This window comes from Mesoplodon densirostris, chromosome 11 (assembly GCF_025265405.1).
Source record: "Mesoplodon densirostris isolate mMesDen1 chromosome 11, mMesDen1 primary haplotype, whole genome shotgun sequence".
Classification (NCBI taxonomy): Eukaryota; Metazoa; Chordata; class Mammalia; order Artiodactyla; family Ziphiidae; genus Mesoplodon; species Mesoplodon densirostris.
Genome location: NC_082671.1, coordinates 34,649,916 through 34,722,004, shown reverse-complemented (window position 1 = coordinate 34,722,004; position 72,089 = coordinate 34,649,916). Strand labels below are relative to the sequence as shown.

Sequence of the window (72,089 nt, the reverse complement as noted above, 5' to 3'; positions counted from 1 at the left end):
TTCATTTCACCTGCCTTCACTAATCAAGGTCATTTTAAGACTTGCAGATCCGCCAAGCTGCTCATAGCCTAAACAGTAAGATGTTTGCCAGAGTTGTTTTCCAGGAACTTGGAGTCAGCTGTGTCTAGTTGGAGCTGAGCTGGCTAAGACTGGATAGGTAGAGGGGGTGGGATAGAGAGGGTGGGAGGGAGACCGCAAGAGGGAGGGGATATGGGGATATATGTATACATACAGCTGATTCACTTTGTTATACAGCAGAAACTAACACAACATTGTAAAGCAATTATACTCCAATAAAGATGTTTAAAAAAAAAGACTGGATAGGACCACTGACCATCCAACTGGGCATGCGCAGGGGTCCACTCTCCTGGATCTTTTGAATGTGTGGAGGCCTGTAGCTTAGTTAAACAGAAGAATACAGAAGAACGATTATCATACCTTTTCCCAATCATCTTTCCCCATGCTCTCCACGTTCCCCACCCCTCCGACCACCCTGCTGCTTTATTCCTCATCTTATAAACACCCCTCGCTCCTCACCTTAGGGGTGTTGGGCAGAGGGCTTGTTTTCCCATAAACTCTCTCTTTGCTGCAAACCTCAGCATCTCAGTGTTTTGACTTGCTGTGCTTTAGGGCAAGATGAACCTGATTCAGTGATTCATGCTGTACATTAGATTCCCTAGAAATTATTCACCTTCTAACTCGAAGTTTGGACTTCCGATCAACATCTCCCCATTTCTCCCACTCCCCCTTGCCATTGGTAACCACCACTCTACTTTCTATAAGTTCAGCTTTTTAAAATTCCACATACGATTGAGATTATATGGCTTGTCTTTCTCTATCTGATTTACTTCACTTAGCATAATGCCCTCAAGGTCCATCCACTGTTGTCACAAAAGGCAAGATTTTCTTTTTATGGCTAAATAATACTCCACTGTATGTATATACCACATTTTCTTTACACATTCATCCCTCCGTGGACACTTAGGTTGTTTCCATGTCTTGGCTATTGTGAGTAATGCTGCTATGAACACGGGAGTGCAGATACCTCTTCAAGACAGTGCTTTTGTCTCCTTCAGATAAATACCCAGAAGTAGTGTTACTGGACCCTTTCCAGATTCTTGGACAGCAATACCACAGGCATGAATATCGCTTCCACAAGACTCTTAGGCAAGCAAAGCTTTTATTAAAAGGGAGAGCTTGTGCACAAGGGAGAAGGTAGGAAAAACGTCAACTCCCTGAGTAGAAGGGGTGAGTTGCTTTTCTAACAAAAGGGAGGGTTTGTCTCAGGATCACTGATTTCCAGAAATCATCAGACTTCTTTGATCAGCAGCATTTGGCTCCCTGGTGGCTCTCAGGAACCAGGAGAATGCTTCTGTGAAGAGAAAGGGATGCATGAAAATTTCCTGCAGGAAAGCACCGGAATAGCTAAGGTTAGAATAGTTGAGCGCCCTGTCTTGTGGCAATAGGGACACTTGTTAGTGTAACAGATCAAGTTAATTGTTTATTCCTGTGAGCCTGGTTCCCCCCCCACCCCACCAATGCCGGGACTCAGGCCCCCAGGGCCTTTTTTAGCTTGCAAGGCCTGTTTTGCCCAAGGCCATTCCCCAGTCCTTTTCCCAGATGGCTGTACTCTTGTCTTCTTGTCTCAGTAGGGTTGCTGGATCATACAGTAATTCTATTTTTAACTTTCTGAGGAAACTCCATACTTTTCCATAATACCTGCACCGATTTGCATTGCCACCAACAGTGCAGGAGGAGCCCCTTTCTCCACACGCTCCGCCAACACTTGCAGTCTGTTGTCTTTGATAAGTGCTATTCTGACAGGTGTAAGCGGTTTGGCTCCAGCTGCTGTATAATCACCTTGGTTCTTCCATTCTTTCATTCCATTGCTCATGGTAACAGTAATATCTATACCCTAGAGGAGACACAGTAAATACTATACGTGGTGACTAAGAACTGAGCCACTACCCAGAGAAATCATTGCACTGGCACCTCAATGCAGGGGCCTTTATCTGTTACCTTCTGAGACATCTCAAGTGCTAAGAGGCTGGTGCTTTTCTGGGAATCTCATTTAGGGAAATCCAGCCTACTTAATTCCAAGGGTGTTTTTATGATGATTTTGCAATTTTTCAAAGGGGAATCAAATTTAGTAAGACCTTTATTGGAATCAATGCCCTTGACTGGCCTACTTTTGCAAGCAGGTTGGCAATGGTGCATTTTCAAAAATCGGCGTTTGCAATCAACGTGCATGCAAGGAGGTTTATCAAGTCCTTAGTGAGATTGATTGAAGTATCAGAAAATGGGGGGAGCCTCCTTTGATCTGGAGAGGCAGAATGGAAAAGGCAGTGGAATGAAAAAGAGTGGCTTCATTTGTTTTGTGCTGAGGCCCAGAACTGGATCAACCTCACTTTAAACTCCTCCTCTGCCCCCTGCTAGTTGTGAGGGCCTCAGAAATCTGTTGCAGTCAGATTAACTCCAGCATTTAACTATCAGTTGAAATGCCACTGATTTAAGAGAAGGCTGTAGGTGCCCCTTGTCCATTTCTCCAGGGCATGGAGAGGAACTCACAGGCTTTACAGTTAAAAGAGCTGGGTTTGGATTCCAACTGATCTCAGCCTCAATTTTCTTACTGGCAGATGGGAGATAAACTCAAAAGATCATTCTGAACATTTAATTGAATAACGTAAGCAAAGGACAAGTCACTTAAAACCCATTGATTACTGTCATTTCCCTTCTAATAATGGCTAGCGTTTACTGCATGTTTGCTGTGTGCAGGGCACTGTGTAGGAATCCTCTATGGACCTACTCAATTAACCCTTGGGGGAGGAACAAGGCTTAGAGAAATTCAGTATCTTGCCTAAGAGATGACATCAATATGTCAACGCAGAAAATCTGAACCCAGTCAGTCAAACTCCACAGCTCAGTTGCTTAACCACTGCACCACCCAAGCTTTTTCAAAAAGAAATCACAAGTTAATTAATACTGTGTTGCTTTTACTTATCAAATGTTTAGAACTTTTACAACGAGAAGACTTGGGGAAGTGGTTCTCAACTAGTGTACGCAGAAACAACCCAGATAGTATTACGACTTTCTTAAGAGTTCAAGTGGTGCGTATAAAGCTCAGGCTAGACGTGCATGGTGCTTAGACGTGCAAAAAAGCCTAGATGTGCAAAAAACACGTTTTTTCTCTGCAATGGAACTTCACTTTCAGGTGGGTGATAGAGTGGAGTCAACTCCAGGTGATCAGAATCAATTAATCCCTCCCACTTATCTATTATATCTGGAGTTACCTCCACATCCCTGCCCACCAGTGGGGGCAGGGAGGAAACTGGTCCTCTGTGGTCAGCTGTCCATCTTGTATCTACTGAAAGATAGATCTTCCTGACTGATCGTTGATCATCAAAGAGCACAGGCTCAGCTCCATTTCAATTGCTTGAGTCCCTCTTGAAAATACAGGACAAATTTGAGCATCTCCCCCCCCACCCCGTGGCCATGGGAAATTCTGGGATCCTGTCTCATAACCTTTCTGCTAAGACAATGCACAGGCCACAGAGTCATTTCTATTGTTTGCTAGACATGGGGTAGACATGAGACAGATTGCCAAAGGTTTCCACCTCTCTAGATGCTACCCAGGAAGTGAGGCAGAAGTCCCCTTTCTTCTCAGTAGATTCCAAACTAGTGATGTGATGGTAAATGTTTAACAATCAGTTCTCCAGGGGGAAAACCTTGATTTGTCTCAGTTGCCAATTCTGCAGTGTAAATACTCCTACTGTGGCCGATTCCAAGCTGTCAACATGAGAGCACTGAACATGGAGTTGGGAAGAGATGCTACCATTGGCTCTCATGAGCAGGTACAGCCGCCCCAGCACACCATTGCCACAAGCTAACCAATGTCCACAATCCTCACTCACTCACTCAACCCAGGGCTCCATCTAGGAGAGTCTCAAGGAGGGGCTCCTTCTCAGGAAACCCCTAACCTCTATCCCCTCTCCTTCCCTTTTCTATCCCCAGTTTGGCCAATATGAGTCTCTCTCAGGGGCTAAAAACATTCAGTTTTATCTTTTGAAAAAACCCAAAATAAAATAACTCTACTACTCCCATTATTCAATGACAATCTTTATAGGCAATACTAGCTTATGGTCTAGTTAGTGCTGAACTGGGAGAAAAACAGTTTAACAGAAAATACCAGGTTGGGGCGGGGGAGTGGGAAGGATCTATATTTACTATATCAAAATAATAGCTCACTACATTACAGGGGATTTCCTTACCTCCTACACTCCCACCAGCACTGCCTGCCAAGGATTATACCCCTTACCCATTCCCCAGGTGATGCAGGCACGATGTGGGTTTCAGTAGATGCTCAGGCTACAAGCTCAGGTGTGCAAGAAACACAATTTCATTTTTTTCTCGATTATGAAGATTAACCTTTTTTTTCAGGATGGCAATATGACCAATTCAATAAATATAAAATGTATACATTCTTTGACCCCCAAACTTCATGTTTTTTTGATATATACCTGTTATGGGCTGAGCTGTGTTCCTCTCCCCCACCCACCAAAATTTTATATGTTGAAGTCCTAACCCCCAGTACCTGAGAATGTGACTGTATTTGGAAAGAGGGTCTTTTGAGAGGTAATCAAGTTAAAATGAGATAATCTGGGTGGGTCCTAATCCAACATGACTGGTGTCCTCATAAGAAGAGGAGACTGATACACAGGGATATAGCATGTGAAGACACGGGGAGAAGTGGCCATCTACAAGCCAAGGAGAGACACCTCAGAAGAAACCAACCTTGCTGCCAACATGATGCCAGACCTCTGGCCTCCAAGAATGTGAGAAAATTAATTCCTGTTGTTTAAGCCCCCTAGTCTGTGGTAATTGGTTATGGCAGCCCAAGCCAACTGAAAAAGACTTGCACTTTTGACAAGGCAGGTATTTGTGGGACAGGACTCAGACTTGTAGAGCTTGACTTCAAGGAATCAGGACAGAGGACAGAAGAACACAGCACTGCAGCAGCCACTAGGCACTTGCCTCCACCTACCCCTCCACCTCCTTAGTGCACACCGTGGTCTGAGGGCTGTCTCATCCCTTCCACACAGGAGTTGCCAGAGCATTGATGCTATCGATGCTTATTCACTTTCCTCTCCATCCTGCGTCCTTCAGTCATTGACTGATGGGAACTCCTTCGACCCTCAGCGCTCAGATACGAGCTCCCAGAATTTTCCCAGCTGTGCTGAGCTCCAGTCACTCAGCATGGTAGCTGGTTTAACAATATACCCCTTTACTGGCTGTTTCTCTGAATCTCCAGGGTAGGTGCATTGCTGTAGTTGCAGGCTTCCGTGTGAACAGCATCCTCTCTCTTCTCTTTTTTTAAACTTCTCTTTCTAGTCCCATTTGGGTGGGTGGTAGAAAGGAGTCAGAGGAGATCATGTTCGAGGTCCAGACAAAGAGATGCCAATGAGCTGCTGTGCACCTCTTAAGGTTGACCCTCCCTGGCCCTTGGGCCACTGCCCTGACTTCCTGTCTCACTTGCTAATTAAAAATGTTTTAAATGCTAAGTGAGAATAACTTTCATTCATCCCAGCCTCCCTCATTTCCAATAAAATTGAGCAATTTTAGGAAGTGAGGTAGAAAATAATCGTTATAATTTTTGAGTTCTATGTGGCAGCATTAAGTGCTTCAGGTGTGCAGAATTACTTAATTTTCACAATAACAATTTGAAATAACTTATGTTTATTACCCTATTTAACATACTCATCAACTGGAGCTCAGAAGTTAGGTAACTTGCCCAGGATCACACAGCTAACAAGTGGCAGAACCAAGATTCAAACATCCTCTCGCCTGACCCAAGAGCATAAGCTCTGTTTAAAACAAATATTTGGGAGTGTTTCTTTTTTCCAGCTTCATTGTAGTCTTGTTACAATTGTTAAAGGAAATCTACTGTAGGAAGACTCGTGGGGATTGCACCATTCACCCAGAGAAAAATATGGTAATATACTCTAACACATTTTACCTTGTGTCCTTGCTGCATCTGGATTTGAGATGGCCTGCAAAGGCCAAGGAAATTGTGAGTTCTAGAGTAACCGGCACCTTGGAGCCCAGGAAAACCAGAAGGCAGAGACAGGGCAAATGTTCTTTAAAGCAGCTTGATTTGACAGAGGAAAAAGGATGCAAGACTTGTTATTTCTATCTTATTTAGTGTGCATAAAGTAACTGAGGTAGTGTGTTGTTATCATCAGTAACATACATGCAAACACATAGGTACACACACAAACCATTCATACCATATTTTACTGTAACTGATGAATTTGTTATTAGTAACTAGGAAAGAGTTTAACAAAGGGAACCTGACACAGGAAAAAGGAAGACTCGCTGGCTGGTTATGATGCCCTCCAGAGAAGGAAACGGAAATTAATTGTTACAGAAAATTTGAAATCCATGAATCATGAGTGGAAAATGATTTTTCTCCTTATATGGAATTAACACAAAAAAAATATCTAAGTGTCTGGTAGATTATTTTGTAACTTACAACTGTGACTTGTGTTTAATCTTAAAGAGACACTAGGGTTAACATTGTGCATAGCAGAAAATATCTGTGGAATTTTTGCATGCAGTTTTAGTGAATGAATAAATGAATATAGTTGCTAAATTTATAAAATAAGGATTGCCAGATTTTTAGGAGCTTCTCTTATCAAAAGTGTTCTGCTTCTAAGGTTTTCTAGCATATTATTTAAATAATTAAAGAACTGTATGTGTTGATATTAGTCTTTACTATCTTTTTATATTCAAATTATAAACAAGCCTAAATTTAAAAAAATTTTTAAATTTTTCTTCTTGGTCCTCACATGTTGATTCTGAATGATGAAGAAAACTGATTATGTTCTTAGAGCCTTGACCTGTGATGTTTTTAAAGTCTTGGCAGCTACAATTTACAGTAATTAAAGTGATCAGGCTGGAGTGTTTGTTAATGCCAGGCTATACTCTCAAATTAGTATAGTACTTTGGACGTTTCATCTTTGCAAAATTACAAGTTAAACCTTATTACTGGTTCTTTATGGAACAAAAGTGTAAGTATTGTCATACAAACCTATTTTCAATTTTCTCTGGTTTTTTTTCAAAACCTTAACTGTTTTGACCTGAATAATTTTTAACGGGAACATTAACTGCTAAGGTACTCATTGTGGGCAAAATTTTCCTGGGTGACATGTTCAAAGTCTGACTGTAACTGAATTTATGAGTGTAATGTTTCTACATTTTCCCATAGTGTGTGGCATCTAGGTTAGTTTATATTTCCTTCTTGAAGTTAAAAAACTCTGAGTTTTTATTTAATTCATCTCCAAAAAAATAATAACTTGTAGCAAAAGTAGGAAATCTTTGATATTGACTGTGCATTCATTCAGGGATCAACCTTGCCTATCTTCCCTTTCATCAGTAATTATCGTGGGTCCTTTATCTCTGCATGTGTGGCTCATACCTGATAACATCTCCAATTCATGGTTCCTCTAACACAGTTTGCATATATCGAGTAATTGATTCCACCTTCTAGAATCGCTGAGTCACAACACTGTAGTCACAGACTTCTTTGCTTTACCACATAACGGAAATAGACAAATCATTTCAGCACCCCTGCCCCAAACTGCCTCTGTGTGAGCTGAATGTAGGTCATCGCACACAGGGCTGTGATGCGAGATGCCACGATTTCAGGATACACTGCCTCTGGCTTTTTTACTTAAATTCAGCCTCTCTAAAATACACCTTCCTCCTACCATTGTTTTAATGAAAATTTGCCTTCAAAATAACAGAACTAACATTTCCAATTGAATTGTAACCGAATCCAGGTTTGGCTGCTCACAGCTCATAAGCCAATAATTCGAGAGGCAAATGTCAGTAGAAAGGAAAGATACTTTAATCAGAAAACCCAGCAATCTGGGGAGATGGTGGACTCATGTCCAGAGACAAATTCCAAAGATTCTGCTCAGCCATGACAGTTTTTAAAGGAAAAAATGGGGGGGGGGGGGGGAAGAATCTCAGTGATTCATCGAGGCAGGAGGTTAGGTTCTATATCATTCTCCATTGAGTGTAGACTGGATGACTCTCTCTTCAGAACTTGTCTTACCTGTGTGATCTGCCTGCAGGATTGCTTAGGGGGGTGCTGGGGGTAGAGAGCTAATCATTTCTGAACTGCTTATTTCTTCATTTTTACTTCTTTTTATCTAGGAAAAGAATCAATAGTTTAGGCAAGGTATGGTGTATGTTCAGGAGAGCATAAGTCAGGAGTTAGTTTCAACTGCTTAGTGATCTCATTCCTATAATTAGGTTTTTTTTAAGGTTAGAGGGGAATAGAAATGGGCAAACAGGAAAGGGGAAAAGAGCTGTTTTCAATTCCCCACTGTCAAACATCATTCCATTTCCAAGGGATTAAGGGCGAAGGTCTATCTTCTGTAACATCTTCATACTGACATAGGGCACCATATTCTCAAGAAGATGGAAGATGTCAACCTGGGTCTGCAGCATCTCTTTGCTGACAATTTTAGTTGCCCGCTTATATATATGGGCAGAGCAAGCTACAATTATTTTGATGCCCACAAAGATATAGATTATTATGAGCAATAATGTTAATCCCATTCTCTTGAGGCCAGTTTCTTGGAACTGTGCTAGCCATAGATTCAGAACTGCTCAAGATGAAGAAGCTTATATCATGACTACAGTCTGTTCATCAGGTAGTTGTTTTTTTTTTTTTCCTTTCCCTTGGTGGCAATTATAGTATCTGTAAAACAACTCAGGAATGTGCATCAGACACTGAGTCTGTGACTCTATTGTCCTAATCATTAACTGCTCGGTTTTGTACTTGGGGGAGAGGGAGGTTCTGCTTGGTTCCAGAATGACATTTGGGTAACATACATGAAACGTCTTTACAGACCTTAATCATAAGTTTTGTAGATGAGAAACAAACTCAAAGGAATTTAACCAGCTTGCTCCAGGTTGAGTTGGGATTCAACCATAGCTTATTATAACCCCAAAGCCAGTGGTTCCCAAACTACCTGAATATCAGAATCACCTGAAGATGACACATACAGATTCCCAGGCTCCATTTCTGGGTAATTCTGTGGGTGGATCATGGGTAGTGTCCCTGTGTAGTCTAGTATCTGCTATTTGTGGCTTATTTTTATTTTCTAGGTAGACTTCAGCCAAGAAAGGAAATTAAACCAAAGTACTTTATTTTTATAAGCCAAGGAAGATGTGAATGGTTTAATAAATCTCATAGCTTATCTTGAGCTGCTCTTTTCTTCTTCCTGAAATGGATCATTTTCTCTATCAGGCAAATGATATGGAAAGAAAAGCAGAGACTGATGTAGTGGCTGCCATGGTGAGCTTGTATACTGCCTCTGGGGGTAATGGGGAGGAAACCCTAGTCTATAGCATTTGCCAATTTCTGTGGTGTAAATACTCCCACCATTTTCAAAATTGTCAATTTCAAACTACTGATGGTTTAACAACCTGCTCACAAAAGTTCTGAATATTTAACAATTGGCCCAAAAGCCAGCTTCAGGATAGGATACTATTGGGTATAAAATACATAGGGGGGAACTGAACAATTTCCCAACATTATCGATATTGTCCACTACATGGCTAGAATTAGTTGTGTGGTCCAAGTCGGTTGTGACTTCCCCAAACATCAGTCTATCTGTTGGTCTTCTGCTCTGACTTCCAAAGGGACCTCGGTAGCCCTGCTCCTCATCTCTCACTCAATTTCCAAGGACATGCTCTGATATGGGCCTGGGGAGTAATGAAACCACGGAAGGGACTAGTGGGTAGGGAGCATTTAGTGGAAGAGAAGTGGATGCCATCTTTAGGAAGACTACTCTTTCTTCTTACCTGCCTTATAGCAGGGGCAGTACAGCACGCGAGCCGCCCTCTGCTTGAGAAAGGCTGCTATCCTTAGCAGGCCTTGCAGGACAAGGTGGGAATGAAACATGAAACAGGGCTTAAGGGAGCTTGGCTCTGAATCTGAGAGGACCAAAAAGGGCTGGGTGTTTCTGTGCCTCCACAGGAGAAACACGCATAAGGTCAAGTCAGAGTGCAGGATCAACATTAGGGAAGATACCATAGTGAAGATACCACTGGCTTGATTTTAATCCATGAGTTAGGCTAGAGGGGCAGGCTGGTTTCTCAGGCAGGGCACAACACTAGCTCATCCAATGACAGAGACTGTTCTTTTACCTGGAGTAGACTTTGTGCCACTGACTCATCTTAGGAAACAGCGACACTGGCAGTTTGACAAAGACTGGGCCCTGAGCACGCTATCATGACTAATGCCACCACATGGAAAAGGACCAAAAACATATTCCCAAACCAAATGTAAATGATTCTAAGATCACTTACCATTTTAGATTATTTGTCCCTTTGGTAAACTTCCAGAAGTTGTGATATTTTGGGGATGTCTACAACTGCAACAAAGGTACATAACCCATCCTTGAGCTCCCTGAGTAGCCAACTGCAACACTACTTATATGAGAACACACTTGTTTTGAACGTTAACTCACTTTTATTCTGGTTCAATCCATTTGTACAATAACTCATTGCCCATATACTCTTTTTCCCGACTAGACATAAAGATGTTTAATTTATCTTCTAAGATGACAAAGTTAAATTAACTCCCAAATGAATCAACCAGAGAGAACTGAATCACAGTAGGACTCACAATTTTATTATAAACACTCCGGAGCAGGCAGCGTGGGTAAATTTCAAGGAAAAAGACCTAGATTTACTCCACCAGCTATCAAGTCTTGGTCCAGTCATTTAACCTAAGAGGGTTTTCCCATCTGTAAAACCAGGATATTTATACTTAAATCTCATGGTAACATTCCCTGCCATGTACTAAGCATGTTTATCATGTTCTTTGCCCTTAATCCTCAACATCGTCCTTTAAGAGTGCTTAACTTGGAGTTCAGACTCCCACACAGAGATCGAGATGAGATCCGACATGAACATGCCTTCCCATACATGTGTATGAAATTGAATTGAACAAAGTCTCCCATATATGTGTGTCTGTGCATTTTTATCTGGGTTCTCAGCCAGGGACACATGAGAATCTCAGGATCTGGGGTGAAGATGGGGGTAAGGAAGAACAGAGGCAGTAGGTGTGCTACTTCCATTGTGATCCTGACATTTCCTCCTCTGTCTAGTTTGTGAGATACCAATTTTGACAAAACGACCAAATCACCAGTTTATAATAGTGATATGGGTGTGTACCATATACGTAAAGTAGAAGTTATATTAAAGATGAATAAAAATGGAATTACCTAGGATTTTCCGGAGAAATTAAAGCATATGTCTACAAAGATTTGCACACAGATATCAAATATTCATTATAATCCGAAAGTGCAAATAACCCAAAAGTCCACTGTGAATGAGTGGATTAAAAGGAAGCATATGTGCCCAACACATAGACGACTCTCAAAAACATTCTGAGTGAAAGCCATATATAAAAGATAGTTCCATTTATATAAAATTCTGTGGGACTTCCCTGGTGGCACAGTGGTTAAGAATCCGCCTGCCAATGCAGGGGACATGGGTTCAATCCCTGGTCTGGGAAGATCCCACATGTCGCGGATCAACTAAGCCCGCGCACCACAACTACTGAGCCTGTGCTCTAGAGCCAGGGAGCCACAACTACTGAGCCCACATGCCACAACTACTGAAGCTCGTGAGCCTAGAGCCCGTGCTCCACAACAAGAGAAGCCACCGCAGTGAGAAGCCCATGCACTGCAATGAAGAGTAGCCCCTGCTCTCCACAACTAGAGAAAGCCCACACAGCAACGAAGAGCCAACACAGTCAAAAATAAATAAATAATAAAATTCTTGTAAACTAATTTATACTGACAGAAAGCAGATTAGTGATTGCCTTGGGGACCAGGGGTGGAGGGATGGACTGAACTGCAAAGGGAAATGAGGAAACTTTTTCCATGATGGAAATGCAATGTATCTTGGTTGTGGTGTTGGTTTCACAATGTACACATTTTTTTCAAACTCACTGAGCTGCAAAATTTTTAATAACTGCAGATTATACATAAGTATGCCTTAATAAAATTGATAAAAAATTGAATTAACAACTCCTAGATGCCAGCAAATCTCACGGAGCATTTCTCATGTAATTAAAACCACTCACCAACTCAAATGCATGTCCTCTGAGTTGCTCTTTTAGGGAGAATGATGAAATAGTACTGATCCCTCAACACTATTCTCTTCCTTGGGCCTCTGAATAGGGCTTTCAAGAGGCAGTCAGAAGTATACTGCAAAGCTAAAGTGTCATGCGGAGACTGGGGTAATGACCTCAGCCTCATGAGAACCATACCCTAATCCATCTTAACACCTGATAGACCAAGTTCATGTGGTCTGACTTATCCAACGGGTATATCCAGATTCTACACCCTGGCTTAGATAAAACAGACAGTGTGTTATGCACAATTCCCTGCAAGCAAGCTATAATTCCTCTCTTTACTGTAGGTCACCGGTCAGCCACTGAAAACTCTATGCTAACCAACTAAACTAACGAACTTTTTAGAAAGAAGACAATGATATGTCTAAGCTTCTAGAGAAATAGTTTCAAATTTATTTTACAATTAATATGCCTCAGTACACATTTGCATAGAAGCCAAGATGATCTGTGTTCTGTGTTCTAAAATCCAATTATACACTAATTTCTAGTTTTTATTTCCATCTTTAGTGCCTTAGTAAGTTTTTAAATCAACAAACGTTTTTAAAAGGTCTGTGAAATGTAAGCAAATACTTTGCATGACCACAGTTCTTTATAACCTCATGGTAACATAAGATCTTTAAGACTCTTACTGTGAATCAGTGATTTGCAAAAGCACTCGACCAAATTAAGCACTTTAGAAGAGACTGTTCATTTGCTTTCTAACCAACAGACATGAATATTCTATGTATCATCTTCAGTACCTTCTATCTATTGTAAATATTTTATGAAATCCGTATTTTTTAGAAAATTAAGTTTATCACGATCTGCAAGATAAAGAGTAAGACCACAGAACATATCCTAAGAGTAAAGAAGTATAGTCAAAAAGTTTGTTAGGGATGTTCCCTGGTGGCACAGTGGTTAAAAATCTGCCTGCCGGGGCTTCCCTGGTGGCGCAGTGGTTGCGAGTCCGCCTGCCGATGCAGGGGACACGGGTTCGTGCCCCGGTCTGGGAAGATCCCACATGCCGCGGAGCGGCTAGGCCCGTGAGCCATGGCCGCTGAGCCTGCGCGTCCGGAGCCTGTGCTCCGCAATGGGAGAGGCCACAACAGTGAGAGGCCCGTGTACCGCAAAAAGAAAAAAAAAAAAAAAAAAAAAAAATCTGCCTGCCAATGCAGGGGACATGGGTTCCAGCCCTGGTCTGGGAAGATGCCACATGCCACGGAGCAACTAAGCCCATGCACCACAACTACTGAGCCTGCGCTCTAGAGCCGAGCCACAACTACTGAGCCTGCGAGCCACAACTACTGAAGCCTGTGCGCCTAGAGCCCATGCCCTGCAACAAGAGAAGTCACTGCAATGAGAAGCCTGTGCACCTCATTGAAGAGTAGCCCCCACTCACTGCAACTAGAGAAAGCCCATGTGCAGCAATGAAGACCCAACGCAGCCAAAAATAAATTAATTAAAAACAAAAAAAAAGTTCTTAAAAAAAAAAGAAATAAAAGTTTGTGTTAAATTTTTAAAAAATGAGTTTGCCTTGGAAATTCTACATTTTTCCTACATTTGTGCAAAAACATTGTGGACTCAGTTTTGCTGCATTTGGACAGCTGCAAAAGAAGTATGTGTTTAAGTTGTTGTGAGTAGAATGTTTTTAAAAAATAATTATTTGTTCCAGATAATAACTTTCTAGAGAAGCCAAACCCTTGAAACCCTTGAAGCAAACAGAACTGAAACACTTGATCAATTTTTATTTCAAAATGTCTACAAAGTTATAATTCTCCATTATACAAATAATTTTTCAAAATTCAGACATTATTCAAATGTAAGCCAAAGTCCTTATACAAACAGAATACACACAAAGATCAAAAATATACATATTCTCTCAGCAAACTTTGTTACATAAATAAGAAAAGTATATACAAAAGCTGGTATTTTCAATCTAAAGAACAATTATTTTAACACTGTAACCATATACAGAAAGTACTAAAATAAAAATAAACACCACAGCAAAAGTTAAAGGAACCGGTTTCCCTGGTGGCGCAGTGGTTGAGAGACCACCTGCCGATGCAGGGGACACGGGTTTGTGCCCCGGTCTGGGAAGATCCCACATGCCGCGGAGCGGCTGGGCCCGTGAGCCATGGCCGCTGAGCCTGTGCATCCGGAGCCTGTGCTCCGCAACGGGAGAGGCCACAACAGCCCACGTACCGCAAAAAAAAAAAAAAGTTAAAGGAACAACAAATTCATTTTATGACATCTACAACTGTAAACATACATATAGCCAATCTTGGGGGGAATGTATAGTTCACACTTATATCTTAATTTTTACTTCACTTTATTCATTTTTAAGAATATTCTCTGGATAGGTGAAATTCACAATTCTACCAGCTACCCCTGACACCTAATACAAGTTAGAACATGTGAAGAACTATATACTCTATGTCTTTGTACTTTGGGACAGATGCAAAACGAATTCTTCAAAAGTTAAATTTTTATGAACCTATGTTAAAAATTTTCCAAGTAAATTGAATTGGCTATTGAAAAATCAAACAATTCTTTTTAGGTAGGAAATGTTAGAAAAAATCCAAACACTTGCAGTCTTAACATAGTAAAGCAATAAAGAAGATTATGCCAGTGGTTCCCCTAGATAAAAGCAACTTAACTAGGTATATGTCTAATTATGTTTTGCCCCAGAAATTCTCCTTCCTTCTCTGAGCTCGTGCCAGAGTTTGAAAAGCCCGGAGACTAGAAGCTGCAGAGCGAGCAGAAATCTCAGATAATCTGTCCTCATCTGCAACGAAAGAATTATATTCAGTACAAAAAATATGTCTTATAAAAATACTATGTTTCAAAACATTAACAGCAAATTAAAAGCATCAAGCTTTGTAATGTCAATATTGACTCTGTCAGAAACCAGTAATCTATTAAAATATAAGATATCAACATTTTTAGGATAGTTCACAGTAATTTTCCAAGTTTATCATATTTAGAAATCAAACATTTTAATGTTAAGTGAGCATTCTGTTTCCTTCCTGAAATCCCACTATGTCATTACCTAAACACTTGTGATTTCAGTATTACTCGGAAACAGTTCATCATCATATTGTCTTGTCCTACTTTAAAAAGCACAGCTGTTTGAGCAGAAGAACTTTAATGTTTTAAAAATGAAATGCCATACCTTAACATGGTACTCACATCACATTTCTAAAATAATTTCACTTAATGTAGAAATAATGTCTGACTTTAATACGCTACCCTTCATTATTAGTGAAATTCCACAATCTGAGCAAGCAAATCTCTTATCAAGTTATTTGTAAACACTGTTCTTCCATTAAAAAGAAAACAGAACTGGATTCAAAGTGTCCAGATATTGGCATTTCAAAACATAGCAACTTGATTTCCAGCTCACGGAATTCTGAAAAAAGTCTCAAACTTGCTAAGAAAAAACCTATAATGTGTGTGAAGCTATAATACATAAAGTATGAATTCAAATTTACTTTCAAATTCGAAATTTATAAATTTAGTAATTTCATACTTCTTAGGGTGAATTTAAAATAGTAATTTCAATTGTTCAACATTGAGAATTCAAAATTCTTCCTGCCACTATTAGAAGCAAATGAATTTGTCAAAACGAAAGAAAAAAATTCATTTTCCCTAATTATATATATTTTAAGAATATACAGACATATGAAAAAAATGATGGATATAATGCTAGGCCAAATTCCTGAGCCACCAGCTACCCAGGGTGTAAAACAGAGTACTGACCTTAGGTGTGATGCTAGGCACAATCTCTTGCCAACTGTTTGCTTTAAAAAAGATTCTTCAAGGCTTATTTCCCAGTTTACTTGTTTATAAAATGGGGATAATTTCACCCTCTTCACAGGGTTTCAAGGTTCTAATGAAATGACATCTGTGGAAGTACTTTGTAAACTCTAAAGTGCTAACCAAATGTAAAATCATACTATTATGAACTACTATATAATAAAACATTATACTTTTATCCTGTGTTCTTTGACTATTAAAATACCTTCATCATTAAAGGCTTCTTGCTGAGGTAACTGGAAATTGTTCATCCTTGATTTTCCCACTTTAAAAAAAAAAAAGCCAGAAGAAATTATCCTTCAAAGCCACCCAACAGTGTATCTTATTTATAGTTAACTCTAAGTGAAGGTAGGCTGTCAGAAAATGTATTAATTTTATAACTTTAATAGAAATTACTGCCAAAGGGCCATTCATTAATTCATAATGTACTTAGCAAATATGTAAACAAACAATGGATAATCTCCTGGGATTCTTTTCAATGATAATACTGATCTATTCTAACTTTAAAGAAATATACTAAGCTTCTCTTTAAAGATGGCAGTTGGACTACACACATCTACAAAAGTGATATAAACCCACAGGACAGCAAAAATGGGAAACAAGAAAACAGCAACAAAATTTTGGAAAGGGGAAAGCAAATGGAAGGGCAGTGAGTGTTCATCATAGCCAAGTGAGCTGAATCCTAAGGCAGCAGAGGAGGGAAACCAAGAGGCAACCAATTTGCTCCCCTGATGGCTGGGGTTTTGGGAGTTCTGAGTACCACTGAGAGTTGGAGCGAAGGTAAAACTGAATCAGGAATCTAGTTGAAAGTCTTCCTACAAAAGTCTGCCAGATCCTTCTTCAAATTTGTACAGCAGGGTAACTCTCCCAAAAGAGGAATGGAGGTCTCATTGCTAGAGAAGGTTTATCAGAGCTACTTTGACTGAAGGACACCGGATTCAACCGGGGGCACATATTCAAAATAGGGGTATTATATATATCATTTATCTCCTCAAACAGATAAAACATGTCATCCATGAAATAAGAACTGGATGCTGTATAAAAGGAGTATGTAGTGTTTAAAAAATCTTAGAAATTAAAAATATAGCAAAATATCATTTAAAAACTCAAGTAGAAGATAAAAATTAGTGACCCTTTCAAATTAAAACAAAAAGACAGAGATGGAAAATAGGAGAGGTAAGATAAGAAAATATCATGTTCAACATGTCCAACATCTGAAAAATAGTAGTGCTGGAAGGAAGAAATAGAAAGTGGAGGGGAAGAAATTACTGAGTAAATAACTTAAGAAAATTTCCCAGAACTGAGGAACATGACTTTTCAGATTGAAAAAGTCTAGTGAGTACTAGAAAAATGAATGAAAAGGGACCCACTATAAAATTTCAGAGCACTGGGTATAAAGAGAAGATGCCAAGAGCTGCCAGGAAAAAAAGAAAGCCACATACAAAAGATCAAAAATAAAAAGAGCTTCAGACTTCTCAGTAATAATAGTGGACGTTAGAAAACAGCAGAGAAACACCTAATAAAACCAAAGGAAAATATTTTATGACCTTGAATTCTACATCCAGGCAACATTTGGTAATGTCTGAAGACATCTTTGGTTGTCACGCCTGGGGCAGAGGTGCTATGGCACCTAGTGGGTTGCCTGTACGTTTATGGGAAAGAACATGAGAGACATCTCACACTTAGACCAAAGTGAACTTGGGTACAGCACAACTGAGTGTTCCAGAGATGAGATTTTTTCTATTTAAAGAAATCTATTACATTAACTAAAAAACTAAATAACACAATTTATTAATATATAGTATATACTCAGAGCCTTTGTATCTATCAGTATAACACTTTCATTTTAATAGACAAAAAACTAAAATCCAAGTAATTACCATTATGCTGAAATTCTGGATCTCTCAGGGAGCCCTGAATTCGACGAGAAGGATGCCAGTAGGATGGGGCACAGGGTGGAGATGGAGACTGCCCAGGTGTGTTAGTTGGATTTTCTGGAATTTTTGAAACTGGAAGAGTTGTCTCAGCAAATTTGGGGATATTGGGTTCAGAATCTTCCCTCAAAGGCAAGGGATCAATTGTTTTTAGACCAGCAGCTGGAGAAGTCAGGAGGGGTATAGCACGGCTTTCTTTCTAAATGACAAAAACAAAACAAAATACATATATGCATTTGTACATATATAAGCAAAACAAACATTTAAACACACAAAAGTATATAACCATAAAAGCAGTAGGAAAAAATATGGGGAAAATTTATGTAACCTCCATGTGGGGAAGGCTTTATAAGCCTAACAACCGATATAAAGATATTTAGCTAAATAAAAACAAAAAATATGTAAATATTTAAAAAATAAAAGAAAAATGACAAACTTGGGGAAAATATACAACTTACTGGACTGACAATGAATTATTATCACTGTTACATAAATATTTCTTTTAAAGTAGTAAGATAAACCTAATTTAAAGGTAGAAAAAGGATACATATCAGCAAATCATATACATACAAATTACAAATAGCAAACATATTCCACACCTCACTGATAATCAAATAATTTCAAAATAAAAGCAATGACGTAGTAATTTTTCATTTACCAAATTACAAAGATAAATGAAAACAAACAAACAAACTATAATAACCTGAGCTGACAAGGATGTAGAAAAACTGGCACTCTTATCCAGTGTTACTAGTAGGACAACCTTCCAGGGGAGCTGGCAAAATATAGCAAAAACCTTAATACTGTGGCTCTTTGACCACACAATTAATACTTAGGGAGTATTTACATAAAAATGGGTAACAAAAATATGAACAAAAATGCAGGTAAAGAATGAATTTCTTTACAGCATTTTTTCAAAATAAAGTAAAACTAAGAAATAACAACAATAGGCATCTAGTTTTAAAAAATACATTTCAACAATAAGCATCTAGTTAAAAAAAAACTATAGTATAACTACAGATCGTACATCATGTCACAATTAAAACTCAGATTATAAATTAATGGTATGGAAGTATGTTCACAATACATTGCTAGGTGAGAAAAATATATTATGAAAACTTATCTACAGTATAATAAACAAATACACTATATATCTAAACTCAAATTCAACAATGGATGTTTCTGAACAGTAGGTATGAATTACCTTCTTTTTTGGTTTGGTCAGTATTTTCTATTTTTCCACAATGATAATATATCATGAATAGAAAAGTCCCTGTATAATTTTACTTTTTAGGAGAATGTAAACAAGTAAAATGAAATATAGCTCCAAACTTTCCTGATCATTCCTTGTAATTGTTGCCTTTAGTTATTAACTTTGAGTTTATCAATGTAATGTTCAAAACATTGCTTTCTGACCTTAGGCATCATTTTCTGCAATTAGAGGGCTTATTGCTTCAAAGGGGAGATAGCCTGGGGTCTCATCCAAAAAACAAATATTTTTAAATCAAGATCTAAGATAAAACCACAAATTTTCCACTTGCTTCCCTTTTTTTTTTTTTTTTTTGCGGTATGCTGCGGGCCTCTCACTGTTGTGGCCTCTCCCGTTGCGGAGCACAGGCTCTGGACGCGCAGGCTCAGCGGCCATGGCTCACGGGCCCAGCCACTCCGCGGCATGTGGGATCTTCCCAGACTGGGGCACGAACCCGTGTCCCCTGCATCGGCAGGTGGACTCTCAACCACTGCGCCACCAGGGACACTTGCTTCCCTTTTTAATTACAAGGATATCTTATGAAAATCGTTCTTTTGTTTTTTTCTTTTTGTACACATATATGTAGAATTTGGAATTTCTGTCAAATTGGTTTCATTATTGTTAAAACCTGAATTAAATCTATAGAATATTATAACACATGGGGTTCCCAGGTTTAATTTAACTGACTTCATGATCTGTTCTTGAACCTAAAAGCCTCCTTATTGGCCTCACTGCTTCTACTCTCCCCCAGTATAGCCCATTCTCCACTGAGTAGCCAGAGTGATTTTAGTTATCAAGTGTATCAGAGATCTATATTTGCTTTACTGCTTAAAATCCTCCAAGAGCTTCCCAGTGCCATTAGAAGAACATCCCACTCCTTACCCGGCTCCCTTGCCCACTCCCTTTCCACCCTCATTCCCTACCCTCTCCCCTGCTTTCTCCAGGCTCCAGGCACACAGGCCTTTTCACTCTCGATGAAACGCTCATTGTTGTTCACCTGCACTTGCTGTTCCTTCTACCTGGAAAACAATCTCCGGCCCAGATCTCTGCATGGGCACCTCCCTCATCAGCCAGGTCTTGCTAAAATGTCACCTCCTCAGAGGTGCCTGTCCTGATGACCCAAACTAAAGCAGTCTCACCCACCCCTTGGAGGTCATTTGCAGTTTTATTTAATTGATAGCACTTACTACTATCTGAAATTCTTTTTTAAAAAATCATTTGTCTACTTCTCCCAATGAAAATGTAAGTTCCACGATTGCAGGAATTTTATCTTGATTACCAATGAATCCCCAGATCCCAGTGTTTGATACATAGTAAGAGCACAGTAAATTCTGAACTGAGTGAATGAAAATGAAACTCCTGATATTCCCCTCCAAAGATGGCTTTCGTGCAGAGTTCTCTTACTCAGTGCGTGGCACTCTCCATCAATCCTGCTGGGCAAGTCAGAAGCCTAGAAGTCATTATCCAACCCAGCTCCAGGCCTTGACATTGTTCCCCTTACACAAATCTTCAGTTTCACTCACGTCTATGCCCACCCTCTTTAGACCAAGCTCTCACAGCTCCTATCTGACTACTGCAATGGGCTCTCAAAGGTATCCACAGTCCACTCTTGCCTTCCACGGCAGCCAGAGAGATCTTGCAAAACATAAATCAATCACAACACTCCCATATTTAAAATATTTCAGTCGTTTTCCATTTTACTTGAGATGAAAGAAATTCTCAATATTGCTGTCTCTTCCAGCCTTATCTTGCACCTGCTCCCTGCCACACACTGTACTGGTCTTTGTTTCTTAAAACTCTATGTCCATGGGACTTCCCTGGTGGTCCAGTGGTTAAGACTTCACCTTCCAATGTGGGGGGTGTGGGCTCAATCCCTGGTCAGGGAGCTAAGATCCCACATGCCTCGTGGCCAAAAAACCAAAATATAAAACAGAAGCAATATTGTAACATTCAATAAAGACTTTAAAAAAATGGTCCACATCGAAAAAAAATTAAAACCAGAAAAACTCTATGCCCTTTCTCTCCACGGGACTGTGGCATATGCTATGCTTCTCCTCCCCTCCCTTTTTACCTGGTTAACTCTTCTTCTTCCTCTATATCTCAACTCAATTATGACTTCTTCAAAGAAGCATCCTTGACTTTCCGGAAGCTTCCTGATCTCCCTGACTAGGTCAATTCCTTCTAGAACAGCACTATACACTTCTTTGAAACTACTATTAGTTTTAATTTTACTTTTTTGGGGGTGTGATTTTCACAAGACTGTAGGTTCAACAAAATCATGTACCATGTCTGTTTTTGCTCATTATCACAACCACAGCATCTAGCATGTAAGTAAATGGATAAGAAACATCTGCTGAATGAATGAAGTGAGCTAGCATACACTTGGGTTTTTAATATCATTTTTTAAATGTACAGATGGTACTTGACCATCAAACCAATATCATGAGAATTCTACTCTCAAGTCTTGTGAGACAGTGTTGTTTAGGGGTTGAAAATGTGGGCTCTGAGAACAGACTGCCAGGGGACAAATCCTACTCCACCATTATGAAGACTGAACAAATTAACACATGTAAAGTACTTAGCACAGAGCCTAGAACATAGTAAGTGCTCAGTAAATGCTAGCTATTATGATCCTCCCCACAGAAGTTCCCCAAATTGCTGCTGCTCCACAACACTCCCACAATTCAAGGTATGTCATTAAAAGTTAACACTGAAAATATTTCTGGATAATATAATATAGTCTTCCTAATTCCTATGGTAAAAAAAAAAGAGATACAGAATGATATTAACCAAGGGCAACTGAATGACAGGGATAATTCATTGCCTTTAGTTACTAATTTTGAGTTTATCAATGTAATGTTCATTGATAAACATAGTTCATTGATAAGTCATAATGACTTACAGATTTAATGTTATGATAATAGTAGCTTCTGTAAGAAAAGAAAGGAAAAAAATGACTGTGTTCAGTGAGTTTAATGACTCCTCTGCCTACCAGCAACCAAGGGGTAAACAATGGAAAATAACCAAATCTAGCTCCTGGTACAGCTACTGCTATGATCCAAATGACCATCACCTCTTGCCTGGATATTGTAACTGACTAACCAGTTTCAAGCCCTTGCTCTTGCACCCCTACTGTCTATTCCCAACACAGTTGCCAGAGTGACCTTGGAAAAACCCAAGTCAAATCATATCACTCCTCTGCCCCTCTAAAGGCTTTCCATTTCATTCAGAATCAAATTCAAAGTCTTTGCCATGACTTATAAGGCCCTACACAATTTAGTTCCTCATTATGCCTCTGACCTCACTGCCCATCCTATTCTCCCTTTCTTTTTTTTTCTTTTTTTTTCTTTTTTTTTTTTGCAGTATGCAGGCCTCTCACTGTTGTGGCCTCCCCCATTGCGGAGCACAGGCTCCGGACGCGCAGGCTCCGGACGCGCAGGCTCAGCGGCCATGGCTCACGGGCCCAGCCGCTCCGCGGCATATGGGATCCTCCCAGACCGGGGCACGAACCCGTATCCCCTGCATCGGCAGGCGGACTCTCAACCACTTGCGCCACCAGGGAGGCCCCTATTCTCCCTTTCTTGCCCTCAGCTCCACTCTGCCGGTTCCTCAGAGAATCAGGTACCTTCTCACCTGGAGGACTTTGCACTTGCTATTCTTTTTGCCTGGAATGCCTCCCTAGATATGAATACGGGTCAGTCCTTCACCTGCTTCAGATTCTGCTCAAATGTTACCCTCTCAGTGAGAACTTCCCTGGCCACTTCCTACTCACTTCCCCTGCTTTATTTTTCTCCTTAGTTCTTATCACTATCTAAAACACTATGTATTTTACCTAGTTATCCTGTTTATTGTCTCCTCCACTAGAATGTAAGTTCAGTGAGGGCCAGGATTTCTACCTGCTCCTTTCACTGCTACATCTCTAGTGTTAAATCAGCACCTGGAACATAGCTGGAACAAAACTGCCACAGAAGATGCTCAATCAATAGTATTGTTTTTCTTCTCTCTCTTCCTGTTGTCACTACTGACAAAAATTGAAAGTATAGCAGAAATACAGTGCCACTACCCAAAAAAAAACAATTCAATGCCTTTGCCTTCTGAAAGTAAGTTAAGAGCATCATCTCCATATATGATAGGCAGAATTTTCTAAAATCTGAACCTCTCATTCACTTATTGCATGTGACTAAAATAATCACTTCCTGAAGAGATGCTTTTCTCCAAAATATAAATATTTACCTTCCTAAAATCATTCTTCAAAGTTTCTAAGCCATCCTGAGAGGACATTCTTTTTCTCTGTTCTGCAACTGAAGGCTTCATTTTAGATGGAGACACTAAAACAGCACCACCTGGAAAAATGCAAAAGATGCTATATTTTGATTAAACTAAATTATCATGTAGAGAAAGCAGGTGAAATAAGAACTGCACAGTGTTTGCCTGTTACCAACAGCTGGAGTGGTAAGATCGTGATGAGTCCTCTGGATTCCACCAAGTTCTCTTAGCTTTGGAGTAGGAAGCCTGCCTCCTTTTCCTGAGGACACAGAAGACGACTCCGACCTACAAATTAAAACAATTATGAAGCATGTCCTCCAGAAAATATAATAAAAAATACTTTGCCATCATTATGCAATTAAACTATAAACCTATAAGAGAAGGTCATTTTGTTTCTGAAAAAAATAAACAAATCTACACACAGTTAAGAGTAACTGAATATTGGAAAAGAGGTGAGATCACTGCAAGTCAGCAACACACCAGAGAATTCTTCCATTAAATCAGAACCTAAGTTCCATATTAGCTGCAAAACTCACAAATGAATGATAAGGGCGCTGGACTACGGACAAAAAAATACCATAACCAATGGTAGAGGACCACTCCCCAAAGCAATCTGCATATAAATCAATGGAAATTAGCTATTTGCAGAAATCACTTATTTTATTAAAAAAAATTTTTAACATCTTTATTGGAGTATAATTGCTTTACAGTGGTGTGTTAGTTTCTGCTTTATAACAAAGTGAATCCGCTATACGTATACATATGTTCCCATATCTCTTCCCTCTTGCGTCTCCCTCTCTCCCACCCTCCCTATCCCACCCCTCTAGGCGGAAACAAAGCACCAAGCTGATCTCCCTGTGCTATGCAGCTGCTTCCCACTAGCTATCTATTTTACATTTGGTAGGAAATCACTTATTTTAATATTACAAAACATCTTTTCTTTCTTTTTGGTAGTATAACCATCTGATAGTAAAGAATATCAGTTATTTTCTTCAAGTCACAAAGTCATACTTCCAGAGATATCTAGCAAATCATAATTAGGAGGATATAAATGAAAATAACCCTAACTACTTTCTCCCCAAGTAGCTCAATGTTCAAGTGTTCAATTACCAAGTAGTGGTGACTCAAATACCTGAGTGAATCAAATTATATAAACCATAAAGAAATGCCTATTTCGTTACATTAAAGTAAAATCTTTTTATTAGTCATAAAACCAAAGTGTAAACCACTATAATTAATTAGTGACAAAACGAAATACATATTAACTGTGAACAATAATGCGTCTATATACTGATTAATTTTAAACGCTCACCCTTCTTTTATCTTGTCTGCTTTAGATTTTTCCTGTACTTCCAACTTCTCTAGCTCTCCCACATTAACCTGCTTGTCCCTTTCCTCCTCTTCCTCCTCCTCTCTTGGCTGTTTCTGTGTGTCTTCAGTGGTGTTCTCTGCATCCCAAGCCAGACGCCTTCTAACAGGTATGGGAGCATCTGACACACCCAATTTCTCTGTGGTAGTTTTCTGGGGCTGTTCTTCCAAGATAGGTCTTTTTTCTTCCAGTTTTGTAGAAGGACATTTCTGCAAAGTCTTATGGCTTGTAGGATCTCTGCATAACAAAAATAAGTTTTATTTTAAATTGAGTAGTTTGAGGTTTCTAATTGATACTTATTTTAATAAGACCGTCATTGTCTTCCATGGTTCACAACTGTTTCCCACTGACACTGCCTTGCCCAGATAATGAAGAAAAAAATTGAATTAAGAGTTCATTTTACAATAGAAGTTAAAGTTACAATCTATTCAAATTTTCCAAAATAAAGTATATTTATCTCCTTCTACTCCTCCCATCGCACATACATGCTTGCACCACTGCTGATAAAACTCACATGTATCTCTCAAGTGGCCTCTGCATACATGAACTAGGACCCCCTCACATGGTCTAACTTGTTCAGTTACTCAATTAGGGTTTGTGCACAAACTCATGTGTACTTATGGATCAAATAAGCAGATTCAAATTTTATATTTTAGATATATTAATCTTTTCAAGTCATTGTTAAAGAACAGATTTTGTGATGAACTTTTAAAATCAGATGTCACATAATTAGAATTTATAGTTAATTTGGTATGTATGGCTGTATTAATACACTATAAAAACCAAAAACTATTTTATTTGCTACAAATCGATGTGCTATTCCTCTTAGAAACAGTTTAATTGTGTTCACTTTAAAACCCAAAATAGCAGAGAATTATTCCATAGAATCAGGGTGGAAGTTCCATATTAACCATAAAAATCCATTAATGAATGATAATGGAAATGTACTAATAGATAATATTCTCTAAGTTTTTATTATTGTTACCTTTTTGTTTTACTTTTTAAAGTTTTTTATGTCTACTGTATAGTCATCCCTAGTCTACTCTTAACTGCTAAGAAGGAATGTTATAAAATCCAATCTTCCAGATTTAAATTATATATGATTTCTACCCAAGTGTGTAAAGCAAGTATGTATGGCTTTACTTTTCACAGAGAGTAAACTAAAAATAATGAAATGTAATAAGTGGCTGGTATATTTCCATTTGACTAGACAACTTTTGAGTCTTCATATCATTTTCCTATGTAATTCCATGATCTACATAAACTATAACATACTTTTCCACCATCCACAAATAACATCTCACCCAGCAAGATCTAGTGCTCTAATGTTGCTACTAATGGTTCCTTCTGAGCTCGTGGTCGAGGAGACATCCCAACAGCGGTTGTTTTCAGACAGAATCTGATTCAGATGGTCCCGAGAAAAATGAGTTCCCTGAACTCGTTTCCTATAAAACTCAGCCTTCTCTCGGAGTTCTTTAACCTATGCAGGAGAGTTGAGATATCATGTATCATTGTAAATGCTCCTTTGCAAATATCACCAAGTAGCATATCCAAGACATTGTACAAATACAGCCAGAGACCAAGGAGAAAGAAAGGCAAAAGTAGCCACATACATTCATCAGACTATGTGCATTTTTAAGCAGAAATTAAAACAGTCAAGCTGATGCACAATGCAGTTATTTTACTTCAGGCCAGCAGGCAGGGAGAAATTTGCAGCAGCTAAGAAAAATATTGACACCTACTTCTTACTTCAACTGAAATTACACAAGTACTCTATGCATTATTACAGATTTAAAAACTCAAAAGCAACCAACCTCCGCATACCACATGGCATTTAGAGAACCCTAGGGGAGGAATACAGAAACATACTTAATGACAGGTTAATGCCATAATTGAATATTAATGGGAATCACTGAAATACCTTATTATTTTTCCTTCTAAATATATACCAAACTTGTCAATCATTTTTTTTTTTTTTTAGTATTTTCAGTAGCATTTAATTCAGTAACCTAGATACTTTAACATTGCCTTGAAAATCAACCACATTCTTGCATGGGTGGAATGCTGTCGCGACAAGGTAACCTAATTACTATTTCCCCACCTCTGGAAGAGTACTGACATGTCAGAAACCCCTAGCCCCAGTCTTTACTTCTAGGCTTATATACACCTGCTGCTACTACTACAGAAGCTCCACTGAGAGAGTCATGAGGCTTTCCCCTCCAAATTCCTCAACATTCCCTTGTAATCAGCAAAACCAGTATTAAATACATAATTTAAAAGAATATCCCACAAAATAATAACCGTAATATATTCGACAAAGCAACAGGATACAAAAAAAAAGTTCTGATGAACTATTAATATAAGGTGACTTGAATTCCCTAATATGCAAATAACATTTTCACATGAAAAGGAGTCTTTTATACTCATTGAAACACTTTCATTTTATACATCATACTGCCACCTTCTGGCTTCCCTGAATACAATTCCACAATGTAAAAAAAATTAAGTTGCAGCTTAAAATAGTTTTGAATAATCTGCTTAAAATAATTTATTCTCAAAAAACTACAATTTTTTCTATCTTAAATACAAATATTAGCCTTAAAAGGATACCTGGATACTGTCTGCTAAAATCGCTTTTCTCATATTATATAACAACCTAAATGGGAAAAGAATAGATACATGTGTATGTATAACTGAATCACTTTGCTGTACACCTGAAATTATCACAACGTTGTTAATCAACTATACTCCAATATAAAATAAAAAGTTAAAAAAATAAAAGCAAAAAAAACCTGCTTTTCTCTCACTTAAAGGCAAAAAAGCAAATAATGAAAATTGGCATTGCAAAAGCAACTGGAGAAACATATCCTCAGCTCCTTAAGGAAATACTACTGATGCAGAGGGATGCAAGTGCTACATCTCTAGGGAATCAGACAAAGCAAAGGACAGCGCCTGCCAGGGCAAAAGAAAACACATAATCCCAACAGAGTCCTACTGCTCTAATGAACCAAACCTGAAACATTCCTAAAAGATAATTCAAAATATTGTTTTCTTCACTGTTAAAAAAATTAAGCCATGTTCATTTATCATTTTTTTCAACTCTTATACTTTAAAGAAAATTACTAATAACGGTTTTTGCATTTAATAGGTATTGAGTCTGTTGAACTCTTAACCAGTGTATTCTGAATGCATGGGAACCTTGTAATAAAGTGTCTTGATATAATCCGGATTTTATTTCTAATAAGTACCCCCATGCTTCAAATGTGTCATGGTCACTCCATCACCTACATGATAAAATCTTCATGCCTTAGGATCACTTCCTCCCCCCTGGGTTCTCAAAGCCCTTGGTGCATATCCCCACTAGTACTTATTTCATTCTTCTGGAATTATTGCTTGTGTCATTCTTCCCCATTAACCTATGAACTCCTTGAGGTGAGGGAGAATGTAGGCTTTCAACACTGATTCCACAACCTGTCCTGAGTATGGACTAAGCGCTAGGCCTGAGCTAGACGGCTGGTAGCAAAGATAAGCAAGAAAGTTCCTGCACTCAATGTGCTCACAATCTGGTAGAGCAGGCCGACCTCCTCCTATATGATAAATCATTATCATAATATTGGTACGATCTATGCCATAATAAACAAATGAGATATAAACTGAAGGAGTGGTTTCAAAAGGGGGTCCTACCAGCCCTGCACTGTGTGTAGGGGAGCTGCAGAGAAGGCTGCATTCTATCCATGCGGGAGGACCTCACTGATTGATGAATGAGAGGATGGATGAACATCCCCTCCATGTACACAGTGACCCAGTTTTATCTGACATCAACTTTTTTTAAAGAAGGGAGGGGAGATACAGAAATTCTGTAAAACTTTATTCAGTTCTATTTGTTACTGACATTCAAAACTCAATGTTTTAAATTGACTTTATCAGCAATCTTTGTTAATAATCTTAGTACTAATGCTATATTTTACAAATACATGATTTTAAACTTCTGTAGTCCTAAACTAAGATGAAAAAATAGGATGCTGATATTTCCACAGTAAGGTGTTCTACTAGAAAGAGAAAAAAAAATCAATGGTGTGAACTCAGTATTAAAAACAATCCCTACAGCCAAAAATAGGAGCCACTAAAAAGGATATGAATAAACCATGCCTAACTCAGTTAAAGCCAAACACACACACCCCTTTTCAGGTCAAGTAACACCATCAGGTTACATAATATTAAATGCTATAAGTAGAACGTCTTCCTTTCCGGATTTCTTTTCCCAAATTAAGAATTCAACTAAGTTGTTTAAAATTTATATGTGAAAAATTCAAACTCAGAAAACTGGGGAATAAAATACTCCTTTTCCCCAAAATCATCCCCTGAAAATGAAGAGTCATCTTATACCTAAAAGTCCTTACAATGTCTGTCAAATTACAGAATGTCTCAATGTGGCACTTCATCTTGAAACAAAGTCCTATTTCTGGAAGACACATTAGAAAAAAATTATCTCAACCAACGCAGTTGGGAGGATTAGAAGACTACCTAACAATCAGGAAAAAAAGACATTTAACACAGATCCAGTAGTTATTCTGAGGATTGGACTTAACAGTTGCAGTTGCTAATTATTATTAAAAAACAGCCTTCAAGCGAGCATTTTAAAGAGGAATAGAGCCACTGTTATCTCTACAGTATAGAGATAACAAATATACAACCACTGGACAAATAAAACCAACTACCCTAATGTTATGTGAATAGGAACTTGGGACACAGGATAAAATATCTAGTGACTAGACTATAAATAGATTTAAAAAGTACAATATCTCAAAGAAGAAAGAAGGAAATGAAGATGATACATGGACTAGAAAACTGTAACATGATTCAAAGTGCATTAATATTCTAATGATAAAAATGTCGCTGATGTCCAAATGCATTTGACAATTGTGAATAATATTCCATGAAATGTTAGGAGTAGGAAAATGAGGGAGTACTTTATATGTAGGTACCTCAAAATCAGCCACATACAGTAAGTATCTTCCAGGGAAAAAAATGTAAGATATAAGAAAATATGGACCATATTAAATGTCTATGACCTGATCGACTAAAACTATTATCACTATCAGTGATCGCTAACCTCACAACTAAAAATTCTAATTCTTTTCTAACTCCAATTTGTTTTTTTGAATGATTTTGACCATGAAGTTAAGGCAAACTATTCTACTAATTTAAACATTTTCAACCACCAATAGCAATTAATAAAACAAACCTTCAGAAAAGTCACATTACCAAGATATTATAATAGGAAATCTTAAAGACCGATCTTAAATTAACAACAAAAACAAAAATGTTCTCTTCCACAAGGGCAGGACAAGGACTGTCACATTATCACGACTCCAGACATAACAGTCCTCTGAGTCCATTAAATGTTTAGATCTGAGGCCTAAATACCAACTCATCTTAGTTCAAAGAAGTCTCAGACTAAGGGATAATCTTTCCAAAACAAGGAGCTTCTCATGAACCCAACCTAGTGAAGTACCCGAACACGACAGGGCAGTGGCTGACACCTATCAACTGGCCACACACGCCCTCTATGGCCACACTCTGTTCCTGCCTTTGCTGGGGTTTTCCCTCATTCCCCATCAGACTCCTCAGGCACAGAGATCCTCACGGAGGTCTGGCATGGTCAGAAACTGCTCAAGAATTCAAAACTGACTCAATTCCTTTCTTCTGTCATGGCTGCTTTCAATGCTCTCATTTTTAACTTGATTTCACCAGGGTGAGTATAGGAATTTTGCCCCCAGTAATATTTGGTTGGCCGAAAAGTTTGTTCGGGTTTTCTGTAACACTGTATGGAAAAACCTGAACGAACTTTTTGGCCAACCCAATATCGTCACCAGGACATAGGTCTGGGAGCTGCCAGAGCCAAGAGCCAGAAGCTCAGAGTGTCCGAAGCTGATTACACATAATTGTTAGCCATGGTTTAAAGTATGGAGCTAAATAAGATTCATTCCCCATCCAAATTATCCCTCTCTTTATAATGTCTAATCCAAAATGTTCTCATTTAGCTTATTCACACAGAAAGGGGAGCAAACCATCAAGATGTAGTTTAAAAGATGCTAACTACACAATAACCAAAAAAGCTCTACCATTTATCCTTTGGCTATAAGAAGCTAGTACTAAACTAGCACTCACCAATTCTAGAATTACCCTTTTCTTCCAACCTTTCTTTAGGAGCCTCAGAATTTCTCCCATATGTCAGGTATCCCAACACTAGAACTCAAACCTCTATTAACACAGGCCACTCCTTCCTTGTGCTTGCAGACTGCACTATTAGTACATGCTAACAGGGCACATCAGTTAGATAAACTAATCTTGAAAAATTAATCAATCGTGAATTGAGAGAGTAGAGGTCTGAAGGTTATAAAATAATCAAATCTATAATGCTACAATTCTATAAACTGACTTCATTAACATAAATATTTGATTTTAAAAACATTTTTAACTTTAAAGACCTTATAATAATACTAATCTCTAAGCTAGTATTTAAAAAAAAAGTAAACACACTGATAAACTATATCCTCACACATACAATTTAAGTTCCTGATACTTTTAGTGCTATTACTGCATCATACATTTTCATACTGTCGTCTCTATTACTAGGTGAAACTATTGTGAAATTAAACTGATATAGTGCCAAAGAACATGTGGGCTTCCTGAGCTTATATACTCACCTGATTTGGTATGTTTTCCTTCACCCGTGTCCAAGTCCCAGCTTTATATAAATATTGGGCTGGGCTCAGAAATTTTGCTCTATATTCAGAATTCACCTTCCTAACAGAAATGAAATGAGAGTAAATATTTCACCATGTTGATCATCTAAATACCATGATATTTTTCTTAAAATACATACCCAAGCCTTTGATGTCTCCAAGGAGTAAGTTTCTTTTTAGGCTGGTTTAAGTCTTTTGATTCCATCTCTGCTTCTAATTTTAAAGGATCATCTGTTTTATTATACTAAAATGAAAATAATTTAAACTTTTTATGCTCAATTTATGTTATACATTAAAGTGAAAACACAGATGTTATAAAGTATAGCTGGATACTGAATTACAATTCTGTTTTTCAAAGTAAGCTTTAACTACTAAAGATAACATAGAAATCATAAAAAATCAACAAGCAAGTTTTGAAACTAGTATATCTGGTTAGTTTCTTGAAGTATATAGCTCAGGATATGGTTTCATTTTCTAACAATAAAAATTTTAGATATTTGGCTAGGAAAAAATTTTAATTAACAAACATCTAAATAAATAAACTTTATGTTAACGACCTATTGAACACTGGTCTTACATCTTCCCTTGATATTCTAAGTTTACATTTAATTGTTACTCATTGGGATCTTCCATTTAATTACTGTAAGTTAGCACACAGCTTTACTGAATAACTTAACAATTCTTTTTTTTTCAAGAACATCATAGGTCCAAAAAGTATATATATTATTAAACATATACATCATATATATGTATGACTTATATATATACATATATAATTTTTATATATGTATATTTATATATATATAAATTATTTTACTTTTAGTCATATAATTTTTATTCTTAGAACCCATAACATTTCAGGTATGACATTCCAGGAGATCAAAAAATAGGACTTACCCCTGATTTACCTATAATTAACAATAATTTTAACCTGATGCTGTAACTGAAACAGCTGTAATTTCACACAGAGAAGTAGGTGTTTGTATATACCAAGGTAAATCGTGTGAATTATGCTGGCTATAATTTGGCATACTAAAGCTATGGTTTAAAATACATGTGTGTATGTGTGTTTCTATCTGATTTCCACTATTTAATTTAAAGTATGTGTTTCTATCACCACTGTAACCCCTGGAGCTCACATTACTATAAGGACAATCATTTGATATTAGACATAGCAGACTTACCTGCTGTATTGCTAAGCATTTGCTGCACTGTATTACACTTAATTATTTAGATCTGTCTCTCCACTGACCCAAGAACTGCTTAGGGCTTAGTGTAGTTATCATTGTATTCTCAGTACCTACCTGGTGCCTGGTTTCTACCAGGTGCTAGATGAACATTTGACATTTAGTGAATAAATAAACAAATTAGTGAACTAGCTAAAAACAAAATCTCAAATGGTGATAAGTAAAAGGAAATTTGTAAAGTTCCAAATGGGGGTAAGTAAAAGAAAATGTGGAGTTTCAAATCATGAGGATTTTATTTTGTTTAAAGAACTGACAAATACCTTCTTTTCAGGAGATATTGTTTCAAAATTTCCGTTCTCCTTCAAATGATTTCTTTGTTTTGGTTCTTTCACTGGAGATAAACCCTTAAAATTTCTTTTGTATTCAGTTTCATGGATGACTGAGTTACCTTTGAATTGTGGAACAAATTTGCTTTTATTGTGGAAAACCTTAAAAAAAATTACTTTAGTTTAGTTTTTTGTTAAATATACAGAACTTCAATTGCTTAAAAAAATTTCACATATAAAGTTGAATCACAGGATACAAAAAAGGGAAAATTATATACGACTGTAATTTCATTCCACATGTCTAATTAACATCCATTGCAACAAAAGCAAAAACAGACAAATGCGATTGCATCAGACTAAAAAAACTTCTGTACAGAAAACAATCAACAGAGTGAAGAGACAACATATTGAGTGGGAGAAAATATCTGCATTCATCTCATAAGGGGTCAATACTTAAAATATTTAAGGAACTCAACTCAATAGCAAGAAAACAACCCAATTAAAAAATGGACAAAGGGCTTCCCTGGTGGCACAGTGGTTGAGAGTCCGCCTGCCGATGCAGGGGACATGGCTTCGTGCCCCGGTCTGGGAAGATCCCACATGCCGTGGAGCAGCTGGGCCCGTGAGCCATGGCCGCTGAACCTGCGCGTCCGGAGCCTGTGCTCCGCAACGGGAGAGGCCACAACAGTGAGAGGCCCGCGTAACGCAAAAAAAAAAAAAAAAAAAAAAAAGGGCAAAGAGGCATAAAAATAGACATATAGATCAATGGAACAGAATAAGGAATCCAGAAATAAGCTCACGTGTATATGGCCAATTAACTTATGACAAAGGAGCCAAGAACATACAATGGCGAAAGGGTCTCTTCAATAAATGGTGTTGAGAAAATTGGACAGCTACACACCAAAGAATGAAAATGGACCACTGTCTTGTGCCATACATAAAAATTAACTCAAAATGGATTAAAGACTTGAACGTAAGTCCTGAAACTATAAAACTTCTAGAAGAAAACATAGGCTAAGCTCCTCGACATGGGTCTTGATGACGGTTTTTTTGATACCAAAAACAAAGGCAACCAAAGCAAAAATAAACAAGTGGGACTACATCAAACCAAGACACAATATTTGCAAATCATATATCTGATAAAGAGTTAATATTCAAAATAATAAAGAACTCATAAAACTCAATAGAAAATTAAAAAAGCAATCTGATTAAAAATGGGCAAAGGAACTTTTTTCCAAAGAAGACATACAGGGGCTTCCCTGGTGGCGCAGTGGTTGAGAGTCTGCCTGCCGATGCAGGGGACACGGGTTCGTGCCCCGGTCCAGGAAGATCCCACATGCCGTGGAGCAGCTGGGCCCATGAGCCATGGCCACTGAGCGCAGGCTCAGCGTCCGGAGCCTGTGCTCCGCAAGGGGAGAGGCCACAGCAGTGAGAGGCCCACGTACCACAAAAAAAAAAAAAAAAAAAAGAAGAAAACATACAAATGGCCAACGGGTACACGAACAGGTGCTCAACATCACTAATTGTCAAGGAATAAACCAACATCAGTGAGATTTCACCTCACATGTTAGAATGGCTATTATCAAAAATACAAATGGTAACAAGTGTTGGCAAGGATGCAGAGAAAAGGGAACCCCTGTCCACTGTTGGTGGGAGTGTAAATTGATATGGCCATTATGGAAAGCAGTATAGAGGGTCCTCAAAAAATTTAAAATAGATCCAGCAACCCCACTTCTAGGTATATATCCAAGGGAAATGAAATCAATATCTCAAAAGATATCTACACTCCCATGTTCATTATAGCATTATTCACAGTAGCCAAGATATGGAATCAGTCTAAGTGTCCATGGACAGATGAATGGATAAAGAAAGTGTATTATTATTCAACCTTTAAAAAAGAAATCCTCTCACCTGCAACAACATGGATGAACCTGGAGAACATATGCTAAGTGAAATGAGCCAGGCACAGAAAGACAAATACTGCATTATATGATACCACTTATATGTGGAATCTAAAGGAACTCATAGAAGCAGCGAATAGAATGGTGGTTGCCAGGGACCAGGCGGTGGGAGAAATGGGGAGATGTTGGTCAAAGGGTACAAAGTTTCAATTATGCAGGATAAATAAGTTATGGAGATCTGAAGTACAGCATGAATATCGTTAACAATACTGTATTATGTACTTAAAATTTGCTAAAAGGATAGATCTTAAGTGTTCTCAACACACACACAAAAAATGGTAACTATGTGAGGTGATAGATGTGTTAATTAGCTTGATTGTGGTAATCATTTCAGAATGAATACATACGTCAAAACTTCACATCGTACATCATAAATATATAATTTTTGTCAATTAGACCTCAGTAAAGCTGGAGAGAAAATCCAAAGGTCAACTTTCTCTACTCATTACTATGTTTTGAATAATAGTTATTGTAATCAAATAATGCTTAAGCCAAAAGAAATAATGAACCATATCTTTTCTCCCCCAAGTTCCCTACCCCCCTATTAGTTTGGTAATGAGAACAGTAAAATAGGCAGATTTCAATAATATGAAAATACACATTAGCTTTACAAAGCAACTCTGTTGTCAGCTCTGCAGGGTTTTTTTCCTCCTTGACATGAATTTTTTTTCCTCCTACAACAATAAAAAAGTCTTAACGTTTTGAATATCTGACATATGCATTTGCTCAGGTTTTTTCCTTTGCTTATTTTTAGCTTAAAGCAAGGGAAAAAACAGGTAATTATCACGTTTCTATTTTTAAATGTTTTCTTTTATCCTTAATATTTCATAATATGGTTTCCATTTCATGGTGTATTACCACTGATTACAAAGAAAGCAAAGAGAAAAGATATGGAGTTCAAATAAGGTATATTATTGCTTCACAAGGCTGAATAATACACCTTCATACAGATCACAACCAAACAGTATATCTTTTTAAGTACAGTATAACCTCAAGGACTCTTCCGCCAAAAATTGTTCTGACTCTTTTACATATTAATATAAGACATCCTTTCAGAAAACAGGTGTCTGATAAAACAGAACGGAACAGCTCCTTTAGAGGTTCCCTATCAACAAGCTTTGAAAGTTTCTGTCACAGAGCTCTTCAATCCACAGACCCGAAAACTGATATGCTTTAAACTAACAATGAGCATTTGCTTCCAAAAAAAATTCTCTGAAACCCTCACTAATGAAAGCAATAAAGCTAGTAGTGAAGGTATTGCTAGTGATTTATTTTATATTATACTTCTGATACTATCAAAAGAACATTTCTACACAATGCTTTCACTGAAGTATGCAGAAGTTGTCAATAGGGCTTTGATTTGAATCACCTCTACCTTAAAGGTAAGATATTCTACAAAAATTGAACAGTCACAATTTTTAGGCTGTAAGTAATTTTGTAGGTACACTTGCTATCCAACACCACTTGTGAGCCAGCAAAAGAAGTACTGATTCTATTCACTAGGTTTATAAAGGGTGTGTATTGATTTATGTTATTTTATGTGTCCCTAAAACGTTATATAAATTTCAGTTTTTTAAAAACTGAATAACAAGTAAGTAAGCCTAAAGCTGCTACAATTTGTAGGATAACACTGGTACTATCTTAGTGTAAGATGACATGTTATTGTCTTGCTGAATCTAATTATCCTCTCGGTCCTTATGGGTGTATAAAGTATACAGGTGAGTGAGAAAGAAAAGACTAAGCTGTCATGAGCCTCTGGGGATATTCTAAATGGAAGTATTTCCTACCTAAGCTTAGGAGTATGGTTAAGAACATAAATGAGCTAAGAACTGTCTGGAGAATTATAGTAGCAAAACAACAGAGTATGTATTAGTAATGGTAGTCTAATACTAAAATTGTGTGAGGATACAATGAAACCTAATATCACATTTAGTTACCATTATAGCTTTTGAATTTATAAATATAGTTAAACTGACAATTCCTATCACTGCTCATTTGATATAAGGACAAAATTATATATCTTGCATCACTTTCAACCTATTTTGTACTTATTAAAATAAATATCCAACGCAGTTACACCTTTCTTAGAAGACAGAAAACATGCAATATATTAGTCAACAAAATTCAACATTTCAGAATAAAATCAATTTAACAATTTTTTAATAAATAAAAAAAAATTCACAGCATGCAAAAACTTACCAGTCCTCAAGTTTTCATTACCCTGTCTCATATTTAGTATATGTGATGGACCTGGCAACAATGATCATCAGTAGCCTAGGACAGTATAATATTACTACTATAAATCAGAAGTAATAGGATGATTTTAGCAAAACTCTCACTTTCACGTTTCTAGAACCTACCGTCAGGCCTTCTTAAGTATCTAATTTCTTTCAGTTCTTAGTTCTATGTAAATCTGCAACACTAGATTAGATGATATTCCTCAAAAATGTACTGCATCCATTAAACTACCTGATTGGCTGCAAAAGCTGAAGCAGTTTCTTTAGGGGTCTTCCAAACAAACTGCCTTTGATATTCAGAATTTCTCAAGACATTATGTGAAGGAACAACAGTCAGTCCAGCTTTTTTCTGTAGAAGTCTATCCAACTGTTAGGGGAAAAAAAAAATCCCACTCAAAGTTATTAAAAATTTCTATTCAAACTTTTTTTTTTTAACTGTGGTAAAAAACGTAGAACATAAAAATCTACCCTTAACAAATTTTTAAGTGTACAGTAAGGTATCATTAACTATATGCACATCGTCATACAGAAACCTTTCTTCAATTCTTAATCTTCCTTTAAATTGTCAAACTCTTTAAAATTCCCTTAATACCGTCAAGGAATTATTGTGCATCCCAGCAAAAGATAACATTTCTCTCATCACTTCTCGGCCTTTTGGCTAAGACCAAGTGTAGATTACATTTCTCAGTCCCTTCCTATCAATTATGCATAATTGAATATATTACTAAGAAACAACAGCACATCACCTCGTCCACAGCTTGCTCTGGGGACACCCCTTCCCCTGCCCACCAGACTTACATGTCACCTTCCTTGATTCCCATGCCCCCTGGTTTTCCAACACTTCTAAATGCCTCTCCGTGGTTCCAGTCAGCGGTGGACATGAGATGGGGAGGAAGCAGTAGAGTAGAGAAAAATGGGGAAGCAGTGAGGCGTCTGCACGGGTCCCTGCAGCCTCTGCTTATGTGCTCGCAGGGACCTGCCGCAGGCCAGCTGGGACATAAGAGAGCAGAACTGCAAGATCTTTTAAGATCTAGCCAGACCTCTCCTTTCTTTTGCATTTTGTCAATTGAGACTCTGTTTTTTCTGCTAGTACACAATAAGAAATTGAAAAGGGCCTAGGTATAAGTCAGCTCACCAACCCTGCCAGAGGTAATGGCCTACTCCCTTTCTCTGTCTCAACTTGATCTGTCCCTTAGGACTCAGGTGCTGATATATGATAAATAAAATCCAGAGGCAGGCTGTGCACCCAACGAAAGGATATCTTAGTAAAACCAGTACAAAATGGCAACTATTAAGAAGAGAACTAAGTCATAATAACTAAAGTCAACAGCCTCTTATCAACTCTTCTACAGACACTGGACAAAACAAATAATGGAAAAATTTAAGCACAAAATGTAATATTACTGAAATGATGATGAAATTTACAAAGAATTCTATGCTTCTGAAAGGAAATACAGTGAATATACCTACCCCACCATCTATGTTTTCTGAAAGAAGCTTGGTAGAATGTTCCAGCTCCACATTTTCATTAACTGGTACATGATTTGCTACTATATCCTCCTTACTTTCCACAATATCTGAAGCCCCTTCAGCTCTGGAGTCTGCAGAGTGAGATCTGGTTCTCTTGGGAACCCTGGAGGCATCTAGTGCAAGAACCCTTTCTTGGTTAACATCTTCTTTTTGTTCTGCTTCTTGTGGTTCTGGTGTTCTGGGGGCTTCGGGTTCTGGTGATACAACCACAGCGTTCTCTGAGGTAGCGCCATTCCACTCAAGAGATTTTGAAATCTGTGGGTCATGGTGAGGGACTCTTCTTTTGGAAATAAAACTTGGCTCTTTTGTGATTCCTACAAAATATAATATACAAAAATAGCAGATACCAAAGCATCAAGCTACAAAGACAACTTTTAATCACATGTATGAGAGGAGAAATGGAATTTAAAATTCAGTTGAGATACACAATATCCTTCCAGTTACAGGATTAAAAAAAGTACAGTTTTTCAACATAATATCTTTAATTTTGCTTTAAAGAAATATTAAAAGTTTGACCATAATTTTTAAATTGGGGTCACAATGTTCGAGTTATCCTAACACAAGTTGCTAGACTCGCAACGTGATGGACCTGGCAAGCCAGGTGGAATGTGTTGCCTCCGTTTCTAATTACTTTCCTGTGCTACTTTACAGAACAATGGGCCCTGGTACTGTCAAAATTTGGAACTTTTCACAAAGCTTCTCTTATGCACAGCAGACCAAGATGAGAAGGGGTGAGATGTCATTATGCTGGATCTTAGTTCTACATTTGCCTTGAGTTCCTGAGAAGTAAAGAGAATGAACCCTTTTGACAAGAGCTAAGATACTATTTCTCTATATTTCTGTCTGGCAAGCAAATGTCCAAAACACTTAACCTTCTACCCAGGTAAGAGGAGCTCTGTGGAATGACAGTCACTGAGATACTGCCCTAGTTTGGAGCCATTCTTTAAAAAGAAAGAAGACACTGCAGGGTGGGGTAGAGAAGAAAGATTAAGACTGGAAGAGAAGGGAAGGTAGACAGACAACCTGGCATTAGGTAAAACCAGAGCCCTTTAGCCTCTATCATGGATGTTCTGGCCATCAAACCCAGGGTCTCCACCCTTACAAGTCTCCCCTAGACCGTGGTCTTCAAACTGGGTACATATATATCTGGAGGCACAGAAAGACATTCTGTGGGGGGCGGGAGCAGAAATGGGCAGCTTAAGGGAATCACTTTCCAGATCCTAACTTCCATATGTGCTACTTCCTGACAGCCTAAGGGCTGCATCTGCCATCTGTAGTTTCCTTTCTCACCACTCCCTTTATAATCACCCTCTTCCCACTTCATACAAGAAAGACACGCCTCTCAACCACCCTATGGAATAAAAAAATTGTCATAGGTGGGGAGGACAAACAAAGGAACAATTCAAGAAAGCACAACAAAGAGTATTTGACAGCAAAGCAACAAAGGCAGAGATTAGAAATAACAAAAGAACAGTGCCTTATTTTATCCAGCACAACACCTTTTCCATCTACCTATCTTAGAATTAAAATTCAGGTGTAAGACAGTCATTATGTGAAATGCATATATGCATATTAACGCATTTATGTGGACCAAAAAATAAAGTCAGACTTTTTTCTCACAGAAAATAATTCTAATTTACATGATTTGTTTTCTAGTGAGGACTGACTTTACCAATTAAATGATGAACATTTACCATAAACTGAGCTCAATTGCTAGCTCCAAAATTTTAACAAAAGACATGTAAAACATATATACAATATTCAATATGCTAGAAATCATATCCTTTGAAACTATTCATTACACTTTTGATAAAAAAGAAATTAAATATCAACTTTAAAATGTGACGAGAGATAAGACTTCCTAAATTCTTTTAGCGGGTATGAAAGCACAAAAGCTTGAAGACCACTGCCCTAGACTTCTCTCTTTAACACAGAGCAGGGCTGGTGGAAGAAGAGCAAAATGAAAAGGGAAGATTCTCAAGTGGTCCACCCTTGTCTCCTAGCACCGTGGAAAATACACTATGAGGAAAAATAAGCACAGAACGCCCAGCCAGCCTTCAGTAACACCGCTGCTGTTGTTTCCTGGCCCCCACCTCCCTTTCTGAGCCTCCTGGGGTTCTCACTGTGCCCCTCCCCCTTACCTCCCTGTTAACAGGCCTCCCCCTAGACCATTCCTTCCTCACAAGGTACCATACTCCAAAGTGGCTCTGCCCCCGCGGTCTCATTTCATCACCCCTACCCTCACATGTAGCTGATCTAAGCTAAAATGTTACATGGGGGCAACTATGTGGTTAACCAATGTCCCCTGTCATAATATCCCTCAAGGCCCTCAGTGGACTAGCTACGTTTTGAGAGATTTATGTTGGAATTCTTAATCTAATGGAGCCTCGAATCTGTGGAATTTCTGGTCATTCGGAGAGGATTATGAGCACCACCCTGCCCAAGATGCAGTGACACCCAGTCTTTGAAGCCAGGCTCTGGGAAAAGGATCCTGACAATTCAGAGGAATCCTAAAAGAACCACCCATTCTCGTCCACTCTTCCCTTTGTTCTCCAAACCTAATCCTGGAAACACTCTCACCTTACTAATTTACCAGGCTTGCCACCCCACGTGTAAGTCTTTCTTCTCCTGGCTTCAAACATCTAAGGTTGGAGGAACTTATATACTACACATCTGGCACTCTCACACATGTCACAGGTTGGGCACCAAACACTCATCTGTATATATGCACCTAGCCCTTAACAGGAACATCTCACTTCATCCCTCCTAGGAATCCTGTGCAGTGGGCTTCCCAAGTCCCACTTGGTGAAACAGGCCCAATTTGCCCGAAGTCACACAGCAAATGTGGATTCAAACCCAGGTTTATTCATTCATTCAAAAATGAAGGCCCTGTGTCATGTACTAGGCAGGAACAAGGTGGTGAAGACAGACAGACAAAGCCCTGCTCTCAGAGATCTTACGTTCTAGAGGGAGAATTAAGCAAGCAGGTTGAATGGAATCAGTCTGTCTCTTTCCCCCTCTACCACACTCTGGGAAACCTTGGCCGAGGGTTCTAACTTCCCTGAGATACAGGGAGGAAGCATGTGTGATGACAAGAACATGGCCTCTGAACTCACAGGCTTTGAACAACACAGACTTGATTTCAAATCATGGTTCTGTCACTTATGAGCTGTGAACCTTGCGCAAACTGCTTCATCTATCTAAGCTTCCATTCCTCAAGATCTTGGGAGTACCCCTCCCCACGCTTGTCCACTCTCAGCTTTCATGTCTCAGCTCCAATATCACTTCAAATAAGCCTTTCCTGACCACTGATTCTAAAGTGTATTCCCTCCAACCCACCCCTCCTTCCAGTTATCTATCACGCCAGCCTACAATTTTATATAACAACCTGAAATCCCCTGGTTTATTTATTGAGTTACTTGTTTACTGTTTTCCCCACAGTTAAGGGTCTTTGGTTCAAAGTTATATCCCTAGAAGAGGAGAATAGTCATGGCTTACAGTAAACCCTCAATAAATATTTGTTAAACAAACGAGTAAGTCAACCAGGCCAACTGAACAATGCTTCACAAATTTGTGTGTGTGTGTGTGGTACGTGGGCCTCTCACTGTTGTGGCCTCTCCCGTTGCAGAGCACAGGCTCCGGACGCCCCCCAACCACTGTGCCACCCGGGAAGCCCACTTCACAGATTTTTAATAAATCATTTTGCAAACTTAACCCCAAGGTTTATTCAACTTATAATGACTACTAGCTGTTCAACTTACCTAATTGATCGGATCTAAGTCCAGCCCATGGGTACCTTCTCCCCACTGAGGAATTACAGGACTCTGACAAATACGACTTTTTCCACAGAAAGTTTCTCTGGTATTCACTCAACCCCTGTAATGCAAAGTACAATTTGAGTAAAATGTAATTAATGAAAGTTGTTTTAAAGTAGACATCAGTAAAAATCATTTCTGAACCTCTAAAAAGAGTTGAAAGACTTAAGACTGATAATTAAACATAGAAGAGGTCCTTAATAATAGCTCCCAACATTGACCCAGCCCTGTGCTACCAGTTCATAGTGTTATATCCTTTAATCCTCACAACCACTTGAGACAGATGTTACAAGGATTCTGAGGCTCAGAGTGGCTACCCTTTGGCTGGTTGTCTGATTCCAAAGCCTGAGGTCTTGTCTGATAATGGGTGGCAATCTAAATCCTCATCACTATAATTATACTAACTAACGAAGTTCTCACCGAGTACACAGTATAATATAGTATACCTAATCCCTTTTGAAGTTTTGTAAAGTCAACCAAGAAAAGACAAATTCCCTCCCATTCTGGATGCAAACCCTCAAGATAAAAGAAGACAGTCAGGGCTTGTGGAACACTGTGGTCAACTGTTATGTTGAAGGGTGCTTGACCATGACAACTACCAGCTACCTGGAACTATTAACAAACCTTAAACAAATGCACAATTATGAAGAATGTGTATTTCTTATACCCTGTCTTTATCTTGTCAGGGTCCCATTTCTCAAGCCTTTGAAAGACATAACACACTTTAAAGTTTTAAAGGGAAGGGGTGTTAAAAGCTAAGCTGTGATGTGGTCCACAGTTGTCTCAATCTGAAGCCGCCGTAGTTCCCATTATAAAGTGCCCTCCGTCTACAAGCCTCTGAGCTCTCCCCGCCCCCACCCACCCAAATAAATCCACCTCAAACCATCTAACTATTCCACTCGGCAACTCGGAAGTAAGTGTGAGCGGAGAGGGGGCTAGGTAAGAGGACAAGAGCAGCATCCTCTAGGATGGTGACAGGCAGGATCGGGAGCTGACAGGCTCAGCAGGGCCGAGGGGCGCGGCCCAGAAAGCCAGTGAGGCTCCGGCGCCCTGCACGCGCCCTGCACCCGCCCTGTCCCAGCTCCCCCCATCAGGCTTCGGCCCCCGGGGACCCCGGCCTCACCTTGAAGCGCACCGGCATGTCGCCCGGCGCTGGAGCCCCAGCCACTCCGACAGTTAACGGGACAAAAAGCCCGGAGGGGGCGGGGCGACAACAGGAGGTTCCCTAGCAAAAGCCTCGGCCCGGCGTCCCCGACTACGCGCCGGCGCACTGCGCGCTTACCTCCTTGAGCCGTGTCGCTCTGCCTCGCTCTGCCTTTCCCCGCCCATTCTGAAGACTAAAAACCAGTAGAGACTCGGAGAGCTCCGCACCGTCCTTAAGATTCGACCAATCAGTGCTGGAAAGGAGAACGCCCGCCTCCCCAGCCAAATCCCGGGGATTGATAGAGATGGCGGGCGGAAGGCCGGCCAATGAGGCTCCCGGGCCCGGAGTGGGCGGGGCCCCGCGGGAGCTTCGTCCTGAGGAGAGTTCGACGGCGTCTGCTTTGTCGCGTCCTGCGCAACAATGGGTCTGCTTGCCGCTGTGATTCGTGAGTCGCCGCCTCGCTGGACCCAGGTTCTTGACGTCATAAAACAGGAAGGTGTGTTTTTAGTTCCAACATGTATGACAGAACGGAATGTTTCTTTGTATGAAATGAAAATATTCAAGTCTGTTCTTTAGAATATCAATTCCTGCCACCGACAACCGTGCTACACTATTTACTGTCACGTCAAAAGAAAGAGGCCAGGGCTTCCCGGGTGGCGCAGTGGTTGAGAGTCTGTCTGCCGATGCAGGGGACTCGGGTTCGTGCCCGGGTTCGGGAAGATCCCACATGCCGCGGAGCGGCTAGGCCCGTGAGCCATGGCCGCTGAGCCTACGCGTCCGGAGCCTGTGCTCCGCAACGGGAGAGGCCACAACAGTGAGAGGCCCGCGTACCGAAAAAAAAAAAAAAAAAAAAATAGGAAGAGGCCAGAAAATAAATATGGCTTAGGCAGGCCAAAAAACTTTTTTTTACTGAATCTTGAAAGACAAACCGCTGACTTCCCAGTGATGTTCTTGCCTCCCATAATCCCCCCCTCACCTCGCCTCCGCCCAAAAAGATATATATGTAGCTCCTAGATTAGGAAGCATTCGTTAATGATGCTTGTGAGTCTCAGCTTCCAAAGCTTCAGCCTTGTCTCTCCTCTCACCCTTTTTAAAAAATAAAATTCCACTTGAATTTTACAGATTTTTGCCATCAGTATTTCTTGAGAGTCTACCATTGACAGAACACTGTGCTGACCCTGGCGATGGAAAAGTCATAAACTGTCCAGATAGTTCTCTAATATGCTTGGGGAGAATAAACTTATATTTATTCAGTACTATGTATATGTCCTATGTACATATGTACTATGTATATGTACTATGTATTTATTCAGTACTCTATGTACAATGTATTATGTGCTGAATTTCCAAATGAGAGGTATAAATGATATACGAATTGGAGGAAGGAGTCATCCCCAAGGGCAGAGATGGTTAGAAAAAGCCTCAGGAAGAAATATTCAGACTTAGCCTTGAAGTTTAGAAGAACTGAAATAAGTAAAGAGGAAAATGGGACAATCAAAGGGCAGATGTCTGAATGGAATGCTGCCAGGCTTTTTCCAGAGCAATGAATGCAGTTTCATTTTACTTTTGTCATTTTTTGATTGAAGAAAAGGATACCCTCTTGTAAACTTTCAAATATTATTATTAATCCTTTCTGCAGAGGCTTGTCTTCTGAATCCTAATTGATGTCTCTGTTCTTCTTCATCATCACTGAGATACTTAAAATTTCATTTGAAGGAGCCATCTGATATATGAAACAAAGAGAATATTAAATTAGTCCCTATGCAGCCATGCATCCAGAGGGCCCTTGATAAATGTTAATTGGTGATGACAGCATCTCTGTTGTGTAAATTAAGAATGGCACAAACAAGACACAGTGGAACATAAAACAAAAGTCCTCTGCAGGAAAGCAGCCCAGATCTTACAGGATAGGAAAGACACAGATCTGGTTGTACACAAAGCTTTATTGCCGCATAATGCTAAGGTGAAATCAGTAAAAGTAAGTATATAGAATGTAGCCTGTCTGCCAAACAAGGGCAATGATAACTATAGTCGAGCTCTGCTGAGCAGGGAACAAATGTCAAGAAAACCAAACAGCAGATGGTAAGAAATGACTTAGTCACAACCTGAGTTTGCTGAGATGTGTTATAAGGGCTCAAGGAAGATGAATAGTTTACTTTGTTATTTTTAAGAAAAGCCTGTTTCAGTTTATGAGCCAAAGATGTAGAAATGAAAAAAGCGACAGTGTTGCTAAAGGAGAGTTTTGTGGCCTGTGTTTTACCAGCTCCTAACACTCTCCACTACTGTAGGCAGCAGACCCGGTACCCCACAAATTTCCACCCAAGTGTTCTGGAGAGTGCCTAGGAAGTGTCTCACATGTGCTTACAGCTACCACATATAGTTTGCCCAGCAGCATTGCCACTTCTCCCAATAGCCACACATCTCTAGGTGTCACTCTTCTTGTTGGCCACCAACATTTCCTGCGGCCTGAGTTACCACGGGCGCAGCATGGAACTTCCTTGGGCTTTTCAACCCTGGCGGGACTCTGTGGCAAAGCACCTCCGTACATTTTTTTTGTGTTACCCTCTATCGAATGAGTACCAAAGTGTCTTACAGAGCTTTTCCACTTGTACTTTAGCCTTCCTTCTCTCCAAAGGACTCCAGGTGAAGTCCACGGGGTCTAGGCCAGAAAGTAATTCCTCAAATGATGGATCGAATTCCGTGAGATGAGGGTGTCACAACTGGCTCCCTCTTCCCTTTCTTGATTTCTCTGTTTCTCATGCAAATAGATTTCTGTTTATTGCCTGTGAGAGACAAACTGATAGCACCTCTATAAAAGGCAATTTGGCAGTGCTTTTCACCCAGCAATTCCACTTTTGTAAGTTATCTTACAGATACGCGTGCCCATATGTGAAAAACCAATTCATTTAATGTTGTTGACTGCATTGTTTATAGTAACAGAAGTTGGAAGCAACTTAAATGTCCATCTGCAGGGTACTAGTTAAATACCTGATGGTTCCTCCAGGGACCAGAGCAGGAACAGGCGGTGCAGCAGGTCCAGACGGCAGTGCGGGCTGCTCTGTTGCTTTGGGCTTTCTGACCCAGCAGATGTCAAGTACACACTATATCCGTCAGGGTGCGGGAGGGAAAACAGAAACTACCAGAAGCATTTCAACAGAGAAAACTTAACATGAGCTATTGGTTAGCTGTTGGAGAACTTTAAAAAGCTAAATGGAGAAAGAGAGCATAGTAATTCCAAGAAGTGGCTCATACCCTGGGTCTGGAAGAACAGAGGGAAAATGTTGAGGTTACTCGAGCAGGAGCTCCACGCTGGCTGGAGACACCTCATGGCAGTTGGTCAGACCTCTGAGAAGGAGTCACTGCCTAGTGGTGCTGGTGCCTCTAAGGGGACAAAATGAGGCTGCCCCCCAAAAAAGAAAAGGGAGGCGGAAGGGAAGGGAATGAGGAGACTGCAACCAACTGGCACCATGGAGGTAAAGGTCATCGCTAAGGGGCTGCAGAGAGGAAAAGCTAGTAAAAGAGAGCATTCCTGTCTCTAGAGTCTGTCTTAGCACACCTAACAGGGAGCTAGCAGGATCCAAGGGTTCTGCAGATTCCAAAGGGTGAGACTAGAATTGAGACAATAGCTTATTAACTTGAACGCCCCCATGCAACCCTTAAAAAGAAAGAAGCATTTCCTTGAGCTAACATGGAATGATTCCCCCCTCTCCCCCTGCCAAAAGAAAAGGCAAGTTGTAGAAGAGCTTGTGTAGTATACCGTCGGCTGGGATAAAAGACAGACAAAAAAAAGAAAAATGATGTCATGATGGCATCATTCACAGACATTTTTACCCTAATGAGTCTAACTACATTAGCAGCAGCTATGAAGATGAGCATTTTATTCATAGTTTCTAATACATGGAAATTTTGTGGTATTGATAGTTATCATTAAGGCTGTCCTCCTATTTAAAATGACGCTTTCCATTGACCCTTTCTAGAGTCACTTTGATTTATATATATCCCAATAGGGCTGTTGCTTTTTAGAGAAAAATAAACATATCAAAATCGTTCAAAGCAACTTTTTTCTTTTTTTTTTGCGTTACGCGGGCCTCTCACTGTTGTGGCCTCTCCCGCTGCGGAGCACAGGCTCCGGACGCGCAGGCTCAGCGGCCATGGCTCATGGGCCCAGCCGCTCTGCGGCATGTGGGATCTTCCCGGACCTGGGCACGAACCTGCGTCCCCTGCATCGGCAGGCGGACTCTCAACCACTGCGCCACCAGGGAAGCCCTAAAGCAACTTTTATTTGTACTTGAAGTGTAAATATACTACTCACTCTATTAAAAACAGGAAGTCGATCACTTCACAAATCTAACAATCTCCCATCATTTTCTCAGTAAGAATTGAAAGATTGGAGAATTTGTATTTGCCTCTAACTATATTTTTGTTTAACAAACAAAAATATGTTATCTATAAGCAAAACACTTAATACAGATAACAAAGTTGAAGAAAGAAGATACAGTGAGTAAGACACAGCCTCTGCCTTCAGATGTGATTGCAGTCAGATGAGGGAACAGACCGTACACAAAGAACACAGGAAATGATAGAGAGAAGGAAGCAAAGAAGGGGCTAAATGTGAGCACCCTGGTATTCTGAAGATGCTTTTAAATCTAGAGCCAGCAAGTTTGATCTAAGCCTGGGGACTAAAGAGCAGACGGGATAAGGCAGCTGCTTTTAAATTCCATCCTGGGAAACACCTGACCTAGGTGACCTTTCACTTTCTCTTTTGTTATGCCCCCAGGTAGCTGAATCCAGGCCAGAGATCAGGAAGATTTTAACCAACACTTGCTCAAGATTCTTTCCCCAAAAGGTAAATTACTTGCTGTCTGTTGTCTCTCTTTTTTTCCCTTACTGCTTCAGAAATAAGAGTAAAGCTGGTTTAGAAATCACCGTTTTAGCAACATGGTGATACGTCATCCTTGCGTTTGCATGTGCATAATTTACTCTGAAATACCTTACAAAGTAACTGAAATTCCAGTTTCCAGGCTCAGCAATGCTCTGGCACCTGTAACTTCCCCTCAGGTCACACTTGTACGGGCTTCCCTTGGTAAATCTTGAGTTCAGCCTTTGCCAAAAAGCAATCAGTCTGACCACTGCTTTCTTTGGCGTTTTTCCATAGGTAATAACTGCCTTTTCCTCATATGAATGAATTTCTGATTGCACAACTGAAAAAAAAGAGTGAAAAAATTAAGTCAATGGATTCTGTCTTGGAAGCAAAATTGCTGGTATTTCACATTAATGTCAGTAAGAAACAAATAAACAGGGTCTGTGATTAAGACTTGCCAATGAGCCAAGTGCAGTTTGCCCTCCAGACTTTTAGCCCCCATGCCTTTGTCGACAAAGAAGTGTCTGGCTTTTGAATCAGTGGGGCACCTTTTGGAGGGACTCCAGCTTCTCCTGACAGCACAGACTTTTGTGTGTGGGGGAGGCTGCGGGACTCCTTGCCATACAAGGCTATAGTGAGTAAAGTAATTCTCAGTAAGGCATAAACCACTGCAAGCCTTACATACCATCATAGTGTTGTGCCTCCATGGAACAAGACACAGAACAATATCGGGGGCACAAAATTCCTTTCATTTTAAGGCCTTCACTGTTGAAGATTCTGTTATCTAAGAATTGCCTTCCCTTTTCTTCACTGAATATTCATCGTCTTAAATCACCACCCCTACAGATTTTTCTAGAGTTGCTAACTCGGCAGATTTGGAAGCTTTAATTCTCTCACCACTTAAAACCAGATGTCATGTCTTAAGGTCAGATCAGAGGACGCTACCCATCTGCCTTCCTAAGAACCTTGTAAATATCTACTCTATGCCAAAATAAATTTTGAAATGTTCTTTTATCACCTAGTTGTGTATATACACCTTAATAACTGCAGATCAAGACCAAATACCTCCTATTATTCCTTCTGAAATCACTGTTTTTTCCATTAGCATTGCTATATCAAATATCATAAGGGACCAAGAATTTTTCAGAACATAAATCAGTTTTCCTCGCCTTAGTGACTTATAATTGTTGGTTCTCTTAAGAAATTTTTATTTGAATTTTGCTGAAGCAATAAGTTCATAAAATCTTAGTACTACGTTGTTCATCCTTTACTCTCAACTTCTGTTAATTGAATTAATGATGTTTGACAGTGTAGAGAGTGATATGCCCAATTGTGAAATACACTGAATGTATGAATTTAAAGAAGTTGTTTTCAGTATCATTGAGCATATGCCTATGAAATAAGTTTTAGGAATAATGCTTGTTTTAGTTAATCATAGCTGTGGCAGATACTGAGGCTGACTCATTCCAAATCCATTCCAACCTCCTTCTCATGTCCTGCAGAAGCTAGAAAGCTAAAAATCCCTTTGACCCTAGATGCCTTTGCAGCTGAAGTTCAGGTGTAACCTACATTCTGATGACAAGAAGCACTTACATAAAATGAATTAGCTGGAAGAAAATGAATTAGAAGAAAGGCAAAGCACAGGCATCTACCATGATGGTGTAAATCATGGGAATAACAGCAGCAGCCTGGTTCTGAGTTAGCAGCTTCCTAATTACAGGAGAAGTGACATGGTTCTGGAACCAGAGCTTGTAACAGTGGCTTGTCAACTTAGCAGGGAGTTTCCTGGTTCTACAACTTCATGACTTTAGTGACTCTGTCATGTGACATGGCCCCAGAGTCTACTTCTTTAGACTTCCCAGTGATTCGGTAAGCTACTCGTATCAATCATCTGTTGCCACAATAATGCTCTATAACAAACATTCCTAAATGCAGCAGCTTAAAACAGTAACCATTATTATTGCATGAATCTCTTGGTTAGCTGGCCAGTTCTACTGGTCCAGGTTGAGTTTGGCTGATCTTACTGAGCTTGCTCATGTGTTTGTGATCAGCTGATGGGTTAACCTAGAGGCTGACTGGTCTCACATGGCCTCAGCTAGGACAACTCATCAGTGTTCCATGTGGGCCTTCATCTTCCAGCAAGCTAGCCTGGATAGAGATCCAAGAAGAAGAGCAAGGTGTGCAAGGCCTCTTGAGGATTAGGTTTAGAAACAGCACACCATTTCTACCACATTCCATAGGCCAAAGCAAGAGTCAAGGGGTAAGGAAATAGACTCAATCCCTTGATGTGAGGAGTTACAAAGTCACATGGTAAAGGAGGAATGAAAAATTGGGGCCGTTATTGCAATAAATCTGTGTCAACACTGAATACTCTGAAAATACCCTTTTTGTTTTGAATTTCTAGAGTAAATTATGTTCTCTGCAGTTTAACTCTGACTTGCACAGTGGTGGGTTAGATGCTCTCATTTATCTCCAGTCCCTCTTAAAACTCTAAAAACTGACAATAAATGAGGAAAACAGGTATAGACTGGTAAGGTCAAAGAGAAAGGCAGAAGCAACAATGGCAAAATAGAGATAGCAACACATACTGGCCATATGGAGAGCAGTCTGTGGCAGACTGGGTTCTCTGGGAAGCAGACCCCGGGATGTAGTTGCATGTGCTGAATGTTTGTTAGTGAGGGCCCTGGGGGTCCATAGCTGTGGAGGGAGAGCAAGGGAGCAGGAGTGAGCAGAAGTCAAGATGCAAGGCAGGCCTGACCACAGCCTCAGGCAACTCCCTGGGGAGTCCAGAACTAACATGGCCTGTCAGAGTTGTCCTGCGTTGGGCCATAATAGGCTTCCCTAGGAAGGGCATGGCCTTGGGCAAGGTGGCTGTCTGCAGTGAAGGTAATCCCTAAGGGGGATGATAGCAGAGAGCACAGCCAGTAGCAGCAGGATTTGGACAGCGCATCCTTGTAAGCATCTTCCTACTACGCAGTCAGTGTTCCCAACTAGTAGCATATATTTGAAGCCATAGACCAAAAAACCTCTGTTCCCATTGGGAGCTAGTCTCAGTGCAACCATTAGAGTCTTAGGCCCCAAACCTTCAGGAGTGAAGATGGGTACCTGTCAGCACTAGTACCCTTCATTTCAGGCACTAGGCCTGAGTTTCGCTGTGCCCTTTCATTCCCTCTGCTGGTCTCCTCCATGTTACCGTGTGGCATGGTGTTATAATGGGCCTCTTCAGAAGACCATCCATAGCCTTGTATTTCCAGAGATTCTGGTAGAGTTGTTGCCAAGCAAACAATTAGGAAAGCTGGATCCAAGGGCCAGCAGGATATCCTGCTGATGGGAATTGGACAAAAGGCAAAAGAAGGATGGGAATCAGAGCTGAGAGGAGCACAGGAACCCGTACTCTAGAAGGGAGCAAGGAAAACAGAAACTGGACCTGAGGATCTGGGCCCAGAACTTGTCTTTCTACCTATAGGTGTCTAAAACACAGTATTAAGGAAAATTATCAATATTGGTGAGCCAAAAAGAGAAAAAATGCTGGATCCCTAAAATTAATTCCAATTAAAGTCATTTATAAATTGGCTACTACCATACATGTCATCAAGTGTGTGCTCAGTAAATTAATTGGAAAGCTAAACTCTGCAGTTATTGAAATATGGATGGTCATTAGGGTTTGTTACTACTTCCTTGTGATCCAAGGCTCACACCATAGCACGAGAGAACACATGAGCCAGAGGGCAGCTTCATTCTCTTTTGATGAGAGAAAACTGTGGAACAAATCCATGTTTCAAACAAATGTTCTTTTTACAATATAAGCCAGTTTGTTATTATAGTTGTGCTGTTCTCTTGATCATGGGCTTTTATTGTTAAGAAAGTAAGTGTCCGTTTCCAAAATGTGTTTCATCTTAGCCAAATGCAGTAAGGTATGTGCAAACACTTTGTGAATTGAAAAGTGTTATAGAAGCATAAGCAGTTCTTCTTATTAGGTATTAAGAATGGTCTCCTTTTATACGACTCCTCGTATTTGCTGTTCCTAAACAGTGGAACTCACATGGTTTAACAATCTTTCTTTTTTCTTTTCTTATTGAGGTATAATTGACATATAACATTATATTAGTTTCAAGTGCACAACATAATGATTTGATATTTGTATATACTGCAAGACGATCACCACAGTAAGTTAACATCTATTCTCTTACATACTTACAAAAATTATTTTCTTTTGATGAGGACTTTTAAGATCTACTCTTATCAGCTTTCAAATTGCAATATAGTATTATCAATTATAGTTGCCATACTGTACATTACATCCCCATGACTTACTTATTTTATAACTGGAAGTTTGTACCTTTGCCCCCCCTTAACCCATTTCTTTTTTTTTCTTTTAATTTATTTATTTATTATTTTTGGCTGTGTTGCATCTTTGTTGCTGCACACGGGCTTCTCTAGTTGCAGCAAGCGGGGGCTACTCTTCATTGTGGCGCATGGGCTTCTCATTGCAATGGCTTCTCTTGTTGCGGAGCACAGGCTCTAGGTGCGCGGGCTTCAGTAGTTGTGGCACGCAGGCTCTAGAGTGCAGGCTCAGTAGTTGTGGCACACAGGCTTAGTTGCTCCGCGGCATGTGGAATCTTCCTGGACCAGGGCTCAAACCCATGTCCCCTGCATTGCCAGGTGGATTCTTAACCACTGCGCCACCAGGGAAGTCCCACCCATTTCTAACATCATTAATCTCTTAGTCTCAAGTTTATTATGAACATACGTTTTCTGATTAGTGTTATTATTGTCTAATATTTATTGAGTGCTTGCTACATCTCTTAGGACTGTATATACTATATCAGAATGGTTCTGTCAGGAAAACAGAGCCACTGAAAGTGGTATAGGAAGTGTAAGTGGTATATGCAATGTGGCAAAGGAAGGGAATACATATGGGGAAGAAAAGATCCTGTAGGAATTTTAAAAGGAGAGAATCAATAGCTTTTACTTTAGTTGTGAAGAGAGGGCTATTGGATTGTCAAGTCTCAGGGTTGGAAATGGTCCTTAAAATCTGATCACTAGTCTGGCCCTTGAGATAGATGCATTGTATTGATGAGAATGAACTTGAACATGCAGTTTCGCCCCCCTAAACTTATTTAGCAAAGAAATACATGTGATATCTCCAATTGTATGTCTTTAAGGCATCTTAATATTAGTCAATCCAAATGACCCCTAATTTCTCACCCTTGCATCTAAGAGTTTCCCCCTCCATCCTTTTAGTTGTTTAGGCTGAAAACCTTGGCTTCATCCTTAACTTTTCTGTTTCTCTTACATTTGGCATCCAATTAATCCGCAAGTCTTGTCCGATATGTAGTCAAGGTTGATCAATAATCGGATCATTTCGCACTATCTCCACTGATACTCTACTAACTCTAAGCCACCGATAATGTTTGCCTGAACTGGTACGGTCTCCTGGCTCCCACCCTTGGCCCCGTACAGTCTATTTGCCTTCACTGGGGCTCTGCACATTCCCCGTGCTCAACTTCTCAGGGTGGGCCTCCCCCAGGATGCATTCTTGGCCATCTGCTCTCCTATCTGCCTGCCTTCTTCAGAAAGCTAATCCATTTCCATAATTGCAATTAACACCTCTGTGCTGATGACGCCCAACTGTTGTTTTCAGTTTTCACTTCCTGTCAGAGTTTGGACTTCCTGAGAGTACTAAGCACAGTGGTGGTCTAGCACAAGCACTGGAATCAGACGGCTTGGGTTTAAGTCCCAGTCAACTCTATAAACTGCATTAACTGCTTAACCTCTTGTCCTTCATAAAATGGGAATAATAATAGTACCTACCTCAAACAGTTTCCATGAGGATTAAATGAGTTTACATGTGTAAAACACATAGTGCCTGGCACATAGTAAATAATAAGCGTTAGCTATCATTATTGGAGGTCGTACTGTCACTGCCAGCTATATTTATACAACACCAGACTCCTCATTTGCTTCTCTCCCCCTTTCATCAGTTCTCCTCCAGTTTTCTATGGGGTCTCTAATTCTCAGACCCACCGATTTGAACATTGGAAATAATCTTTGGCTTACCTGCTACTTAATTTCCTTTATCCAGTCAGTGACAGACAGGCCTTGCTAACTTGCCTGACTTTTCCTCAAAATGCCACTTACTCTTTTTCTTTTCTCTCCCTCCCTCTGCCGTGCCCCGGACTGGCCCCCATTGGCCCCCATGTCCTTGCACTGCCACAACCAGAGCAGCCACCTCCTTAGTAGTCTCCACGGGCTCAGCCTCCAACCCCTGAGCCCTGGAAATCCTCTCAGAGTCTCTGTCTGTTGTTCTGTCCTTCACTCAGAAGCTTGCTGTTCTCCTGTATTTCCACTTCCATAAGGTGGAGAGTCCTCTAAGTAGAGAGAACTGTCTAGAACTTCCATAATGAAGCTCCATTCTGTGCAGTCTTATTTCTTTCCACTCTTCTGCTTTGCCAGCTGTCGCCCACTGCCCCAAGACTATCTCACACTCTTTCTGGCCTCTGCTTTCTTGCATGTTGTCCTCATCTGGAATGCCCTCCTCACTTTTCTTCATCCAACTCAGTTCTACCTGTTCTTCAGCCCAGCTCAAACTCAGCCCTCTCCCTGAAGAGCGTAAACCCACTTAATCTCATTCTTTGTGTTACTGCAGCACCTAAAACCAGCATTTGATTCGGATTACATATTGTAGCATATTACTCCATGTAGTTTTAAATATATGTCATACTTTGTGTGTATTAGATAAGATCCTGGAAGGTTGTAATGTTTCCTAAACTTCAGTGTTCCTGCTCCACCTCTTCCCTACTATACACATAGGGAAGACATAAGTAAATGGTAAAGATTCAGAAAGCCTTGATGATAATATAAAATAATAGTAATAATAATAATACTACACATTATATGCCAAGTACTCATCTAAGGAGTTTTACATTTATTAATTTGTTTAATCCTCACAATAATTTTATAAAGTAGAAGTATTATTATCCCCATTTTACAACCAAGTTAACTGAGGCACAGAGAGATTAACTCGCCCATGATTGATTGCTGACCCAGAGTAATCTTCACATATGGAGATATGTGAAGGAATGCAAAATATAATCTAGGAAGACTATATTGTAGAAAATACATTGAATACCCAAGGAAAAGAAATCCTAGGATCGGGCTTCCCTGGTGGCACAGTGGTTGGGAGTCTGCCTGCCGATGCAGGGGACACGGGTTCGTGCCCCGGTCCGGGAGGATCCCACATGCTGCGGAGCGGCTGGGCCCGTGAGCCATGGCCTCTGGGCCTGTGCGTCCGGAGCCTGTGCTCCTCAACGGGAGAGGTCACGACAGTGAAAGGCCCACGTACCGCAAAAAAAAAAAAAAAAGAAAAAAAAAGAAATCCTAGGATCCACCCTCATTTCAGTTATACAAAATATAATAACTGCATTTCTGGGTTGTGAAGGGAAAGTAATAAATAGGGATCACTTTAAAAAAAAAAGATGCAATTTGTCTTCTCTGTATTTTTCTGATTCTAAATGAATCACAGAGATGACCTGAAAAAATATCTCATCCCACCTTCCACCTCTCCACTCCCATTTTATAAGTGAGGTCACTAGAATTGCTTTGAGAGCTCACCCAACCAAAACCATCAGTTGTTATGAAATAACAACTGCGTAAATTGGCAATTGCCCTGCCCTAGAAGGAGGCTCATGTTCCATGGCATGCTCTGAAAGTCACGTACTCTCTTCTTTATCTTGCCACAAGGAACAGTTTGGATATATACAAATGATGAAGGGCTGTATTAACTTGTGTCTGAAAATCAGTTAAGTATTCCCCACAAATAACAACTCGCCCACACCTACCTGAACTCTAGGTCTTCACTCTTCAGAAGAGAGTGCAATAGGGCCAAATGGTCCCTCCATGGCTGGCCGAAGAGCCTGCCCTCTTTTTTTTTTTTTTTTTTTTGCAGTACGCGGGCCTCTCACTGTTGTGGCCTCTCCCGTTGCGGAGCACAGGCTCCCGACGCGCAGGCTCAGCGGCCATGGCTCACGGGCCCAGCCGCTCCGCGGTATGTGGGATCTTCCCAGACCGGGGCACGAACCCGTGTCCCCTGCATCGGCAGGCGGACTCCCAACCACTGCGCCACCAGGGAAGCCCGAGCCTGCCCTCTTAACACTGAAAGCACCATCCACAAAAGCTGGGATTTCCCCTCCCCGCAACGCTCATCACCTCCTGTGTATGAAGGAAAGACTGTAGCTTGTCTCCAGCACACAACTAAGGTGGTGAGTTGAAGAGGTGAACAAATCATTCATTTTCTGTGGCCTGAATAGGAATCTGTACCTCTTGGCTTTTTGTTAGAGGAGGGAAAAACAGTGGCCTGTTACCTCAGAAAACTCTGCCCCGTAAGAGGCTGGCCCTTCAGAGGATCTGCCCTGGTTGCCACACAGGTTTTGCAGACCTGGTTAAAAAGTTCTTGAAATGGTTATCTTTGCTTACAGTAGTAAGTTAAAAAATGAAATGAGAATTAAGAAGCCTTGTAATATAATTAATATTTCATACCACCTCATTAGTATTTGAATATGTGTTTGCTAAGCTCAGATGATTTCCATACAGGTGGGAAACTTCAGATTTCATTTTATTACAACCAATTAACAGCACTTTGAAACAGTAGTTAGTTAGGTCATCCTACCTCCAGAAAAATATTTGCATTTGAGGAGGTTTGAGCTGCCACGGGCATTCCTGACTGGCGTTCAAGTGGATTATTCACTGTCTTGCCTCTAGCATCTATTCTGCCTTAATGGCTTCTATCCTCCAACACTGCTGAAAGTGACTTGAGGCATTACAGATTCCAAAGGCAACCTGCCAGATGAAGCAGAGAAGCTGCAGGAAGCATACATTGTGACAGAAAAGTGAATGCAGTTCCCCTGAGACAGGTGTGCATTAATATAACCATGGTTTTTAATCTCCTCAGATACTCTGTCTCTAACTATACATGCCTTGTATAGTATGTTCAAAGGAAAAATAATATCTAACAGCTGGACTCTTTCTAGTACTTTCTTATCAAGTCCTTCTAGTTTGCAGCTTTCCAGAACAAAGAGTGTCCCTAAATGCTTAAGCCCAAATGCTTGACTTATAAACTTGTGTAATGAACCCTGTCAAAATTTTATTACCAATTGGTTTGTACTATAATATATGTATGGAGCAGCTATTGTACACAAGGATGAGTTATTGTAATGAACTTTCCATTTGTTAGCTTTCTCTTAACCCTAGAAATTGTAATGTCTCCTTTGTTTTTATTTTAGACAGCTGCCATTTAGCCAGCTGCCATAAAGATAGCCATCTCCATCTGATTTCTTTTGCAGCTACAATTCACATATTAAAGTGGAATCCATATCTTTCATCCTTCTTGGGTGATGTACAGAAAAGATCTTGTCAACAGCTGGTCTGACACCTGTGTGTTCTCTCTTATAAAAACCAATGCCAAGCTAAATCTTGGACTAGGTTTAATCATTACAGTCCTTCTGGACCCCACAAATGCCAAGGCATTTGCTCCACAAGACAGCCTGGAACCAAGGTGTAATCAAGCCTTCCACTGGTCCCACTGGACTGGGCTATGAATCATCTTCCTTTCTTACCCAGCTGGCACAGATAAAGAGCAATTGGACAGCATTTTGTCTCCTGAAGAGTATAATTTCCTTAAATTACCATAGGTACTAGTTGTTGTATTCACTTGCAGCTTTTATAAGGCCAGACAGATCTCAGGAAGGCCAAACTAATCTCAGGAAGCAACCCACATGTGGAGAAAGCCCATTGCAGAGTTCAAAACCTCCTAGGGAGAAGGAATATGCAGAATCGTCCTCATAGTCACCTGCCTGGGAAACTTGAGCTGATGGGGCCTGAAGAGCATTGCTGCTCCAAGCAATGACACCACCTTTTGTTCTCAGTTTCATTTCACTGCCAAAATCATTCTGTCACCTGCCTCTTCCCTAGGGGCTGAGCTAATAGGAGATTGTTACACCTATCAGTAAGTCCATCTGGTTCACTGAAATTTATCTCACAAATAGTAGCTAGTCAAAAGAGATGGGAAGAGTGGCACAAAGTGGTCTTATTTCTGTAAATAACCACCACCACCCCCCCGTGAAAAAAAGCACTAGCTTACCCTTCACTAGAGCAGCAAACCTGTAAGGTAATGGACCCTTTCAGAGCATTCAGGTATGACCTGAATTGGGGCTGATATTTATTTGGTTTGTTCCTTGTATTTTATTCAGATTACATTTATAATGCTTCAGTCTTCCACTGAAAGTGACTTTCTTCTTAATCTTCATAACCTGGAGGGAATGCAGATTGTCTAGGTATATGCAAAAGGAAATAATGTATTCACAGTATCAACAAAGAGCAGGGAAATCTTTTTTTTTTTTCCCCTTGCAGGTTCCTGCTGAATATTTTAAGAGTCAGTGGGAGTTGTGGTACTTACTCATTTTTTAACCATGGGTCAGATTGGCTGCACTCTCCTCCTCCAGTCTGTGGCTAGAACAGAGTTTCTCCAGCTACGTTGCTGTGGTGGTAAAGTACGCACACTTTGGGGCCACCTGCCTGCGTTTGAATCCTGGCTCTACTACACCAGCTGTGTGATTTTAGGCAAATTTCTCAATCTCCACATGCCCTGGTTTCCTCATTTGCAGTGTGGAGATAATCATAGTGCCTACTTCATGAGATGGTAGTGAGGATTCATTTCAGTAATATAGGTGAAGTATTTAAAGTGACTGGGCGATCATAAGTGGTGGGTATCATCATCATTATATTCCACAGAACACTGGTTCCAAGAGATGTTCCTGAGGAAACAAGAGTCTGTGGTCAAATAAGATTGGAAATGCTTTACACTAACGTATTTCATCAAACCTATAAACTATCGATTACATACCACTAAGAAAGAAAAAGCAATGCCAATTAAACTAGGACACGATGCTCTTCTAGGGATTTGGCACTTCTCCTGAGCTTTGTTGCATTGCTCTCTGGCCTGTGGTGGGCAATCGTTTTGCACCTACCTCAGTAACACAATATAGCTTCAACCACTGGGTATTGTCCTTTCTTAAGTTCTATCAAGCACTTGGTTATTGTTTTGCAAGAAAATATGGCATGGCTGTTAACCCTGCATGATGAATTTTGGCTGCTATAACATCATACATACACGCCCACTGCTCTGTTTCCATACCTCTTGGCATATACAGTAACTTTTCATTCCAGTGCCAAATCATGGTGTCATCTTTATAAAGACATTTTAAAGAGCAATTAAACATCACATATGTTCTAAGAATGTTCCTAACTCAACTGACGTATGACGACAACAGCTCTGACCAAGTTCATATGTGCCCATGCAGTGTCTACCATTGCACAACTGCTGCTTGACGAACAGCCACTGGAAGATGCCTCTGTCCATAAGAAGCATCCTAGCTTCAGAGATGACAAAATGTGGGAGGAAAGTGCTACTTAGAACTGTTGAAACATTTATGTCTCCCTTTAGGAGATACTCAATGCATGTTACCATATTAAAAGTTGGAGGATGCCCTGCAGTGAAGAAACCATCTTCCCTGATTGAAGCCAGTATATTGGGCCACACAGATGTCTTTACAAGCTGCACCTGTCAACACATTGTGGTGTGCTGAAATAGAACCTAACAAATCTGACTATTACAAAGTAATTGGAAGGGATTTTTCTAGCCACTCTGTAATCAAGTAGCAGCAAAGAGAAGGCTGACTGACCCTGATGGGGTTCGGAACTTGCTACCCCAAAATATGGCATCTTGGCATATTGAATATTTTCAGCTGAAGGAGTTTGAGAAAACAGCAGAAATAGGAAGGTCTCCCTCCACAGCCTTCTCCCCAGAAAAGTCATAAAACCCTCATGTGAGAGGTACCTTCCCTATACCCCAGGGGAAAGGAACACCATTACCTCTGAAGACAAATGGACCCTTAAAGAATCCTAACAAACAGACCTTGTTAAGTTTGCCCCAGTTTACTATACATGCTTCATACTCCCTAACGTATCATATTTCAACATCAAACCTAGCATAAAATTACATAGGTCTAACTGTTTCTTCAGATCTTCATTTCCTTCTGAAGTTTCCCATATCACATAAAACATATTCAATAAATTTGTATGCTTTTTTGGTATGTTAATCTGTCTTTGTCAGTTTAATTTTCAGACCCAGCCAAGGACTATAAGAGGGTCAAGGGAAAGTAGCCCTCAGAAAACTCCTGGAGACTAGTGTTGAGCCAATATCTCCATACTCTTAAGGAAATCACTTGCCTTCATCCCAGTCCAGGGTTTCCACCGTGATGGGACTAACTCCTTAGAACTGGTCAAATTTCAGTTAAATAACAAACATTCTTGAGCCCTCAATATGTATCAAGCCCTGAGTTACAAAATGGTTAGGGAACCTCTGTTTCATCATCTATAAAAATGAAATAATAACACATAACAATAGTGTTTATTAAAAGTAATAATAATAGTAATTATTGTAGGTATACAGTTAAGAGATGTATGTAAAGCACTTAATACAGTGCCTGGCATGGAGTGTTACCGGGTTCATTGCAGTGAGGGAGATGGGAGGGAAATTCAGGAAATGCTGAAGGTCCTGGGGCCGGCTGTGAGCCATGAGGGCCGCTGCCGCCCACTTGTCTCTTATTCTAAAAGGGCAGATTACCATAGAGGACACCAAGCAAATGGCTTTCTGTCCTCTGGTTTAGTTTAACTTTAGATTCAACTCATTCTAGTTCCTTTGTGCCTGCAAAACCAGAGGAACTAAATGAGGCTTCAGCCAGCCTTGCCTCTGGTCACCTGCCCCCTGCAAATGCTGGGGTGTGGGAGAGAAGTGCAATGACTTATTCTACCTTCAGCTTGGCATTTGGGATGAGAACCAGCAGTGAGAAGATCATCTGGCAGGCAGAGGGAGAAGGTGCATGTGGGCACCGGGAGCTAAGCCAGACATAGACGTCAACTCAAGGCTTTCACTTCCAGCCCCAGATTGGCAAGCTAAGGGAAGGATGGCACCTGAAGTCCTGCCCGACAACCCCCACTGGCCCCCTGCACTGGGCGCTGCCCAGAACTTCAGGAGATACACAGGCCTGCTTTTACTCGGGCCTGAACTTGAGTTAGAACCAGGCGAGGTACAGAGATTTTAAAGACAGGAAAACTTGTCCTCAGGGTACCCACTTTACAGCCAAGCTCCCAGTTCTTCCTCCCTGTCAGAGGCTTAGCCAGCCGCTCCTGCAGTTTTGTAGTGCTTTTCACATACTCGCAGCCACTCTGCAGCAAGATGTCAGCCGCTTAGATGCTAGCCTCCTGCTGGGAATGAGAAACCAAAGTGAGAGAATGTTTTAAAGGGGATTATTTGCAGGATGGGAAAAGCAAAACACCGCACAGACATTGAAATCGCAGTAATTGGCTGCAATAACAAAGTTCATAACGTTAAGCTTGGCTTCTCCATGCAAACATTAAGAGGGATAAGGAACAACTTGGTGAGTCAACAAAGATTGTTCCCACCTAGAAGGAGGAAAAGAAGAGCAACGTAGAAGAGAACAAAGGAATGGAAAAAAAAAAAAAAAGCCCAGAATCATGCCTATGGAAATGAGTAGGGGATAATCAAGAGAAGAAAGATGGTGGTGGAGGTATAGGAATGCATTCAAGGAAAAGTTTAGTAGAGAAGGCATTTGTAAACCAGTGAAAGAACTTAAAAACGGTAAGAAGAGGTAGTTAATCTTATTTTTGCAGCAGTCTCTGCAACTGCCTGGAGGATGGAGAGAGGCCCCAGAGCAAGAGATAGCATATATCATTGGTTTCCATGGTGATGACTAACTGTGTCACCATCAGAGCATTATGACTTCAGAATAGGAATGAGGATATAATGTTAGCATATGCTAACATACCCCTTTAATCCCTCCCCAAGCTCTTAGTATTTATTCTTTAACTTTCACAACGCCTGTGAAGTAGAGAATATTATCCATTTTATTTCAGAGATTAAAAAACCAAGACCGGAGCAGTCCAAATGGGCACAATGCCTGAAAAGTAGTATTTCTGCTCATCTTTCATTCTACAGTGTAAATTTGTGAAATAATCGGTATGAAAGACTACTTCATTGGTTTCATGATAAGTAGTATGAGTATTTTGAGCTAATCATTTTTGAAAAATGTACTAGCATTGTATGGAGGAAAAACCGTTTCTAACTACTATTCACATGTTTCGCCTTTGCTTACAAAACAAGAAAAGCCAACATTTTAGCCTTTTCAACGGGTCAGCATTGCCTTCCAAACTTTGTGTCAAAGATTACCAGTCCATCTTACCCATAGGTTACTTTCATTGCAACTGGCATTTTTTCAGGCTTTTTATATGTTTTCTGGGCTTTGTTTCACTTTAGTCTTCTGTCTCACTCTCTTCCTCTTCATTCATCTGTCCCATAGCTCCCTTCAAACACACTTTCAAAACCAGGGGTAATAAGCCCTGTGACCATATCACTATAAAATTCTTAGAACTAGTTGACATGGAGAGGAAGTTTGTATAGCAGTTGAGAAGGCTTTGGAGTCAGACAAACTGGGTTCTAATTCTGCCTCTGCCACGTACCAGCAGGGTGACCTGGGACCAACTACTGCTCTAACCTTAAAATAAGATTCTATCAGTATGTTTCGTGAGAATAAAACTGGAGAATGTATACAGAACACTTAGCAATTATTATTCTTGGGGCTATGAAAACCCAGGAGTCCTTTCCTAGGTGGCTCTCCTTCCACTTTCTTATACCCTATTTCACATTCCCCACCTTGGCTCTAAGGTCTTTTGACGCTAGCCTCCTTGTGGGGAGTTCTCTCTAGTCATATCAAGAGAACAAAGAGAGAATCTCAGAGAAGCTATGTTAATGCTTAGGATCTACTAAGACCTCAGGAAGTGGCTGAGGGGCTGTAGATCCAAGGACCAAAGTTGTCTTTCTCTGTGTCCCCCTTACAGATTGTGTGATCTAGGGCAAGCTTCTTAACTCCTCAGACCTTCACTTTCCTCTTCTGCAAAATGTCATCGCAGTGCTTCGTAGGTGGTCATAGGGACCCTGTGAAGGTTAAATGTGATTATGAATATGAAAATTGCCTTGTGCAGGAGCATAGCACACAACAGATGTGCAATAAAGTATGAACTGAATGTGACTATGAATTTAAAATATTCCCCACCATTCTCACTTTCCTGGAATTTAACAGTAATTAAGTACCTTCTGGTGTATCCTATGATGCAGTTACTAAAATCGTGTAATAGAAGAACATTTTTTGACATGAGAGAAAGCTCATGATCTATCACTAAGTGAGAAGTATTTTATATCATTTTTGTTCTTGTTTTTTAAAAACTACAGGCACACACAAGTAAGGAAAAAGGGGCATTTGCCAAAATGTTAACAGTGATTATCTCTAGATGATGGTGGTGTGGTGTCTGTGTGTGATTTTCTCCATTTTCTAAGTGTTCCGCATTAAGAATAAATCCTTTTCCTTTTCGGGAGAAAAAGTAAAAATGAAATTTAAAAAGGAAATTGTGGCAAGTTTTTAGAAGAATTATATGGTGATTCTTAGGGACATAAAGCATGACCATGGAAGAAAAGCAGTAAACTCAGCAGGGAATGTAGAGCAAGCCAGCAGCAGCCGAGAAAGGGGGGTATGGGTGGAGGGAGAGGGAAGAAAAGAGGTCAGAGAGAGGACAGGCAGTAAGTCGAGGCCAGGACCCAGAAAGAACCTTGTTGTCTTCCAAGCATTTGTTGCTGGGACTGTCAAAAAGCCTGTGGGGATACAGGGTTGTGTCCCCAGGCAGGCAGGCTGCTGAAGTTCAAATTTCACCAGGGAATTGGGATTCAGTGGGCTTCTGAGCCCCAGCAGCTTTGAACTGCCTGTCTTTTCTGTCTCGGGCCCACAGAAAAGGTGATGTACTTGCCTGCTTACGTAAAAGCTAAAGGATGACCCAGATGGCCTCTGTGTGGCTTTCAAGCCTGGGACACTGATTTACTAGGACTTGGTTTACTTTCTTCCAATGAGCAATAAACCAAAAGCTATCGCCACTAGGTGGCATGCCCCCAATACTATTTCACTTTGAAACTGGCAGAAAAGTTGGTGTGCCAGGGAACCACAGACACCCTATAAGTCAAAAGCATAGTTAGAGGCAACAAGGTAAAGACCACTTAAGGTTTTCAGTTTCTTCCTATTAAAAACAAACAAAAACAATCACCACCACCACAACAAACAATCTTCTCCAGAATAATAAATTCAGTGCATTTCTCATGGACACACCTGAGGGTCTCCTTGGAAGACTTGCCTCCCCCCACCTCCTCCTCCCTGTCCTTTGCCAACCAAAATAAGTAAGTGCTCCCACAATACTCCAAAAATGGAAGCAGGTATCTAGTGTCATCTTAGACTAATGTCCAACCATTGATGTAAGATAAGCTTTAGTTGAGGGAGGACAAGAAAGGTCCCCATGTAGGATCTGTTACAGTTGAGGAAGGACAAGAATGGTATTCAGCCCAAAATGAATATACTCCTTTTTGCCTAATAAATTTCTCTTTCTGAATATCAGTGCTAGTGCCCTGACCTCTATATTTAGCTAGAGTTATCAGTCATTCACACCTTGCTGTGGATTCATTTTCCTCTGCTGTCTTTTCTCCTAAAAATTACATGCTATTGGTTATCCTGTCAGAATAGAATTTTGGTCAGATAGCTAAAAAGAAGAATAATTTTGCAGCACATGAAAGGAGCACCCAGAAAGGATAGGACAGGGTGGGACCTTGAACTTGCTCTACACGTGGTTGCTGAGGCTCTCTGAACCCTTGGCATTTTTGAGTGAGGAGAGGAGAGAGTAGATGGAGAAATAATTAAAGGGAAGTGCTGAAAGAAGGGGATGCGGCAAGACACGTTTTGCATAATTTGCAGATTTGCCTAGGACTATCTGGATCATAAAGCCCCAATGAAGAAGTGGAAGAAATACAAGCAGTTTGGTATTTTCTGATTATAAAACTCTGACAGGAAACTCCCCCAATTCCCTGTTATTTAAATAAATATATGAGATGTGACAATAAATATAAGGACAGATTTAAAAAAAAACAAACACACATGTATATACACACAAATGGGTATTACCCATTTCAAAGTAGAAAACTTAGGAAGCTGATCACTTATTTTAATGATGCAAACCATTTTGGGAGTTCCTCTTTTTGAATTGATTTTAGCAACTGATACATATCTTTTGAAAAGCCACAGTGCTAACAAAACATCATTCTTTTTGAAGACAGATTTCATTTGTTGATAGAATCAAACATCATTTGGAGCTAAATCTGGCAAATAGGAAGTTTGATCAATAAGAATGCTCCATTGCTAGTCAAAAATGAGATGTGACTTTGAAGTATTGATCAGAGGTATGTGCTCTGATATCAAGCTGCTCCCCAATCCCCATTCCACTATTTTATTAGCTTTGTGAATATAAGCAAGTTGTGAAATCATTCTGTGTCTGTTTCCTCATCTATAAAATGCAGGTGATAATAATTCCTACCTGGGGCCTCCCTGGTGGCGCAAGTGGTTGAGAGTCCGCCTGCCGATGCAGGGGATACGGGTTCGTGCCCCGGTCTGGGAGGATCCCATATGCCGCGGAGCGGCTGGGCCCGTGAGCCATGGCCGCTGAGCCTGCGCGTCCGGAGCCTGCGCGTCCGGAGCCTGTGCTCCGCAACGGGGGAGGCCACAACAGTGAGAGGCCCGCATACCGCAAAAAAAAAAAAAATAATAATAATAATAATAATTCCTACCTGATAATGTTGTTATGTGATGAGATAGTGTGCGTAAAATACTTCCATGGTGCTGGTACATACTATTTACCAAATAAATAGTAATATTGGTAGTAGTACCAATAGCAATAATAGATGTAGCAGCAGCCATAGTAACATGTGGTTTATGAACTCAGAGGCAATTAAAGTATACAGTCTCCCAAAGTAACAACTTGCAATAAGCACACTAATTTGCATGTGTTCTGACATATTTTTTAATGTTCTTTTTTGCTTATTAGCCAATCCGTATTTAAACTCAGGTGGTACATATTTTCCAAGGAGCTCCTCCAGTCAGTGGAGAATATTCAAACAGACAGTTTCTGCATCAGTGGTTTTAAATTATTGTACCAATACATTAGAATTAATTAAGATGCTCTATTCTCTAGACATGTCAAATTGTATGTCTTTTGTTAATTCACAAGATGTACCAAGCTAATGCAAATCACTTAAAAACTAAAATAGATCTAGTCAGTCACTGATTAAAATAGATCTAGTCAGTCATAGATTAAAATAGATCTAGTCAGTCAATCAACAGATAATTATTGATGATGAATTTTGGACTGTACGGGCTGGCCCCTGTGCTAGTCACCAGAGATATAGGGATGAACCAAAAAGACATAGCAGACCTGCAGGAAGTTCTTGGATTCTTGAAAATCCTTCTATCTGAGGGACACGCACACACACACACACACACGGCATCATTTATAGAAGAACACCCAAGACACTAGCAATGGTTGCTTCTAGGGAACAACCATTTTATACCATTTTGTATTGACTTTCCATGTGCTTGCATTCATTACCTTTTCAAAAAGTAAATAGAAACTAAAACTTTAAACTTTTATATAAGCCAAGAAATTTAGCAGCTCATATCTATGACTCTGATCCATCTCTTCTAACTACGTGAGATCTTTGCACTTCCCTCTTAATGCAGAAAGAAAATTAAATCGTTCCCTGCGATATAGTACTGCTATTGATCCCCAGCCCATTAATTACTCCTAATTTCCCTTGTAAGAACACAATAACAGCTGTGCGATCAGTCAATCCATGTACCACCGTGACAGCCTGTTGAAATGCTTTGCCAAAAGAATTTGGTCGTGGTGGGGTGATCAGGATCTCCCTGTGTGGCTGGGTAACCATTCCGTAGTGGCCAGCAGGATCTGCAACCCGCACAGCAGAGCCGGTCCAGCATCTTCCTCATCCATCAGCAGCGTGTCTCCCAGAGGCGCTAGGCAATTGACCTTCCCCCACGAACGCTGAGGCTCATTTTCTTCTTTGAAGCTCATTGCTATGTGCTTGACTCCAGAGAGCAGTATGTCCTTCAGCTTTAACCTTGCCAAGAAACCATCAATCAATCAATCAGCAAAAATTTATTAATCATCCCGCACGTTCAAGGCACCATGATGGATGCTTTTGGGAATGTCAAGAAACAGATGTAGTTTCTAACCTATAAGGGTTTATTATCTAGTTGAAGAGACAGAACATGTAACAATTCAAAAGGTAGAATCATAGAAGGTAGAATATTAAAAGTGACAAATTAAGAGGTGAAGGGGGAAAGGGAGCTAACATTTACCAAATGCCTATACATTGTGCTGGGGCTTCACATATGCTTTTCACTTAATCATCCTGCCCTGCTTTTAACTCCATTTTACAGACTGAGAGATGAAGAAAGTTGCCTAAAATCACAGATAGGTAATGGCAGCACGTGCATTAAAATTTCAGTAAATCTGATTTCAAAGCTCTGCTCTTCTGACTCCAAAACTTTGCTCTTCCCAGTGTGTATAATACCTCCGCATAGAAAATAAGCACTCTAAGAATTCACTGGAATGAGTTATCACTTTGATGGTAACATAAGGCATCATGAATAGGATGTGAAATTTGAGTAAGGCTCTAAAAGGTTAAAAAGCCAAAGACGGGTAGAATGTTGTCAGGTAAAAGAAAGGAAGAAAGGTATATTTCTATTTGTAAGGAAGGGCCTGTACTGTGGTGTAGAGATGAGAAAGCCCAAGCTGGTGAGAAGAATACTGGGTGGTGTGCCCATACCTGTTACCTGCTCTTCTCAGCACAGGTATACAGCATGGTCCCAAGAGCATGTAGGTGCTTCTGGGACCAGTCAATTAATGAATAAGTGAGCACTTCTTAGAAGGAGGTCCCCCTGGGCATACACTAGGAATGGCATCTTAAAACCTTATATATCTCCTTAGGCCTTCTTGGTGTATGTCAGGGACCCATTATACAAGACTAGTAATTTAACTTGATTATAAGTAATGAATATATTGAAAGAAACACAGATATTTTGGAGTAGAATCCAACACTGACATTCTTTTGAAAATATAAGACAATAATGCAATGCCTTACTTGTAGTGGGAGGCATCACACGTTTTGGGCTCTGGCTCAGACAGCTGGAAACGATTGGTTACTCTTCTCTGCCTTTGGGGGTCTTAGGGTAAGGGTTGAGAAATGCTAGTATGGACAAGACACATACATGGCATAGCACGTGATATTGTGGAGGCAAAAGGTGAAGGAGGAAGGATCCGTAATGCTCCTCCAGGTCTCCATGTCCTGGTCTCCCTTGTCATCCACTCTCTTGTTTTTTATTTCTTGTACTGACTAGTAACTCTCTCATCAGGAATACTTCATGTGTTGCTTTGTCCTGATAGGACATCTTCGATTTGGCTCTGTCTCACATCCCACATCCGATCCATCAGCAAATCCTGTTGACTACCTTGGAAATGGACCCAGAATCCAACAACGCCACCATCTCCACTGCCAACACCTTGACCCAAAGCTCATCTTCACTCCCCTTAATTGTAGCAGTAGCTTCCTCACTGGTCTCCCTACTTCTGCCCTTGCTCCCTAGAGTCTACTCGCAACAGCAGCTGGAGGGATCTTTTTTTGTTTTAATTTATTTATTTTATTTATTTAGTTTTGGCCACATCGTGTCTTTGTTGCTGCGTGTGGGCTTTCTCTAGTTGCGGCCAGCGGGGGCTACTCTTCAGTGTGGTGCGCGAGCTTCCCATTGCGGTGGCTTCTCTTGTTGCGGAGCACGGGCTCTAGGTGCGCGGGGTTGAGTACTTGTGGCTTGCGGGCTCTAGAGCGCAGGCTCCGTCGTTGTGGCGCACGGGCTTAGTTGCTCCACGGCATGTGGGATCTTCCTGGACCAGGGCACGAACCTGTGTTCCCTGCATTGGCAGGCAGATTCTTAACCACTGTGCCACCAGGGAAGCCCAGAGGGATCATATTTTAACCTACATCAGATCATGAGAGTACTCTGCTCAAAACCCGGAGTGACATCTTATCCCACTCAGAGTAAAAGCCCAAGGCCCAGCTGGCCTACAAGGCCCTCACAATCCTTTCGAATCACCTCCTCTGTTCTCCCTGCCCTCACCATTCCCCAGCCACACTTGCCTCTTTGCTGTCTGAGCAAGCCACGCACCTTCTTCCTCAGATACCCTTCCTTCTCTTCCTTCTTCCTGGGATACCCTTCCTCCAGACATCCACCTGGCATTACCCCACCCGCCTTCAGATCTCAGCTCAAATGTCACTTTTTCACTGAGGCCTGTCCTAGCCTTGCAAAGCCTGACATGCCCTGCTAGCAACGTCTGACATCACCATGTATTCTACTTGTTCATTGTCTACCTCCCTCCACTAAAAGGTGAGTTTCACAAGGGCAGTGCTCTTTATCATTTCATATACTCCCAGCACCTTGAACAGTGCCTGATACATAGTTGGCAGGCAACAAATAGTTGAATGAATGAATCTGGTAGTCTTTGGCCCAAAAAGTTTCTGTTTTGTTTTTATAAAGCATGGATCAAAGTAAACCACCTGCTAAGAGGCAAAAAGAAATTGCATTTAAAATTTAAAACAAGTTGCAGAATTTGTATAGTATAATTTCATTTTCAAAATTATATGTTTGGGTATATATTATGGAACACTAATTATATGCTGGCAGTTTGATAAATATACTCTACATAAGCCATATAATATACTTTTATATAAATGTTTGTAATGGCATGAACAAATCTCTGGGAAATACACCAAACTATTGGAAAGTAGAAGTGACATTTGAGGGAGCCAGGAAAGACCAGCTTTACTTTATATACTTCTCCAGGAGTTGATTTACAGTGACATATATTATTTTATAATTTAAAAGAAAAACATCCGAAGAAACTGAGTACACGTCTTATTTCCATTGAAAGCTTTCCATTTTCATTTTTAACTTCTCACAGAATGATTTCCTTTGGATTTGGGGCATGTGCTAACTTCCAAGGTTGTTCTGTCTCAGGAATTCTTTCTTGGCTACTATAGAAAACATTACAAGTGTCGGTGCCATCCAGAAAGCAAAGGACTGTGATCTTTCTTTTTTTCCTTTGGGTTGCATTTTTTTTAAGATTTCCTGTTCTTATTGGCATGGTTACGAAATGAGAGATATTGCACACTGGGTTACCACAATTGCCATTTTCGACCTATCTTTGTGTCCCACACGTTCTTCAAGGATTCCTGTCACCTCAGTATCTGTAATTTCCACACCGAGAGCATAACAGCGTGGTGCAATTGTCCTTTGCAATGCAGCAGAACAACAGAAAGATGCCGAGGCCTACGGCAGTTTCACAACACAGAGGGTCTTTCCACTTCAGCTGGACAGATGCCCAGACAGGCTGGGTGGAGTATTCTTAAGGTCTCTACACAGAGACCAGGCCTGTTGGAACTGAAATGGCTCCACCCAGTCAGCAAGGGACACTGTGTGGGGCAGGCTGCCTGCATCCCTCTGTTTGTTGTTTATTTATTTGGGCAATTTGGGCAATTGTTCACAGGGCAACAGGGACTCCACCACCTATCACATCTGGGCTGTCACTGCCGGGCTTATGAGTTACTTCTGCCTGTCAGTGACCACGCCCTTTCCCAAGCTGGGCCACAGGAAGTCAGGCCGGGAGGGAAGGAAACCTTGCGAGCTGTGGGAACCACACAATCTCCCGTACTGCTGTCCAAGATCTACTCACCCCTCACCAGAGAAACTATCCCGGAACCACCTTTGCTCCTCCTCCCCAGCCCTCTTGCCCTGAATGGCTGACTTAGGTGAGGTTTACATTCATTTTTTTCATACCTAAGGTTTGGGTACAGGGATCAAGTTGCTCACCACTCAGACTGCACACAAGAAGCCTTACATTGAAGCATGCTCAACCTCCATTAATCAAGTCACACAAATGGGAAAAAAATTAGATCGCATTATATATTTTTTCTTTTTTTTCTGATGGTAACAGTTGTTGCCAAATACTTGGTTTCAGTTAACCGCGGTTGGAGTATACAGCCTTGGTACAACCTTTCTGAAAGGTAATTTGACAGCATGGATCAAAAGCCTTAAAGATGCTTACACCCACCAGTAATTCTACTTCAGGGAATTGAATCTAAAGGAACGCAAGATGAACATACAAGGATGTTTCTTTGAAGGTTACATCCATAGGGATGGATACTTGAAATAATATTTTAGAAGGTTTTTTAAGGGCATGAGGAAATGCTCATGATAAATGAAAAAAGCCCTATATTTATGTAAAAATATACATGGTGAAAAATATGCATGTGTACATACATGTAATATATGTAGGTAAGTGTTATGTGTGCAGAGAGAGAGGGAGCACTTTCATT

General features: G+C 40.2%; 1 protein-coding gene across 2 annotated transcripts; it reads right to left on the bottom strand.

The window, feature by feature from the left end:
* Positions 1–14,064: 14,064 nt before the first annotated feature.
* Positions 14,065–43,889, bottom strand: MDM1 (Mdm1 nuclear protein). 2 transcript variants are annotated; one of them, XM_060112416.1, is made up of 15 exons: positions 43,762–43,889; positions 42,585–42,699; positions 38,764–39,137; positions 37,526–37,660; positions 33,090–33,257; positions 31,723–31,826; positions 31,544–31,643; positions 26,648–26,677; positions 26,138–26,313; positions 24,777–25,070; positions 23,637–23,749; positions 23,432–23,541; positions 17,896–18,148; positions 16,221–16,280; positions 14,065–14,984 (listed from the first exon to the last, which is right to left on the bottom strand). In XM_060112416.1, the coding sequence occupies exons 1-15, from the start codon at positions 43,777–43,779 to the stop codon at positions 14,872–14,874; spliced, it is 2,163 nt and encodes a 720-aa protein (XP_059968399.1). In that variant the 5' UTR covers positions 43,780–43,889; the 3' UTR covers positions 14,065–14,871. The 2 variants fall into 2 exon arrangements, with proteins under 2 accessions (XP_059968399.1, XP_059968400.1); XM_060112417.1 differs by lacking the exon at positions 26,648–26,677.
* Between the last annotated feature and the right edge of the window lie 28,200 nt (positions 43,890–72,089).

Excerpts from the sequence above, each read along its gene's own strand:
- MDM1 (XM_060112416.1), bottom strand. Across the intron at positions 26,314-26,647 it reads ATGCCATGTGGTATGCGGAG|GTTAAAGAACTCCGAGAGAA; the intron begins GTTGGTTGCTTT and ends TCTCCTGCATAG. Across the intron at positions 23,750-24,776 it reads GCAGACAAGATAAAAGAAGG|GTCGGAGTCGTCTTCTGTGT; the intron begins GTGAGCGTTTAA and ends TTTAATTTGTAG.